At 39.8% G+C, this 66163-nt stretch overlaps 1 protein-coding gene, 1 non-coding gene and 1 pseudogene across 3 annotated transcripts; all 3 read left to right on the top strand.

Annotated features, from left to right (window-relative positions):
• The first annotated feature begins 8273 nt into the window (after positions 1-8273).
• On the top strand, positions 8274-61671 carry postnb (periostin, osteoblast specific factor b). 2 transcript variants are annotated; one of them, XM_088345878.1, is made up of 21 exons: positions 8274-8409; positions 13281-13379; positions 18819-18883; positions 19137-19294; positions 21522-21686; positions 21764-21910; positions 23852-23993; positions 36918-37130; positions 41236-41370; positions 41695-41843; positions 42872-43008; positions 44276-44406; positions 44485-44615; positions 46518-46620; positions 46690-46757; positions 50222-50267; positions 50338-50361; positions 53303-53455; positions 55774-55821; positions 55899-55970; positions 61440-61671. In XM_088345878.1, the coding sequence occupies exons 1-21, from the start codon at positions 8288-8290 to the stop codon at positions 61478-61480; spliced, it is 2349 nt and encodes a 782-aa protein (XP_088202004.1). In that variant the 5' UTR covers positions 8274-8287; the 3' UTR covers positions 61481-61671. The 2 variants fall into 2 exon arrangements, with proteins under 2 accessions (XP_088202004.1, XP_088202005.1); XM_088345879.1 differs by having other exon boundaries at positions 61436-61671.
• On the top strand, positions 58328-58479 carry LOC148357481 (U2 spliceosomal RNA; annotated as a pseudogene).
• LOC148357480 (U2 spliceosomal RNA) lies at positions 58653-58851 on the top strand. The gene has a single exon (XR_015851927.1). It is a non-coding gene; the product is annotated as a U2 spliceosomal RNA (small nuclear RNA).
• Positions 61672-66163: the final 4492 nt, after the last annotated feature.

The raw sequence follows: 66163 nt of genomic DNA, 5'->3' as shown, positions 1-66163 counted from the left end.
CAACTTGTTCAAGTAAAATTTGCCAAGTTCCATTATTCAGGAATTGTTCTCTTTTTGCCCACTGTAACCTTCTCTAGCCACTTACTGTATGTTAGCCACTTGGCTGCAGGCTATGGCTCAGGGTGGGCCACTATTGTTATTGGTAGCTGCTCATGCTTTGTCCTTCCGTGTCACGTACCTTCCATAGCTGACCATGTAGGGAGCATTGCCAAGTCATATGATTCAGGCATTGGTCAGTATTTCCTTCTCTAGATACGCATGTGAGCCACTTGGGTGAAGGCTTTGTCTCACTGCTAGCCGCTATCGTTATTTTTAGCTGCTCCTGCTTTGCCCCTAAATATCACTACCCTGGTCATGTAAGCAAATGCTGCCGAGTCCAATGATTAATGCATCTGATTCTTGTCATCTTCCACTATTTCCATCTATAGCCACTCGTATGTAGGCAATGGCTAACCAATAATCAGTACTCAGCCGCTGAGTTCTATGATTCCAAACCCATAAAAAATTCTGCTTTGCTCTTGCAAATTTAACCGGTCAATTTGGCAATCCGCCAAAGTTAGCCATTGGCTGAACTTCATCCTTGTTCAAGAAAATCTTGAAGTAGGCTTTGAAATTTTGCCAAGTGATATTCTTCAGGCATCTGTAGAATGTATTTTTCCAATGTGTATGCGTCACCTCCATCCTTAACTACAACAACCTCTGAGGTGACTTATTACACACTGTCACTTAAATGTGATAGATTGTGTTCTAATTAACTTACATATGCACATACGAATGTCATTATCATGTACTGAGAACGCTTCTGCAATTGTTTTTGGGCCTTTTTTGTTTTGTAAATATTTCATATGTCTATGGTTATTAAACAAATAAATACAAAGTCTTCCCTGCAGCAGTGCGTCTTCTGAAATGTTCCTTGTAAACGTGCATTCAACTTCGAACATCTGGAACAAAAAAAAGTAACATTGTCAGCGCTTTTTTTGTAAGTGAGATTATAAAGATTCCTATGCCATGCACTGTCAATGAATAAACATGGAGTCCATTGCACAACTCTGTTGCAAAAACAATCTTGTTTGTAAAACAAAAAATTGAAAAGACACATGTTCTTTTCGTGTGTTTACCGTAAACCTTGTTGTGTCAACACAAATTTTCATGGGGCTCAGTAGACATCTGCATCTGGATTTTCATTTTAATGTCCTCCAGTTGTTTCAGTGAGGGTTAATTTGTGTCAAATTAGGAGAGTTCATAAAAGTTATAATAATTGATTTAATCATAATTTTATAATTGTTAAAAATGACATTTGCATCATTTGAATGTACAGTATTGTTTATGAAAAATATATTTTTGTGGAGAAGGGAACAAAGACAAGATATCTCTCTCTCTCTCTCTCTCTCTCTCTCTCTCTCTCTCTTTCTCTTTCTCTCTCTCTCTCTCTCTCTCTCTCTCTCTCTCTCTCTCTCTCTCTCTCTCTCTCTCTCTCTCTCTCTCTCTCTCTCTATATATATATATATATATATATATATATATATATATATATATATATCTCATCTCATTAGCCGTACCGCTTATCCTCATGGGTTTCCTCAGGGCACTCTGGTTTCCTCCCACATTCAAAAGACATGCATTTCAGGTGAATTGGCCGGTCCAAATTGTCCCTAGGTGTGAATGAGCGAGCGAGTTGTCTGTCCCTGTGTGCCCTGCAATTGGCTGGCAACCAGTTCAGGGTGTCCCCTGCCCACTGCCCGATGATTGCTGGGATGGGCTCCAGCACCCCCGTGACCCTACTGAGGATAAGCGGTGCAGCTGATGAGATATATATATATATATATTTATATATATATATATATATATATATATATATATATATATATATATATATATATATATATATATATATATATATATAATACACACAAAGCGAGGATGTAAAAATCTTGAAAACTTTTACATCCTCACTTTCAGGTTTGTCAGTAACCAAAAAAGGTAAACAAAATTAATATAAACTTTGAAAATATTCTTATCCACAAGGATGAGACGTGCCTTCGCCCAGAAAACGCTAACCTGGGATGACCATTTTGTGATCGATAAACAGGGAGTCCTTTTCACCGCTAGATGACGCACATGCAACGTTCTGCTGGTTCAGCAGCCTTTCTGTCAAACACAGTAGAATCATTTATCAATACTAATACAGTACTACTATGAGGCCTAATAATAATATTTTAATAAATAATAATAATAATAAGCAATAATATGAAGCATAAAGGATCATTTTAACAATAGTATTAATCTAGTTAATGTGAATATAGTGTAAAAAGTAACATGCTAATGGAAAAATAAAATTAATGATAATAATTTAAAAAAATAAAAAATAAAAAGCTGCAGTTCAACCATGAGGTATGACAAAATACAACAGTCATAATAAAAGTATCAAAAAAATGGTAAATCATAGATCAGTGAAATATTTATAAAAAAAAAGTAATGAAACAGTATATAGCTAGTTAAAACTGCAATGAAAGACATCGTAAATAAATAAAAGTAGTTACTAATAAATGAATGTCATAATACATATAATAATAAAACATAATCTTAAACAAGCAGTTGAAACATTAGACATCTCGAAATTTAAAACAATAATTGCAATAAAATTGTTAAAAAATGATGAATCCATGATAAATAAAAATAAAAAACATAACATGCCAAAAAAATTGATTCTTTAGGTATTACAAAATGTAAAACCGTAAAATCAGGAATAAAATAGTAAACATTTAAGAAATAAATAGTAAATAAATAAAAAAAACATTAATTACAAAAACTACACAAAATAAGTGAATAAAGACATGAAAAAAGTAATCATATTCGAACACAAAATATAGCTGTAAGTGGAGTAAAATGAAAATAGTGTGATAACATTGTAAATGCAAAAACGTTAAATTGTAAATACATAAATCAAAGGGTAATAAAATAATTGTGAAAAAAATGATTTAACTGAATTTAAAACCTCCTCCTTGAACTGCTACCTTATCGTGGTGGAGGAGTTTGTGTGTCCCAATGATCCTAGGAGCTATGATGTCATGGGCTTTAAGCCCCTGGTAGGGTCACCCATGGCAAACAGGTTCTAGGTGAGTGGCCAGGCAAAACGCAGATCAGATGACCCTTATGACGAGCAAAAACATTGGTCCTCAATTTCCCTCGCCCGGACGCGGGTTACCGGGGCCACGTTCTGGAGCCAGGCCTGGAGGTGGGGTCTGCTGGCGAGTGCATGGTGGCCGGACCTTTACCCACGGGGGCCGGCCGGGCAAAGCCCGAAGGGACGACATGGGACCCTCTTCCCATGGGCTCACCAATTGTAGGAGGGGCTAAAGGGGTCGGGTGCGCAGAGAGCTGGGTAGCGGCCAAGGAAGGGGGCCTTTGCGCGACCATCCCCGGCTACAGAAACTGGCTTTTGGGACATGGAACGTTACCTCTCTGGCAGGGAAGGAGCCCGGGTTGGTGCATGAGGTTGAGAAATTCCGACTAGATATAGTCGGACTCACCTCCACGCACGGCTTGGGCTCTGGTACCAGTCCTCTCGAGAGGGGTTGGACTCTCTTCCATTCTGGAGTTGCCCGTGGTGAGAGGCGCAGAGCCGGTGTGGGCATATTAGTTGCTCCACGGCTTGGCGCCTGTACGTTAGGGTTCACCCCAGTAGACGAGAGGGTAGCCTCCCTCTGCCTTCGGGTGGGGGGACGGGTCCTGACTGTTGTTTGTGCTTATGCACCAAATATCAGTTCAGAGTACCCACCCTTCTTACAGTCCTTAGAGGGTGTGCTTGAGAGCGCGCCCCCTGGGTACTCCCTCGTACTGCTGGGAGACTTCAACGCTGACGTGGGAAATGACAGTGAGACCTGGAGGGACGTGATTGGGAAGAACGGCCCCCTGACCTGAACCTGAGTCGTGTTTCGGCATGGTTTGTCCATAACGAACACCATGTTCAGACATAAGGGTGTCCATATGTGCACTTGGCACCAGGACACCCTAGGCCATAGTTCGATGATCGACCTTGTCGTCGTTTTGTTGGACCTGCGGCCACATGTTCTGGACACTCGGGTGAGGAGAGGGGAGGAGCTGTCAACTGATCACCACCTGGTGGTGAGTTGGCTTCGATGGTGCGGGAAGATGCCGGTCCGACCCGGCAGACCCAAGCGTGTTGTGAGGGTCGGTTGGGAACGGCTGGCAGAATCTCCTGTCAGAAGAAGTTTCAATTCACACCTCCGGCAGAACTTTGCCCATGTCCCGAGGGAGGCGGGGGACATTGAGTCTGAGTGGATCATGTTCCGCGCCTCCATTGTCGAAGTGGCTGATCGGACCTGTGGCCATAAGGTAGTCTGTGCCTGCCGCGGCGGCAACCCACAGACCCGTTGGTGGTCACCGGCGGTGAGGGATGCCGTCAAGCTGAAGAAAGACTCTTATCGGGCCTTCCTGGCCTGTGGGACTCAGCTGGCAGGTATCGGCTGGCCAAGCGGAATGCGGCTCCGGCGGTTGCCGAGGCAAAAACTCGGCTATGGGAGGAGTTTGGCAAGGCCATGGAAGCCGACTTCCGAACGGCTTTGAGGAAATTCTCGTCCACCATCTGACGTCTTAGGGGGGGAAGCGGTGTGCCATCGACACTGTGTATAGTGCCGATGGGGCGCTGCTGACCTCGACCCAGGACGTTGTGAATCGGTGGGCGCAGTACTTCGTAGACCTCTTCAATCCCACCGATACGCCTTCCTCTGGGGAAGCAGAGCCGGAGGACTCTGAGTTGGGCTCTCGCATCTCTGGAATTGAAGTCACCGAGGTGGTCAAAAAGCTCCTCGGTGGCAGGGCCCAAGGGGTCGATGAGATCCGGCCGGAGTTCATTAAGTCTCTGGTTGTTGTGGGCATGTCATGGTTGACACGCCTCTGCAACATCGCGTGGACATTGGGGACAGTGCCTCTGGACTGGCAGACTGGGGTGGTGGTTCCCCTCTTTAAAAAGGGGGACCGGAGAGTGTGTTCCAACTACAGGGGAATCACATTTTTTAGCCTCCCTGGTAAGGTCTATTCAGGGGTACTGGAGAGGAGGGTCAGCCAGGAGGTCGAATCTCGGATTCAGGAGGAACAGTGTTGTTTTTGTCCTGGCCGTGGAACACTGGACCAGCTCTTCACACTCTGCAGGGTCTTTGAGGGTGATTGGGAGTTTGCCTGTCCGGTCTACTTGTGTTTTGTGGACCTGGAGAAGGCATTCGACCGTGTTCCTCGGGAGGCCCTGTGGGGGGTGCTTCAGGAGTATGGGGTACCGCACAGTCTTATCCGGGCTGTGCGGTCCCTGTATGCCCGGTGCCAGAGTCTGGTCCGCATTTGCTGGCAGTAAGTCGGATTCGTTCCCGATGAGGGTTGGACTCTGCCAGGGTTGCCCTTTGTCACCGATTGTGTTCATAACTTTTATGGACAGAGTTTCTAGGCGCAGGCTTGGTGGGGATGGAGTCCGGTTTGGGGGCCTCAGCATAGTGTCACTGCTTTTTGCAGATGACGTGGTGCTGTTGGTTTCATCAGGCCGTGATCTTCAGCTCTCGCTGGAGCGATTCGGAGTCAAGTGTGAAGCGGCCGGGGTGAGGATCAGCACCTCCATGTCCTAGACCATGGTACTCAGTCGGAAAAGGGTGGCATGCTCCCTCCGGGTTGGGGATGAGATCTTGCCCCAAGTGGACGAGTTCAAATATCTTGGGGTCTTGTTCACGAGTGAGGGTAGGATGGAACGGGAGATCGACAAACGGGTCTGTGCAGCGCCTGCCGTCGTTCAAACCCTGTACTGATCCGTCGTGGTGAAGAGGGAGCTTAGCCGAAAGGCAAAGCTTTCGATTTACCGGTCGATCTATGTTCCTACCCTCTCCTATGGTCATGAACTTTGGGTCATGACCGAAAGAACACGATCCCGGGTACAAGTGGCCGAAATGAGTTTCCTCCGCAGGGTGTCTGGGTTCTCCCTTAGAGATAAGGTGAGAACCTCAGTCATCCGGGAGGGAATCTGTGTAGAGCCACTACTCCTCCGCATTGAGAGGAGCCAGTTGAGGTGGCTCGGGCATCTGATAAGGATGCGACCTGGACCGGCAGGAGGCCCAGGGGGCGACGCAGGACACGCTGGAGAGACTATGTCTCTCGGCTGGCTTGGGAACACCTCGGGATCCCGTCGGATGAGCTGGAGGAGGTGGCTGGGGATAGGGACGTCTGGGCTTTCCTTTTAAGGCTGCTGCCCCCGCGAACCATACTCGGATAAGTGGGAGATAATGGATGATGGATAGATGAATTCAAAACAAGCAGTGTCCGTTTGTGCCCGTCTCTTCCAGTTTTATATTATCTACAGTATTTCCTGGCTATAAACTGCACCTATATAGACGTCACTGAAAAAAGACACACAAGCCCCAATGGCGATAAATATTGTATGTTGAAAAAGTTTTTATTTATTAGAAAATAGTAGAAAGATGTAAACATAAGTATCAGCTGGAAATTCTTTTTGAATTGATTTGTTATGTATTGTGATTTTGATGAAGTGGTTGGCAAAGTACGGTTCGCGGGAACGATATGGCCTCCCCAGGACTCTTAATCTCACACACTGACCCATCCATCTATCCATCTATCCATCCATTTCCTGTGCCGCTTATCCTCAGTAGGGCCGCGGGGCGTGCTGTAGCCAATCCCAGCCGTTTGTCACTTGCTCATTCACACATAGGGACAATTTAGACCGGTCAATTAACTTGACTTTGGAATTTGGGAGGAAACCTCAATGTCAGGAAGACATCCAAGCAGGCACGAGGAGAACATGAAAATACCCGCACGGGGATGCTGCGATAGCTGAAAGTGAACCCTGGACCTCTGGACCGTGGGGCTGCGCGCTAACCACCCATCTTCCGTGCCGCACCCCTTGAACTAAAAGTGTAAAAAAAATACTACCAATAAAACATTTTTTATTGTTTTGGTGCCACTCTTATCCCGAGTGTCCTTTTGTGGTACCTTCTTTCTTAAAGTCCCAGTGTGTAATATTTGACCACCAGATGGCACTGTGTTGTCTGTTGCGAGCGAGGGCCAGTGCCACAGAGCACTGTATGCCAGACAAACATGGCTGCGACCAAAGTGTGGATTCCACTATGTAAAAGAAATACACATTTTTTAACCTATGCCTCGGGATCCCGTCGGATGAGCTGGAGGAGGTGGCTGGGGATAGGGACGTCTGGGCTTCCCTTTTAAGGCTGCTGCCCCTGCAACCCGACCTCAGATAGGCGGAAAATAATGGATTATGGATGGATGAATTTAAAACAAGCAGTTGGAAATAAGAAACACAACATTTAAAACACTCAAAAATAGTAATTTAATGGTAATAAAATAAAAAATGAAAATATATATAAAAAATAAAATATTTTTACATTTTCAAAGCAAGCAGTAGAACCACCAAATTTCACAAGATTTAAAACAAAGAGAACAACTTCAAAATTATAAATTAATCAATAATAAACAGAAAATAGATGAATACATACAAATAAATAGATACATTTTCAAAATGGATCATTTTTTAATATAGTTGCACCATAAGTTATTACGAATTAAAAAAAAAGTAAGAACAAAAAAATAATCACATTTCACACATTTTGAACTGAAATTACAACAAGTTGTTAAAACATAATATGTCACAATATTTACTACAGTGAAAAAATGCTGCTAAAAAGTTGATGAATTCTTTATGAATAGTAACTAAAGTAATAATAACAAATTATCAAAATAAAAAAATCTCATAGAACTTTTTAAAACAAGCAAAAACAATGAAAAAAGTAAGTACGTTTTTATTGTATATTAAAATACCTCAATCAACCTTTATCATTTTAATCTATTTTGAAATTGAATGTATTTTTTAGATTGGAAGGACTTTGATGATTCGATGATCTTATTGAATGGTTACATTTGAATTTTTTTTAGACCAATAAATAAGGCGTTGCGACAGTTACTCGGTACTTGAATAATACTTTTTAAATTTTACTAAAGTAATATTTCGGATGGCTACTTTGTATTTAATCTTGAGTCACATTATTGCGAAGTAACCGTACTTTTACTTGCGTAAAATTGTTGGCTACTCTAGACACCTCTGGGTCTTACCATCTCTTTTCAAGGCTTCCACAACTTTGTGTGGGATTGGTGTTGTCATTCTCCTGAAGCGGGAGGTGAGAGTCCACCCACTCGATATAAAAACCCCTGCTGGTAGTGCAGTTCTCATCACTTTGGGGGCTGCGACCACCAGTCAAAGATGAAGCTCCTCTTTGTTGCCAGTTTGTCACTTTTTGTGCTCTCCTCCTGGCTGGACGAGGCACACTCGTCCGCCTATGACAAGATCGTGGCGCACAGTCGCATCCGTGCTAGGGATCAAGGGTAAGACATATATCTATTACTTTAACATATTGTTCTTATTATTGTGTTTTGAATACCACATTTCTTGGAAGGTTTTCACTTTTATTTTTATAATGGCATTGGAAAATGGACTGCATTTATATAACGCTTTAACCAGACAATGAGGACTTCCAAAACACTTTACAATGCACTTCACACTTTAGCCATTCACACACACACACGCACTTACACAGCATGCAAGACATCTACCTGCATATAGGAGGCATTAGGGGTTCAGTGTCTTGCCTAAGGACACTTCGACATTTAACTCGGAGAACCCCGAATCGAACCTGCGACCTCTAATATCATTACAATGGATGAACCATAGTTATTGGTTCCATAACTGCTAAATATAACATCAAAATTATCAGCCTGATAGAAAAAAAGGCTAGTACTGAGTCACCTACGCGAGGTTATCATATTCAAATAAGCCGACACAAGTTGTTAGAAAGATTTAACGTATTTATGTTCCTCATTAGAACACAGTACACAGTATTTAGATTTTCTATAAATATAGTTTTGTCTTCTCTTTACTTCTGAATTATGTGCACAAGGCATTGAAAAGCTATGTCATAATCATTTGGCACTACTTGCTTGAAAGGTTTGAAGTATTAATGTTCTTCATTACAATAGATTTTGGTTTTCTATAGAAGTGGCAGCACAACTTGGTCGTGTCTCCTCTCTACTGCTTCGTAAAGTGCACAAGGCTGGAGGGTTCCGCCATAATCAGTCGGCCTGACTTGTTAAAAAGATGCTAATCATTAGAATAATGTATATATAGATTTTCTTTAGAAATTATATCACAACTTGGTTGTGTCTACTCTCTACCTCTTTATTATGTGCACACGGCACAGGAGAATTCCGCCATAATCTGCCAACATTGCTTGTTATAAACAAAACATTTATTAGAAAATTATTATTAGAAAATATTTTCATTGTTTATAGGGGTAGTAGCAGAACTTGGTCGTGTATCCTCTATACCTCGTATTTGACCGTTATCATTCAATCAGTTGACACTACTTGTTATAAAGTTTTGAAGCATTTATGTGCCTCATTAGATTAAATTTAAACCAGTAGTAACACAACTTGGTCATGGTCATATCTCCTCTCAACTTATTTGTAATGTGCAGATGGCACTGTATGCTCAGCCAACTTGGTCGTCCTTTTTCTACCTCTTCGTAATGGGCTCGAGACACCGGAGAGCTTAGCCAAAATCAGTCACATGGCTCAGGGTGTTGAGGTTGTGCGTACTTCTCGACCTTTGCCACTTCATTGAGTTTTAATGTTAAAAGTTTTTTTTTCCCCTTTTCTTGTCGTACGTTTGTTCGTTGATTTAAATTGACAGCTTCCCAACCATGTTCACAAGTGAGTTTTAATGGTGACACAATCTGTTACTTTTCTGTACTAAACATAAACAAAGTGTAGCATACGTATTATTTTTTATTTTTTAATCCTTTAGTAAATCATGACCACCATAAATGGCCTTCTCGTCAGCTGCCACGAGAGACCTCGGCAGCCGTAATTGGCCTAATGTTACATTTGCCCGATTGTATTTTCATTTTGATTTATTCCAGCCACTAAAGTGACCAGCTAATCCAGGTTTATTCACCCGGCTTGCCAAATGAAAACAGTCAAAATATAATGACAAGTACTTTTGATAAAAATGTTTTTTTTGGTGCCAATATTGTCCCTTTTTGTGTCTACGACAATAGTATTACCAGTGTTTGAAATAACGTCTGCTCGGATGCCCGGGCGTACAACTTACCAAACGTCTACGCCCGGGTGGCCGACAACGCTTTCAAGGAAAAAAAAAAGATTTTTTTTTTCATTTATGTTCCTCATTAGAATAATGTATATATAGATTTTCTATAGAAATTCTCACTTGCAGTTCATTTGAAGCGAAACCCAGCCTGTTTTATGTTTATGCACACACATATATATATAATTTGTTTATATACTGTATACTCTTCAATTTCTTCTTTTTTTTTCAAATACTCTGTCCAAAAAAGATTTTTTTTTTTTTCAAATAAGGTTGGTTTACAGTAAGACCTCGGTTATCGCGGTTAATGGGGACCAAGACCACCCGTGATAAGTGAAAATCCGCGAAGAAGCGGTGCACCTTCAAATATATATATATATATATATATATATATATATATATATATATATATATATATATATATATATATACATATTTTTTTTTTTTTATTATTTTTTTAGACCTGGTTGATGGGGAACAAAACCACCCGCAAAAAGTGAAAATCTGCGAAGTAGTGACGCCCCTTCGAAAAAAAAAAAAAAAATCTCATCTCATCTCATTATCTGCCCCGCTTATCCTTATTTGGGTGACGCCGCGTCCGCCGAACTCGCTCCGTCGCGCGGCCCGGGAGTGACCTCCGCCGAGCCCCCCCCCCCTCCCCCGTCCCATCCAGCCGGCCGCCTTATCCCGCGTCCGCTGACGTTCCGGCGAAAAAACCCACAAAAAGTGAAAATCTGCGAAGAAAAAAAACAAAACATTTTTTTTTTAACCATTACAGACCGCGAAGCTCTGAAGCCGCGAACGTCGAACCGCGAAGTAGCGAGGTCCCACTGTACTCCGATTTCAAAATCTTTGTTCGGTTTATATATTTCGGAATTTTGGTTCATTTGGCAATTTGCATACTCAACAGCCAATCAGAAGCCTGCATCAAAAAACTTTGTGCTTCCAGAATTTCCAGGGCGTTACAAGGTCGTGCATTTTCCAAAGTAGACGCACAGAGAACACGAGAAAAAATGATAAGTGCTTAGGAATCAAGCGAAAACCTCAGCCCCTGAAGAAATATTCGAAAGAAGCTAACAAAATGTATGACGCTACAAAACGTAAACGTACATTAAAAGCATCGTGGAAGAGGAGTTCACGTGGCTTGTAGCAGACGACGCAACGCAAACATTGCATGAATGAAGATGAGATAATACAGGTACATAATGATGGCAGATGGAAAAGAGCGATGTTATAGCCATGCAATGAATGTTATAAGTAGATTTATAATAAACTTAATTTTAAAGTGTTGTTCTATTACATATTCTAATTATCAATCCTTAATAGTTTGCAACAATGTTCTTTTTTTTTCAGCGATTAGTCGTCTTATTGTGTTTCAAGTTGAGAAAAATGGGGCAGGCAACTTTACGGCTGAACAGGCAACTTTTCAGAGTTGTCTGCCCTGCCCTTTTTGTCATGAATTTCAGACACTGATATTACTAAAGTAATACTACAAAACTACTACAAACCTGAATATCACGAGTCACGTCGATAGCTTCGCGTGACAAAATGATTTCCGGTAGATATCATGTTGGTGGTTGATACTGGCTGAATAATAATAAATACATCACATTTAGTGCTTGAAAACAGGGACCTAATATAATATTTTGGTTTAATTCTGAAAAGGAAGAAATACTACAGAAACACCACAATAATACCATTACTGAAGTAATATAATAATAATAATACAGAAAATACAGAAATATGACGGAAATACTACAATAAAAAATACTGACAAAATATTACAGCAGAAACAGTACAAATACAACTACAGTTCTATTACAAAATACGAAATAAATACTACAAAAAACTACTAAAGATATTTAAAAAATACTTGTACAGAAATATTACACAAATACCACCTTAGTAATAATATAATAAAAACTACAAAAATATCATGACAGAAATACTACAAAATTACAACTACAGAAGTATTACGACTGGAAATACCACATTAATACTAAAAAAATACAGATAATAATACAGGATGCGTACGGAATATTGTGAGTGCTACTACAAAAAAAAACTATGGAATAAGAATAGTACAGAAATACTACAAAAATCCAACTGCAGAACAATCAAAATTCACTAAAAAATACAAATGATATACCAGTGACATTAGAAAATACTAAAGAAACACTACAGAAATACTACAAAAGAAATCTTTCAAAAATACTTCTATTGAAATACTACAAAACTACCACTACGGTAAAACTATTATAAATACTGCTACAGAAATACTATGAAAATACTACTGCAGTATTTTACTGAAATACTATAGTAATATTACAAACATAATACAGATATACTATAAACATATCAACTAAGGAGGCACTACAAAAATACTAAAGGAACACAATGAAATACTACTATGGAAATATCACAAAAATAAAACAGACATAATACAAAAATCAAACTGCAGAAATACTACAAAGTACTAAAAAAATACAAGTAATACTAAAAAACTAAATATCAAATATAGTGCTTCAAACCGGGACCAAATATTTTTGTATTTAATTTTATGTGTTTCAAAAACAATTTGATGAAACTGATCCGTCTCCAGAATTGGCTCCTTGGCCAAATTTTTAAAGCTAATGCCGCCCCTGACTCCAAATAATTGCCCACCCTAACGCTAAGATAATGCTACTTGATAAGAATGAGTGATCTCTGTTTCTTGGCTAAGGCCTGTGTGACCTTCAATCTTGGAGCACTTCATGTTTGGAAGTGATGCATTTTCTTGTAATGAACACACCAATTATCCAAAGCAATTTTTTCAATATCTATGTCAGTGTTAAGATGCTCATAACAATATCTTGTCATTATATTTATCAGTGACAACATAAGTATTACCAGATTGATCAAGTCAAGGTCTATTCTCTTCAACACTACTTTTTGGAAACATGTGTAGCAAAGCTGTGCAATGTTATTGATATGATTAACCCAAAAAAGACATTATCAGTACAAGAAAAAAACAGTAATCCTACATTCCTTATAAAAATGATTTTTTTTGGGGGGGGGGGATTTTGCCTAATTGATGTTTTTTTTTCCATTTCAGGCCGAATGTATGCGCCTTGCAGCAGGTCATGGGGACCAGGAAGAAGTACTTCAGTACTTGTCGTAACTGGTACCAAGGCGCCATCTGTGGGAAGAAAGCGTGAGTAGTCGATTCTTGATTGCGAGCGAGGTTGATGAAAAGGAGGGGTGGTAAAGATGTCATGCAATTGCAATTCCAGCATCATCAGCAATGTTGGGCATGATGCCTTTTTAAACGCTATTACATCCGCACACGCAGACTCTCTGCACTAGCCTTTTGGCACATGCGCAATTCATTTGCAACCTGGACGCCAAGGATTAACATGTTGGGAGGGGTTACTGTTTGCTGTAAAGACATGGGGAGTCCGTGCTAATGTCAGTGACTTACAAATTATTATATGAATGGGATCCTATATGCGTTGTCCAAAATGCTGACATTAGTGCATCAACCTTTCTTTAGGAGGGCAGCACATGTCCATGGGTGGGCAAAGCTCACCACTGCCCCCATTGCCCCTCTTCCTTATAACGCCCATGCTGCGAAGGCAATTGAAAAAGATCTGCAATGTTATTGACAGGTTTGCAACCCTCAAGTTTAGGTGGCAAATAGTTGGTTGGAATCATAAAGTGTAGAATGGAATGTATCATTGTCTAATAATACATGCTTCTTCTGTATGTGTATGTTTGTGTTTACTCTGTTAGGAAAAAAGACAAGTAAAACTGGGCATGGCATAGTAATGGCGTTTCTGCTGACCACACAGTCTAATGTGATGTTCACAAATGGGAAGTAACAGTCCTGAACAGTGTTAAATGATCCTAAATCACTTTAAGTGAAATGGAAAAAAATAATAATCAGCCAGAAACTCTGAATGTTCAGCACCCCTAAAGCTCTGAACCTAAAATCGCCCCAGCTTCTACAAAGCGATTTTTACGACAGTAAAGTCACTTGGGCTTCAAAAGATCTTGATAGCCTCCAGACAGATTTTGAAATTTCGCACTGGAGCGACATCTTCTCTTGTTGATTAACATTTGGCGTTTCGAGTGTCCCGGTGGTCAACCACAAGCTCCAGGATGTGGCTACGGATTGCTGACACTCCAATGGAAAAGCCCGCCGACCACTGTGACTGCACGTTTGCCTTTTTTGGGCTTCACAGCACTTTTAGCGCTCAAACATGGAAGGGGGCCATGCTGTCTTTGGCGTTCGTTCGTTTTTCTATCAAAGAATAGCCTTCTCTTTCGCCGCTGTTCTCTGCGAAAGTTATTTAAGGTTCCACTACATTTTGAGGTGCGCTATTGTGCAAAAACACATCCTTACAATTATGCAATTTACCAGGCTTTTTAATCCACATACTACAATGAACCCCAATAACCTTGTTTTGATGGCAGTCTTATCCCAAGTGTCCGTTTGTGCCCGTCTCCTCCAGTTTTATATTATCTACAGTATTTCCTGGCTATATAACCGTCACTGAAAAAAGAAACACAAGCCCCAACGGCAATAGATATTGTATGTTGAAAAATTTTATATTTATTAGAAAATAGTAGAAAAATTTAAAACTAAGTATCAGCTGAAAATTATTTTTGAATTGATTTGTTATGTATTGTGATTTTGATGAAGTGGTTGGTAAAGTACGGTTCGCAGGAACGATATGGCCTCCCCAGGACTCTTAATCTCACACACTGACCTATCCATCCATCCATCCATTTCCTGTGCCGCTTATCCTCAGTATGGCCGCGGGGCGTGCTGGAGCCAATCCCAGCCGTTTCTCACTTGCTCATTCACACATAGGGACAATTTAGACCGGCCAATTAAATTGACATGCATGTCTTTGGAATTTGTGAGGAAACCTAAATGTCAGGAAGACATCCAAGCAGGCACGAGGAGAACATGAAAATACCCGCACGGGGATGCTGCGGTAGCTGGAAGTGAAACCTGGACCTCTGGACCGTGGGGCTGCGCGCTAACTTCCCATCTTCCGTGCCTCACCCCTTGAACTAAAAGTGTAAAAAAATACTACCAATAAAACATTTTTTATTATTTTGGTGCCACTCTTATCCCGAGTGTCCTTTTGTGGTACCTTCTTTCTTAAAGTCCCAGTGTGTAATATTTGACCACCAGATGGCACTGTGTTGTCTGTTACGAGCGAGGGCCAGTGCCACAGAGCACAGGATGCCAGACAAACATGGCTGCGACCAAAGTGTGGATTCCTCTATGTAAAAGAAATACACATTTTTTAACCTATGCCCTTTTATAAAAAAAAATATATAATTGGTACGATAGTTCATGTATTTTTGTCTAATATTCAGATGCATATTTTGTTTTTTTATTTAATGAAAGTTCTTTATACCGCCAGGAAGCACAAAATATTACACACTGTCCCTCAGTAAATAAATGTTTTCGATAAAAAAGTGAGTTCTACGTTGTGTTCATCCACATTGTGTAAATGTCATTTTTAAAATGATGGCTTTGATTGTGCATTTTTCTGTTATTGCAATTTTTTTTTAATCATCTATTTTCTTATTTATCAAGATATTCATCAACTGTCAAGTAAAAGAAAACACTTTTGCCCTTAGAGGTTTTTCATTATTATCATCAAATTTAGAGCCTGGAAATATACGACTTTGATTTAATTCTGGGTGTTTCAAGACCAATTTCTGGACAGGGTCTATTAATAAAGAAATATAGAATAAAATATAACACATACAAATACATTTCTGAATGTATATTTATGCATGAATGCAAATTAGACGCAAAAGTTTTATACTTACAGTTCCATTTCCACTCTGCTCACCACTTTGGAATGCAGCCCGGAATATGCTCTACTGGAGCAGTTTACTGTGAATTTCAAAAGTGTTTCTCGAAGAACATGCTGACAAGTAAGGAGTTTCCGAATGCTCTGCCAGAAGAAAGAAAAACCTCAATGAAAGAGAGCAACATTTTTTTTATATAAATGCTGACTTGATTGTTAAGTGGGCTGCTGTGTAATCCCATCGCAAAGTATCAGATGGACCACATATAACCATGTTAATTATATAGTCAACTTTCAGATCTAATCCCACTTCTATATTAAGATTACTGCTTGACATTGGATATATATATATATATATTTATAAATACAGTCTATATATTCCAGATACTTTATCTGCTGTTGGGTTGTAGTTTCTTGTTTCACCAGGATTTGTGCGTACGGCAGGGCCAGAGCTCCTGTGAAAGTCTGCACATAATTAACCAGTCAAGTTTGCCAAACGTTGCTTACAAATAGCGTAGGCCTTGTTTTGCGCATACTTAGTCTTTTATAAATGAGGCTTCAAAACTTAGACAAAACCTTCGCAAAACCAAGACGGGACAGAGAACACACCAAAACAAGGCTGAGACAAGACCAAGACAGGATGGAGATGGGACCACGGAGGGACCAAGAAATGACCAACACCATACAAAGAAAATACTGAGACCCAACCAAGAGAGGACCCAGACAAGATCGAGTCCAAGACCAAGACAAGACAAAGACAAGACCAAGACAAGACCAAGAAAGAACCAAGACAAGATCTAGACAAGACCAAGATTGGACAAAGACTGGAAAAAGACATAATAAAGACCAACGAAGAAAAGACCAAAACTGGACCAAGCCAAGACCTATACAGAACCAAGAAAAGACCCAGACAGGACCAAGTCAAAGACAAGATCCAGACAAAACAGAAGTAAGACTGGACAAAGACTGGACCAAGACCAGACCAAGACCAGACCAAGACCAGACCAAGATCAGACCAAGACCAGACCAAGATCAGACCAAGACCAGACCAAGACCAGACCAAGACCAGACCAAGACCAGACCAAGACCAGACCAAGACAGGATCAAGACTGGACCAAGAAAAAACAAAGACCGGACCAAGACAAGACCAATACAAGGCCAAAGTAGGATCAAGTCAGGACCAAGACAAGAACGGAATAGGAGAAAGACCGGCCCAAGACAAAACTACGACACGACCAACACCAGACTTAGATAGTCAAGTCGAGTCATGTGTATTTGTATGCCCCTTAACCACAAAAAGTCAGGACCAAGACAAAACCAAACGAAGACAAGTCTAAGACTGGATAAACACAGGACCAAGACAAAACCAAGAGAGGATGAAGACAGAACCAAGACCAGACCACATAAGATAAGACCGAAATAATTTTTGTCTTGTCCTGAGCAGACCTTTGTCCTTCCAAAACTTTTTTTGAAGAAAGTTAGACTCCACTTTTTGTTTTGGTCATCAGAGTGCAAACTGCATCCAGTCAAACATCTTTTTTTCATTAGATGCTTCAAACAGGAAATGTTTTTGGACAAAATTCCCAACTAGACATGGACTCACATTTGTTCTCCATTTCTGAGAGAAGGTGACTCACATATGGAGCTTTTTTTCAGCTTTCATGCGGAAACCATTTATTTCCTTATTCTCTCTTTGTTTAGTTGATTGAGTTGTTGACATTTTATCTATATATTTAAGTATAGGTAAGCACCAGAGCAGAAATTTAGAACTGAAAAACATATGTCTTCCCTTAATTGTATATGTTCTTAAGGCTCTTTTGAACGTAACAAATGTGGCCAGGACTGTTTAAAACCAAACACACGCTACCAAATATTTGTAATTGTTGAAACCAGATTTAAACTTGTCTGTAAGAGCGATAGAGTTGTGGTAACTGCATCTCCGGCCACCCTGGGTGATCCGTTCCATCTATAGAGCTGATAAATATCGAAAATCGAAATATCAGAATAGACGTGGAGAATTTTCAGCCTTTTTTTTCTCCTAGTAGCATTTAAGCAGGGTTAGAATGGTTTCATTAAGAAATTTATTCTGATACAGTTACTCATTACATGTTGAAAAACGTAACCCTCACATAATAATTGTGAATTTCCCTCCGTGGATGAATAAAGTATCTATCTATCTGTCTATCTATCTATAATTTAAATACTAGAATATTGAAGTGATGTAACTGGATTGCTTTTGATTACTTTTGGATAAAAGACAAAAACAATATATATAAAATAACTAAATTGTGTTTAACATTGAAAAATAATTGGAGGAAACCAAGGTTAGGTAGTTTCTTGCAAAAAAAGGTGCTCAAATTCTAACCACAGGGAATTCAGCCAATAGCCAATCCGTATTTTAAATTTTTTCCAATAGCACACCAGCATCTTGTGTGATGACCAATAGCAGACAGGCCTCTTAAAGTCTTAACCGTTCACAGTCATACGCAGGAATGACTACTGTAGAGTCTTTTTGCGGACCTAAATGTTAGGAGAAAGTGCAGTTAAGCAGATGACAGACAAACCCAAAAAGGTTGCTAAGTTTCAACAGAGCACTCTCTATAAAATGAAACTCCGACTTAATTGTTAGCATAATCCAGGTGGCAATGTTCCCATTAACTTGTGGAGCCAAAACGCAATACTACGTGGCATCTTAATGGAGACAAACCAGTCACATCTGGAAACACAGTACCAATGTCAGATCTGAGAGTTACTCTAATCCAGCTTTAAAATGATTTGCTACGTACAATCAGAACATTCTTTTTTTTAAATTCCAGGATGGTCCTTTACGAGTGCTGCCCAGGTTACATGAAGCTGGACGGAATGCGCGGTTGCCCTGCAGGTGCGTGGCCTTGACCCGCAATGGTAGTCTATTTAAAAATATTTTATTTTGGTGAGGTTTCCAAATCTGGCCGAACAGCAGTATGCTCTCCAATACGGTGTTCTGGCACATCTTGCTGACACATGTTAATGCTAGCCACAAATTTCTTAGCAGTGAAGGATATACGAATGGTTGGGTGGATCTTGGTCTTTTTTCCAATACATAGGAGCTTTGAGACGTCCTTAAGGTTTCTGTTTTCCCCTCGATCCTGCAGTGGCCCCTATTGACCACGTGTACGGGACTCTGGGCATGGTGAAGGCCCAGACGACCCAAAAATATGCAGACACATCCAAACTGAGGGCTGAGATTGAAGGATCCGGATCCTACACCTTCTTTGCACCCAGCAATGATGCTTGGGACCTTCTGGATGGGGTGAGCTTCAAAAACACTCTGCTGAAACCCAAAGTTTCAAAAGTATGTCAGGATGAGGGACATCATTTCTGAACCTGGGGGATAGGCTGCATAGTACCCACTTGTGACAAATCAGTCCCCACACTAACAGTTAGTTAGTCTAGATCTTTTTTTTATTGCCTGTTCTTGCCTGCACTATTTCCTCGCATGTTGGATCCACTCCCCCGAAACGTGACAGTAATCACACTAAAGATTTAAGTAGCCAAATATATAGACGAAATATAACTTAAATAAGTCCTGTGCGTGTAAAAAAAAGTACGAGTATTTAATATCAGTTCAACAAGACAAAACCTTAAACCCAACTCAATTTAAAAAAACCTAATTAATTCCTGGGCACCAACCAATGGGTACCTTTACATGCTGACAATAATCAGATTGGAAACAAAATATGTATTCCGATTATCGAAAACAATGTAAACTGTCACAATAACCCATTGAAGGTCAAGAATTCCAATTCCAATGGTTTGGGTAGTGATTTGATTGTCCAATTACTCCTGCATGTATACACATACAAATTCAGTTGTCCTCAAATAGGATATTTCTATTTCAAATAGGACTTGCAGTCGAATGAATAATACACGCAATCTCCACTTTTACTAATATTAAAAATATTCATGTGTATTGGTTGATTTCGCAGAGATATTTCCATTTTATTTTTTTCCGCACAGTGGAAATGCCATAGTCCATATACAGTGTGTATACAGTTCTGTGAAAATGTATTTGCCCCTTCCTGAATTCTGTGTTTTTTGCATATTTATGTCTCACAAAGGTTTCAGTTTATTAAACCAATTTCAATACCACACAGTGACAATCCAAAGAAATACAAAATGCAGTTTTGCAATATTGATTCCATTTATTAGAGCACAAAAAAAATCAAAACCTATTTGGGCATATGTATCAAAGTATCATGGTGGCGCTCCAGCTTCATTGCTCCCGAACACTAAACATCCTAACCCCAACCCTTGTCCTCTAAACAGGGTTGAGTAGGGTTACTTTAACTTGATTACTTTCAATTACTTTTGGATTACTCCAATAACAAATATGCTAATAAAAGACAAAAGAAACTAAATATGAATAAAATTACTAAATTTTGTGCAGGTTTGGGGAGTAACGGAATGCATGGAACGGCAAAAATGATGTTGGCAAGCTGTTTGGATTTATTTTCATTTTGTTTCTGTTGCATTTTATGTTAGTTTTGCCGGAGATCAAAGAGATCAAAGCCAGGAGAGAAAGCTTACCATGTGTTGTGAGTCATAATTTTATTCATATTTAGTTTCTTTTGTCTTTTATTAGCATATTTGGTATTAGAGTAATCCAAAAGTAATTAAAAGTAATCAAGTTAAAGTAACCCTACCCAACCCGGGGGGTCGGGAACCTTTTTGAGCCATAAAAGCAAAATAAATTTACGATTTAAAATGTGTCTCCCTCCAGCAGTTAATGAACAATGTTAAAAGATCATTTTGACTGTCATTTTTGTCTTGTATAATGGTTTCAAAACAAGGTGCAAGCAAAGTTATTTTGCAAAAATATCACAAAATACTGCAAACGAAGAAACTTTTGGCATAGACATCATTGGGCGTCGCTGTGAGTGCAGAGATTCGCCCACCCCAACCGCTCACCCAATCAAATACCTCTGTGTGCCTTGCTGGAGTTTTGTGGTGTTTACAGTTTGTTTTGTGTTTTTTAATCATAAAGTGTCTCACCAGTGAACATAGATTGTTCAATGAGCTTCTAAATCAAGGATAATTGGCGACGTGCAGCCAAATGTGGTATGTTGGTGTAACACCCTGACAGTAGACTGCAGTTATAACTTTAACCCATGTGAATGTCATCTTAACTTCGGCATTGCATCCACCACTATCAGCTTTGAGCAAGTCAAAATGAGATTGATACAGAGAAAATGTGTGAGAAATTAATTTGATCTCTGAGCCAGATATAATTATGAAAAGAGCCATATCTGGCTCGCGAGCCATAGGTTACCAACCCCTGCCTTAACTCCTAACCCTAATCGTAATACCTGTAAACACCAGGTATACAAAATTATTTGTTTTTCTTTAAGTGTGAACAATTCAATCGGATAGCTCCAGAAATTCACATGTCGCCTCCTAGTCAATGTTAGTTTTTTTTTTTTTGTCGGGGGTAAGAATTTAAAAAGAGCACCACTATCACATTTCATGTCCTGCGGCAGAGCATGCGAGCTGCACTGGAGAGCAACGTCAACATCGAACTGTACAACGCTCTCCATTACCACATGGCCAACAAGCGCCTCCTTACCAAAGACCTTCGCAACGGCATGACCATCACCTCCATGTACAATGATCTGGGCCTGCTCATCAATCACTATTCGAACGGGGTAAGCACTATTAGAACTGCTCTTTCGTTGCAAAGTACTTGATTTTAACAAGTATAAAATCAAGTTTTGATGCACAGGTGGTGACGGTGAATTGTGCCAGGATCATCCACGGCAACCAAGTGGCCACCAATGGTGTCGTGCATGTGATCGATCGCGTGATCAGTGCCGTGGGCAGCAGTATCAAGGACGTCATCGAAGTCGATGACGATCTAGCGTCATTCAATGTGAGTGCCAGACGGTGGCAGGTCTAAATTTCGAAGCTAAGCCCTAATCCGGATTTGTAATACTGCCACTTGCATCTGACATTTCGTTCTGTGTACATTGTTACACAGAATGACAATACAAGGAAATTATTATTATTATTATTATTGTTAAGGTCATGAAGTACATTATTTAGAGCATTTCGGGAACAAAAATCTCTACCAATTTTCCAAACCTAAAAAACCTAAAATTCACAATAAATTCACGTTTCAATACTATAACGGAAAAATACGTTTTCAGAAGCATTGTCCCTGAGTGCCAAAACGTGAATATACGTTGTTTTTTAACAAACTATTCTAAAGGCTTTAGCGCATCTCTTCTGTTAATACATCAACCATTAGATGGCAGGAATGGCTTTGATATGATGTTTGTCAATACTTTCTAGTTTTATTCTTCTTTCCACGGTATGACACCGTATGGCAGTGTGTTGGCGCCGGCCCATATGCCGAGGACGCGCAGTGTGGTGATAAAGCAGAGATAAAAGTACAGAATGGCAACGCTTCAAACCTTTGCTCTTTCTAAAAAAGATGACAAAGTGCTTTCGTAAACATTCGGAAGTAGAAGGATGACAATTGAAATCATCAAGAGCTGAAAAGCAAAGTGCTGCTATGTTTATGGAAAGCATTGTTTCTATATTTGAGGTATCAAAAATACATATTTTGAAAAAGCACCAAAGTGGAAGTTCTGCTTGAAATGCAATTTTTTCATGAAAACCTATTTTTTGGAGTATTTTCAAGTTTTTTTTGTAAAGAAAGATGAGGGTTCAAGCTTTCTTTTGATGTGTTCTATGCCTATATAGCTACAGAGCTGAAATTTTCTGTAGGCCTTCAGAAATGAGTAAAAATGTAAATCCATTCCCATTTGAGAGAAACGTCTAGCACTGAAAGAGTTAAGAAGTGCACTTTGTAATCCTATGTGCTTTAAATAGTTATCCATTGTGTTTTACTGGGGTTAGCTTTTAAAAAAGAACCCGCGATAATCTGTGAATTATAATACAATTTACAATCACCGGGCAGTGGGCAGGGGACACCCTGACCTGGTTGCCAGCCAATCGCAGGGCACACAGCGACAGACAACTCGCTTGCTCATTCACACCTAGGGACAATCTGGTGTGAATATATATATATATATATATATATATATATATATATATATATAGAAAATACTCCAAAAACAAATCATGATTCAACTCAAACTGGGGAATGTCAGAAGACCGCAAAACTTTTTGGGTACCTGAGTCCTCTGTCCGTTCTGGCCATTTCACACTTAAAACAGAACAAATGATAAAGCATTTTTACAGGCTAAAACATTCATTCAACAAAAGCCCTGTGTAAGGTTTTTTTTTTTTTTTTTTTTTTTACAAATTACAATTGTACCTATTGAAAATAAGTGAAAAGGACAGCTTCGCCCAGAGGTGGGCAAATTGCTGCTCTCGGGGCACATGTGGCCTTTCAGGCTTTTTTATCCGTCCCGCCAAATTAAAATGAGCAAAATATAATGCCAAGTACCACGAGACTGTACTTTCCCAAGACACAGCACAGGAAATTGTTGCACTTAAGACGCTAGTGGTTAAGGGATCCAAACACCCAACCACTTCTAACAAAAAGTGTATTTAAGTATGCATTTTATGCTCATATATCTACTACTATTAATATTTATGATTTAGCATGCCAGATCATCTATTCGATTATTAGCGTGATTAACAAACACCAGCTGTGGTCTGTTATCTGTTTATTTGAGCTACTTTATTCAAAAACGGCTAAAGTTTCTCCTTTTTACATTCTGGCGACGGAAAAAAAATTAGGTCAATACGATTAAGTATTTTGGGAACTCTGCTGATCATTGTCAAAAATACAGTTCCTTTCAAAGGTGTTCTTCTCAGACAAACATATTCCTTCATTCAGGACATTGCCCAGAACTCTGGATTAATGGAGAAGCTGGGTCAGCCTGGACACTTGACTCTTTTTGCTCCCACCAATGAAGCTTTTGCCAAGCTCGGAGGCGATGTGGTAGAACGGCTGCAGAGCGACAAACAGGCACTCCGAGGTATGTGTTAGTCCAGCACCAGGCTTGGGGAGGAACAGAATTCATGTAACAGCGTTACGTAAACAGGAGACACTTTTTTAAAGTGTATTCCTTTAAATTAAGTTAAGTCATGTTTATTTGTGCAGCTCTTAATCACGTGACATCTCAAAGGGCTTTATAGGCTACGGACTGTTATTACAGCAAACACTGATCTGAAACCTAAGTAAGGGCAAGGAAAAACTCAAAATCTCAGTATGGGAAAATTAAGACACCTTGAGAAGGAAGCGCGGATCAGATAATCCCCCTTCCAGGATAACCAGGCTGCAATGGCTTTTGCAAGGGCATCAACAAACAATACATATACATCATCAACATGAAGTATAGTTAAGGTGGCAAACTTGATGCTGGGTTGCCGATGGTGGACGCATCAGGTTAGCACTGCTCATTCTATGCGTTTATACTGTCATTGGCGTCGGTTTTAAGAGTATTGTTAATTATTAATTTTACAATTCTAACCATTTTAACATAGTTAGAAGTAAAGCAGCCGAGTCCTGCCATGGCCGGGCATTATACCGGCGGGCGGAGACGTAACTGCGTGAGATTCTTGCTCAAAGATGTTGTGGCAATTTCGGAGGGAATGTCAAGGACGGATTTTATTAACAAGTTTGTTGAAAAGATTCTGAAGTTTAAAAAGGAGGAGGTACATGCTGTCATAAAAATGACTTCTGGCAAAGGCTTTGATGTGAGTTTTGAAACGGCAGCTCTTTATCAAGAGTTTTGGAATCGCTTTGAGGGAGTGAGGTCCCAGTTTTCAGGATTTACAGTGGAGAAGCTGACTGATAATGCTAACAAGATTGTCGTTGTTAGAATGTTTAGTGAAATAATCAGTGCTGATGACGTCTGTTATTGGTTGAGTAGATACTGCTCAGTAAAAGGCCAGGCTATGAAGGTGAGGTGTGAGAAAGGCTATTGGAATGGTGCCTGGAGGGTACCAGTCCAACTACGGCAAGATCCTCAGGGCTTTCAGGGACTGAAACAAATTCCGTCGACTATATTCCTGGGGGAAAACCGTGGCTTTATCCACTATCAAGGGCAACCGAAACTCTGTCGCAAATGTGGTGAGCATGGGCATCTGGCTGAGGTATGTGATCGAATTTTTTGTGGAAAGTGCAGAACAATTGGACATTCCTTTGAGGAATGTAGCGATAGCAGAAACTGCAATCTCTGTGGAGAAACGAATCACCTCTTTAGAAACTGCCCGAATTCGTTTGCTAACAAATTGAAAGCTAGGAAGGCAGTTAATAAAGACAACAAAGACAATGAAATGATGTCAGACAACATAGATAATGAAATTAATAAATGTCACAAAGACAATGAAGTGAATAAAGATAACAAAGACAATGAAATTAATAAAGTCATGGAAATACAAAATGAAAATGAACAAGAAATTAATGAAGTTATAGAAATACCCAATGAAGATGAACAGGAAATGAATAAAGTTATGGAAATACCCAATGAAATTGATCAAGAAATGCACAAAGAAATTGGACAAGACAAACAAATTGAAAAAACAGATGTACCTACCAAAACCCCTGGAGCAGAGACCAGAGAATCAAAATTGAAACAGGAAGAACCTGGAAATTCTAATTCGATTTCTCATAAAATACCTGAATTTGGACATGACAAACGAATAGAAAAAGCAACTGCCACTCCGAAAACACATATTAATCAGGAAGGGCCTGGAAGAGAGTTCAAATTAGCAAATTTGTTTGCTACGCCATTGCCGGGATTTGGAGAAGACAAACAAATCGAAAAGGCGAATGACTCTCCAAAAACCCATACGGGCACTGGAAAGAGGAGTAAAAGTAAGACAAAATTGGGAGTGGTGAAAAAAACAGAAACAAAGATAAGAGATTTAGAAGAAAGCCGATTGCCGGTGAATAAGCCCACAAGGGAACTGTATGAAGTTGAGACGGAGGAAGTCGGGGAGGGAAAAAATCTGACCCTTAGTGGGCAAGGAAGTAAGAGACCCCTTGATAGGTCCTCTGGCTCACCCCCTAACCCAGAAAAAAGGGGAAGACCTGGAACCACAGACAGAGAGTCAGAGGGTCCCAGAGTTTTCCCCGGTGAGTCTCAAAATGAGGTACTACTCTTAAGTGATGTGTCTGACACAGGTGACACTCTCGATGATCTCGATGATCACCAAAGAATGGACTCAGATCCCCCGGTTTTGTCTAACTAGTTTAAATACTTTAACAACTATTATGAACATTACATTCTCTACTATCAATGTGAGAAGTGTGAGATCAAAGGTTAAGGCTCACAGTGTTTTATCGTTCTTAAAAACTATCAGAACAGATGTGTTTTTACTACAGGAATGCTGCATCCCCTTTCTAAAAAATTATAAACAGTGGGAAGAGATTTGGCCATATCCGTCATTATGGAGTGGCTCGAATGAAAACCGTAACGATGGGGTAGCCATTTTAATAAACAACCCTCAACTCATCATAAATGGGAGTACTGTGATGAGAGACGGACGCGCAATCTTAGCAAGACTTTCTTATATAGGGAATGATTTTAACCTCATTAACATATACGGCCATGCCGACAGACAACTCAGGTACGAACTTTTAGAGGACATCCAGTCGCATATGCTAGGCCATCAACCACTAATCGTGGGAGGAGATTTTAATTGCATCCTAAGTAGGAAGGATAGAAAGAGGAACGATGAGGAGTTTAAAGTAGATAAAACATCAACTTTATTACAAGACATGTGCCGGACATTTAAACTGGTGGACTGTTTCAAATCCATACATCCAGGAGAGGAGGGCTTCACCTGGTTCAGTAGTGACAATGCCAGAGCCTCTCGAATAGACTACATATTTACGAGGGGTTTAGCACAGAGTGATGCAAGATTAATTCCAGTTTTTTTTTCGGATCACTTGCTACTGTCCTGCTCTTTCTCATTTCCTTCAGGTATGACTGTTGGGAAGGGTTTGTGGAAGTTAAACTGCTCCCTGCTGGAGGATGAGGCTCTAGCCGCACAATACAGGGAGCTGTACAAAGACTGGCAGACCCTTCAAGACTCGTATGATTCACGAGCACAATGGTGGGAAATGACAAAGAAACGAACACAGACCTTTTTTAAAAATGCAGGGAAAAACAAGAAACTCAAAGAGATGAAACGCATGTCGGGACTACAAAGAAGACTCCAACGCTATTTCATCCTAACAGAAAAGGGGATGGACTTTAATGATGAAATCAAAGAGACCAAACAAGAACTAAACGCTTTGGCGGAAATAAAGAGCAAAGGCATCATAATAAGAAGCAGAGAAAGAGAAATAGAAGAAGGGGAAAAATGTACACGCTACTTTTTAAAAAAAATTATGGGCAAAAATGAGGGGATTTTTAAACTTCAAAACGAAAACGGGCAAATAACAAAGGAAAGTAGTGAAATAACCAGATTGGTCGAAGACTACTACAAAAAATTATTTGAAAAGAAAGAAACATATGAGAATGAAATGGGGCATGTATTAGATCATATTTCAAGATCAGTGCGTCAAGACCCCTTTTTAACATCGGACTTTACCCAAGACCAACTGAATGATTGCATAAAGACTATGAAAAAAGGCAAATCACCCGGGGAGGACGGACTCAACCTCGAATTTTACCGGACTTTTTGGGATATTTTAGCACCAGATCTGTTAACTGTTTTTAACGAATTTTCCAGTCGAGACCATATGCCAGACAGTTTCAGAATCGGGATAGTTACTCTATTGCACAAAAAAGGAGACAAAATTGACTTAAAAAACTGGCGACCCATAACGCTTTTAAACGTGGACTGTAAAATTTTCAGCAAGCTTCTAGCAACACGAATGTCTGTTGTCTTGGGAGACTTGGTTGATCCAGACCAAACCTGTGCCATTGTGGGAAGGAAGATCAGCGACAGTCTCATGCTGATCCGTGACACCATTTGTTATGCAAGAGACAGAAACATGCGACTAGCGGTCCTAAACCTAGACTTTGAAAAAGCCTTTGATCGAGTCTCGCACCAATACCTCTTCAGGGTATTGCAAAAATGTGGTTTTCCCCAAAAATACATCAATTGGGTAGGACTGCTATACCGAGACATCTACAGCAAATTCATGATTAACGGGAATTTATCGGAAGCAATCGAGATCAACTGCGGTGTACGTCAAGGTTGCCCTATGTCTCCCCTTCTCTATGTTCTTTGCATTGAACCTTTGGCACAAATGTTAAGAAAAGATAGATTTGTCGAAGGCATCAATATCCCAGGAAGTGGGGGACAAATTACCAAGTGTGTTTTGTACATGGATGATTTTAATATTTTGTGTACTGACCGCGCATCTGTTGAAAGAGCCCTTGACTTGACTGACCTGTTTGGGAGGGCGTCTGGGTCAAGGCTAAATAGAGAAAAATCACAAGTGAAGTTTTATGGAATGTGGAAAGAGACAGAAAAGGGAGGACTCCCGCTGACGGTGTTAAAGACAGACCAGAAAATCCTAGGGATAAAATTCAATGCGGATGGAGGAGGCGAGACCAACTGGGATGACGTTACAAGGAAAGTTAAGCAAAAACTTGTTTTTTGGTCACTAAGAAAACTGACAATAGAGGGGAAGGTCCTAATCATCAAAGCGATCATCCTCCCAATGCTTTTGTCAATCAGTTTAATTTTTATGCCTAAAAGAAACGTGCTGTTACAACTGGACCGAGCCATCTTTCGCTTTGTCTGGGGCTCAAAGTGGGAAAGGATAAAAAGAGATACAATGAAAAAGAAAAAGGAAAAAGGGGGGAAAGGAGTGCCTGACCTCCAGCTTTTCCTGGGAAGCAAATATGTCTCTCTCCACTTCCAAAACGCTGTGGGCCCACCCAACAACCCGAAAAGTCAAGCAATGACCCGTTTTTGGATGGGCTCATATTTGCGGAAGCTAAAGCTTGTACCAGACAATCGTTTGATTCCAGTTTCGTTTAACTTGCCACCAACACATCTCTTTATTCGGGATTTTTTGAAGAAGTTTGATTTGGAAACACAAGAATGTCACATTTTACAAAACCACAGGGCCCTTATTGCTCTTGTGCAAGGGCGAGCTACAGTAAGCCCTGTGCGGGGGCTTGCGTTTGGCGAATCCACAACGGTTTGGAGCAACGTCAATCATCCTGCCCTCCCAAACAGACTACGAGACTTGTCATGGATGGTGGCTCATGAAGTTCTCCCAGTCAGAGCTGTAATGCACCACCGAGGAATGTCAGCGACTTCGACGTGCCCTCGACCTGGCTGTGGCGCCCAGGAGTCGGTGAGGCACCTTTTTTGTGAGTGCAGCGCTGCCAAGGTCTTGTGGACAATGGCCGAACAACTAGGAAAGTTCCCGGACTTGCCAGCAGGAGAGGTCCCTGATGCACAGTACGTGCTTTACGGGGTGAGTCGGTCGAGGAGGCATCGGAACGACTTTGCCAGGGACTGGCTCACTCTCGCCGCCATCAAGGACGCCATCTGGACCTCCAGAAACCTGCTGGTATGGAGGTGCAGGCAGATCCCCCCCGTGGCTGTGCTCCAAATGGCTGCAGATACCATACAATCTGCGAGCGGCGGGCCTAGGACGCAGCCATAAAGAAGACTCGTCTGCACCCACCCAGAGGGGGGAGCCGGAGCTACACTGTGGGAGTCCCGGCAGCAACGGCCTGGGTTGTGGAACCCAGAAGGGAGAGGACCCACGCAGAAGGGAAAGGACCCACACAGAGGACTGGAAGAATGCTGCTTGGGAGGGTGGGATGGCAGAGCTATGCCCTTGCACAATAGTATTGCCTTTTACACGCTGGTTAACTACTGTTAAAAGAAAATAACTCTGAAATTGTTTAATTGATGTTGAAAATGTCAGGAAAAAATGTTAAAACGTCATATCGTCACGTCATATTGTCAAATATAAAAAAATTGTGAATTTGCTTGATGGCTGTGTTTTGCTGCTGTTGGTGTCGGTGGATTTGTTCAGACCGAGGACAATCGACTTTGGCCTGGACGGATCTATTGACACTAACAAAGATGTTATATAATGAAATTGTGAATATGTTTGATTTTCGAGAAGGTTTGTTCAAACCTCACTTTGTGTTTGCTGTTAAAAACGTAATATTGGAATATAATATTGTGAATGTGCTTAATTGCTGTTGAGATTGTCATGATGTTCTCGATTGTTCTCAGCTCAGGGATGCTGCTGGAAATGTGAATTTCCCTTCGGGGATGAACAAAGTATCTATCTATCTATCTATCTATCTATCTATCTATCTATCTATCTATCTATCTATCTATCTATCTATCTATCTATCTATCTATCTATCTATCTATCTATCTATCTATCTATCTATCTATCTATCTATCTATCTATCTATCTATCTATCTATCTATCTATCTATCTATCTATCTATCTATCTATCTATCTATCTATCTATCTATCTATCTATCTATCTATCAATGATTGTTTTCTGTTTTTAGTGTCAATAAATTTGTTCAAACCAAAAAAATAGGTCATTCAAAATCTATAGAATATAATAAAGAAAAAAAAAGAAAAAATTAAGGTTTACTATGTAGGATTACAATGTTATATAAAAGCAATTCATGTTGCACACTACAGGGGACAATATTAAAGTCCGGTGTGTGATTGTTTTAATTATTTTTTTATTCTTATCCTCATTCGCAATAGCATTGTTTACATTTGGCATGTCCAGTCGCGCCACTCTCTGCAGTTTCATTCATTCACACAATCCACCCTCGCAGCGCTGCACTTTCAGAAATTTAGTAAGTGAACACTTTTTGTTGTTTTTGCTCAATAGACTATACCACGTACCGTATTTTCCGCACTATAAGGCGCACCTAAAAGTCTTGTTTTTTTTTCAAAAGCTGACCATGCGCCTTATAACACAGTGCGCCTTATATATGGCTCAATATTAAATTCGCAAGGTCTCGCAACTACGAGAAACAGCCGCCGACTCTATTTTTCGCGCTGTGCATACTGGGAAATATTAAACGATTGGTAGTTGCCGGGGCTCGTGTTGTATTTGTTTACTAAGTGGCAAAATGGCTACCCCATTAAACTGCTTAATTCATATTCAACAAATACAGTATTTGTCTGAATCCAGGGTTATGACTGGTGAAGATGTAAAGCACAATTTACCTTAAACAAACGCAGAATTATTCAGAATGTCACGTTTGAGAGAGAGAGAGAGCGAGAGAGAGAGAGAGAGAGCGAGATTCTCTTTCATACGTGCATTTGTATAAGAAAATGGCTTCTGTTAAGAGACACGCGTACAACGCCGAGTTTAAACTCAAAGCGATCAGTCACGCAGCACAACACGGCAATAGAGCGGCAGCGAGAGAGTTAAACTTAAATGAATCGATGGTACGGAAGTGGAGAAAGGATGAAGATAAGCTCCGCCAAGTAAGGAAAACTCAACAAAGTTTCCGTGGCAATAAAGCAAGATGGCCAGAGTTAGAGGAGACACTTGAACAGTGGGTTGTTCAACAAAGAGCGGCAAGCAGAAGTGTCAGTACGATAACTATACGTATGAAGGCAACAGCGCTGGCACAAAAACACCGGACGTGTTGGATGGCCCATTCACTGAGATATGATCAATTCGAACACAGCAGAAGAAGAATTCGAGGGATTCGTCGATGAGGAGCTTATAGAGTGATCTTTGTTTTTCTTTTGTGTGTTTACGTTTTACATTTTACAGTTATTATGTTATTGCTTTGCACTCGTTGTTTTTGCACATTACGAGTGTCACTTTATTGCGATTGCACTAATGTTTCATTTAAAATAACAGTATCAGACGTTTTTTTCTTTGCGTGTTGACTAAATGGACAAAAAATAAAATGATATGTCGATGTTGTTCAAAGATGTGTCACGAAAATGCTTTACCTCAGAGAAAATAATAAAACGGCTGTTTATTTATTTTGGGAGTGAATGGAGTTGTGGAAAGCTTGTTTGTTAATAAAGTTTGACCTTTTTGAATATTTTGTTGACATTCCCTTGAGCGTGGCAACATCTAGAGGTTGCATAAAGTAACTACATTCTCTACTATAGTCAAGTCGTCACATTTATTTACCGTAAATAGCCCTTAATCCCAAAAATGTCTCGAAGGACTGCACAGGATTACAATTACAAAATTGCACAATTACCTGATCTTAAACCAGCATGCACTTATAGCGCCTTATAATGGGGTGCGTCTTATGTATGGCATAAGTTTTAAAATATATCATTCATTGAAGGTGCGCCTTATAACATGGTGCGCCATATAGTGCGGAAAATACGGAATTATAATGTGAGCACTTGTTTTGTGATTACAAGCAACTACCTGATCTTGGTGTCCTCTATTTCTTTTTTAAGGTTACATTGTTCATTTGTCTTAAACCTGAATGAGTAATTGTACTTATATTTTGTTTATTCTGTCTTTTGTTTTAGCACATAATGTATTGGAGTAATCCAAAAGTATTCTACAGTAAAGTATCAAGCTACATTATTTTAAAATTTTAGTATTAGATTAACTCTGGTTTCCTCCCACATTCCAAAAACATGCATTTCAGGTGGATTGGCCGGTCCAAATTGTCCCTAGGTGTGAATGAGCGAATGAGTTGTCTGTCCCTGTGTGCCCTCTGATTGGCTGGCAACCAGTTCAGGGTGTCCCCTGCCCTCTGCCCGGAGATGGCTGGGATGGGCTCCAGAACCCCCCCCCCCCCCCCCCCCCCCCCCCCCCCCCGACCCTAATGAGGATAAGCGGTACGGCTAATGAGACGAGATGAGATGAGTATTAGGATTACTTTACTGATAATATTTTTCAACAGGTAACTAGTAGATGCATCATATTACATTTTTAGAGCAATCCACCCAACATCGTCCAGTACACAACGTGCCTTTGTACATACCAGCTCAGTAGCCTAGATGGTAAGGCGCCCGCTTTGAGACTGGGAGGTCGGTGGTTCGCGCCCCGGCCGAGTCATTCCTAAAACTTAAAAAGTGGTCGGCGGCGCCCTCTGTTGGCTGCGGCTGCATCGGCTCGCTACAACTGGTCAGGTGCAATCGACATTTCGTTCTGTGTACATTGTTACACAGAATGACAATACAAGGAAATTATTATTATTATTATTATTATTATTATAAAAATCCATGTGTAATTATTTTTGAATTCAAGATTTCAGGCTTCGTTTTTGACTGACAGCTCTAACCGCAATACCGTCGGCAAAAGTCCCGTCATGTGGACCCTGGGTGGCAAGCCATGCATAAAAATGTGGAATATAAAAGTAAAAACAGGTCACCAGTTTCAAATTGCTCGTAATATATAGTAAACTCCTGGGTTCGGACATGAATTGGTTCTGACGAGGGGCTGTCGTGGGGATCATGTAGTGAAATTGTCCTATAGCGGGGGATAGAAACTTATGGTAACATGTCCCTTTTTTGTATTACTTTATAATTGCAAGCATTGTTTTCAATGTTATCATGTTTTTGCTTCTCCCTTTATCATCATAGTGAGCCTAGGGACCGATGGAGAATTTAAAGAAAAAAATAAAGGAGTTTTACTTTCTTTGTACAATTAGAATCAATATTTATACCAAAAAGCTAAAAACAAATACATTATGTTTTTCCTACTTTTTAGAAGACTGTTTTCAGAAGAAATCTTTATTTTTTTTCTTGAAAAGTGAAAATGTCTTAAAGGGACAATGTGTAATACTTGTGCCTCCTAGTGGTGCTAAAAAAACCCTTCCATCGGTAAAAAAAACAATTATTCGAATACTAAGCAAAAAAAATCTAAAACCAATATTAATTTTTATTAAAAAAAAAAAAATCCTAGGTCGAGAATCCCCACTTAAGTCGGCGCAGTGTTCGTCCGACATCACTGGCCCTCGCTTGTACCAGACAATATAGTGCCATCTAGTGGTCAAATATTACCCAGAGTCTAAGAATATTTGACATTGTTACCAGATCCCTCATTTACACTAATAAAGTCCCTTTATGTGGCATTAAGTCCAATTTTGTTCACAATTTTAATCAGACTAAAATAACATTTGAATAGCGATGTGATGTTGGAGTCTGCAACATCAAACTGCTTTTCTTGGAAGCACTAGTTGTATAAAAGTTGGCTCAATTATTTTATTGGGGGATGATGTCAGATCACAAAATCCCTCACAAAGTTAAACAGAACCGTGGCAGAACCCCAAGCGGTTTTCTCTAAGGACCCGCAGGATCTAAGGGTCTCCTGGTTCCCGACAGCTTACGTTAGCGATGTATTGTGAACCACACAAGTGGCTCAATCAAGGCTTGTCAGGGGATGTAGTAATGGAAGTCTCCGCATCCCTTTAAGATTTATGAATAAATAAATAAATCCAGGGTTCGTACACCTTCTTCTTGGCCAAATGTAAGCATTTTTCAGGGACTTTTAAAGGCATTTTTCCAATTTCTCCAGTAGAAAAAAAATACGGTGCAAATTATATATTTCGCAGCTCCGCAAACATATCCGTGATCTACATATGTGATTCCTAATCTCGTGTGTATCAAGACATAATTTAAATGAGTAAATAGCAAATGTATCTGAACAATACGTGTGAAAATATTTTTGAGAAAAATCTCCCCCAAAACAGCATCCCCCTCCACTACGGCCCACTTGTAAAGTCCTTCCATACACCTGAGTTGGTAAACCTATAAGGCCATCCAACCTTGCCCCTCCCTACCTTTCCGACCTCCTTCACATTGCCAGGGCATCCCGCACCCTCAGCTCATCCTTCTGGGACCTATTATCATTATAAAATTATATTATTAAATTTGGGTTTTTAACCTATTGAACTTATACGTTTCAATTAAACCTCTACTTCTAGTTTTCTTATTTTATTTACTTACTTAATTAGTAGTTATAATTTTTGGGATGGTGTGAATGTGTGTTTAATTAGGAAGTCTTAAAGGTACAAATTGTTTTTCAATGGAGACCCGTATGTTTATTGTCTCCTTAATTTTCTGCACCAGTAAAGAGAAAATGTAAAAACAATATTTTATTTCAGCTGCTCTGCCCCCCAGATTTGGAACTCATTACCACCTGACCTCCCAAAATTCACCACCCTGTCCATCTTTAAATCCAGACAAAAACCCACCTCTCCAGACTTGCGTTTTCATATTAAATTGCCTAACGTGCCCCCCCCCCTCCCTTTTTTTAAAAAAAACTCTTCTTTGTTTTATTTATTTATTTATTCTTTGTTTGTTTTATTCTCATTTTATTATTGTTGATATTCTGTTTACAGCAACCTTGGGTGTCCTGTAAGGCGCTTTGACATAAAATGTATTATAATTATCATTATTGTAGAGGTGTTGAGTAAAAATGTAGCTTACAGTTTCAGTTGTAGAAAGTTCTTTCTGTTACAATTTACCACTGGGAAATGCTACCTTATTTTTTTCCATGGCCCATAATAAATGTCTATAATTGATACATATTTTGATACACATTTCATAGTGCCCAGTAGCATAAATATGTCCTCTTGGATGCGACCAGTAGGGGCAAATGCCGCTTAATAAGACAATGCCATACAAACTAATGCCAGCTTCCATTAATCACAAGAGAGGATTAAATGCAATGGCAAAGGAAGCCAACAAGTCAAGTCAAGTCAAGTCATCTTTATTTGTATAGCCCTAAATCACGAAGAGTCTCAAAGGGCTTCACAGATTATTACACTATATAACACAGACTATTTTTCAGCCGACGAGAAGAGTAGGTTATTCATATGCTATGGAGTAGAAGTGAGTTTTAAGTTTAGATTTAAACATTTCCACTGAGGTTGCAGATCGGATCTCAGGGGGAAGAGCATTCCACAGCACCAGGGCCCGGATGGAGAACGCTCTCGAACCAGCAGAACACTTCTTTGCTCTTGGGATCACCAGAAGACCGGCACTCTCAGATCGTAGGCTTCGGACCGGGACATAGGGGCAAATCAGATCTGAAAGATAAGAGGGAGCAAGTCCATGTATGATTTTGTACAATACTAAGAGAACCTTGAAGTCACATCTATGGCTAACTGGGAGCCAATGCAGGTTAGCCAAAATCGGTGTTATGTGATCGTACTTTTTTGTCCTAGTTAAAAGCCTCGCTGCGGCATTTTGTACCAGCTGAAGAGACTTGATTCTAGACTTCGGGAGGCCAGAGAGTAGTGCATTACAGTAATCGAGACGGGAGGTAATAAATGCATGAATTATAATTTCCGCATCAGACTGAGACAGTATTGAACGGATTTTAGCAATGTTACGAAGATGGAAGAAAGCGGTTCTAGTAATTTTCTTTACATGCATTTCAAAGGATAGATCAGGGTCAAATATGACACCTAAATTTTTAACTGAGTCACTCTGTGTGATGTGACATTTGTCAATGTTCACAGCAGTTTTTGAGAATAAGTCACGGCATTTAGATGGACCAATGACTAACATTTCGGTCTTTTCAGAGTTAAGACGCAAGAAATTGAGTGACATCCACTCTTTTATCTCAATGAGGCAGGCCTCTAAATTTCCACAGTTTAGTGTGGGAGATTCCTCCAACGGAAGCTATAGTTGAGTGTCGTCTGCGTAGCAGTGGAAGCTGATATTGTACTTGCGAATAATATCACCTAATGGAAGCATGTAAATGCTGAAAATAAGGGGGCCAAGCACTGAACCCTGCGGAACACCGCAGGTAACATTAAAAGGCTCAGATGTCATTTCACCAAATTTAACACAGAGAGCTTTATTTTATGCTGGTCTATCAAGTCTGCCTGCCGAAAAATTTGGCAACAATTTCAAGCATTTACAAGCACTTATCACAAAATTCCAGCACTTTTAAAAACTTGAAAAATCAACATTAAAATTCAAGCATTTTAAAGGATCTCAAGCCCCGATGCGAATTCTGTAAATCTGTCTTTTTGTTTTGCAGCTCTAGTGGGTTTCCACCTCCTGGACTCAGTGCAATGCTCAGAGGCCATCATGGCGGGTACCTCATACGAAACCCTGGAAGGAAACAACATCATGATTGGCTGTGATGGTGACAGTTTGACAGTTAACGGCATCAAGATGGTGCGCAAGAAGGACATCGTGACAACCAATGGAGTTATCCACCTCATTGACCAAGTGCTCATGCCCGATTCAGGTTTAATAATGCTTTCTGCATTTTTAGCATTTTTAGAAGCTTACAGTATGCGAAAGGAAATAATAAGGTGTTGTAAAGCTCTGGGACACGGCATATATATATATATATATATATATATATATATGGTACAGTATAATATATACAGTATATATATATATATATAGATAGATAGATAGATAGATAGATAGATAGATAGATAGATAGATAGATAGATAGATAGATACTTTATTCATCCCCGAAGGGAAATTCACATTTTTATATATATATATATATATATATATATATGCAAAGCTTATCCTAAGTAGGGTCATGGGGGTGCTGCAGCTCATCCCATGGGGACATCCTGAACATGTTCCCACACCATTTGCTGTGCACACAGAGTCAAGTGGGAGAAAACCGGAGAGCCACAGGGTAGGGTTAGGGGTTAGGGTTAAGGCTAAGGAGTTCGGGGTTAGGGTTAGTGTAAGCGGGTTGGGGTTAGGGTTAGGAGTCAGGAGTAGGGTGTATGGTTGAGGGTTAGGGTTTGTGTTAGGGGCTTAGAGTTAGGGCTAGGGTCTAGGGCAGGAGTCCCCAAACTTTTTCCTGTGAGGGCTAGAAAAAGTGTGATGATTGCCTAAATGTAAAAATGTATTGTTTTCCAGAAAGCCACAATCAAATAACCCTTTCTGGATTCTTCACATAACAAAAGTCAGAAAATAAATAACACTATTAATGAAATAAATAATAACCAAATAACCCTCTCTAGGCTCTTCACAGAAAAAAAAGCCAGGAAGTAAATAACACTATTTATGAAATAAATAATAACCAAATAATCCTCTCTGCGTTCTTCACAGAAAAAAAGTCCATGGAACATAAACTTTCTCTTGTGCCGTGCAGTCTTAACAGGTCCAAGTTCAGCTTAGTTTTCAGAGCAGAATCTTTTACTTAAATGACTCATATGAGCAGTCTCTCAAAGTTCTTGTGTTCCTTCCTTATAATCCTTTTGTAGGTTCCAGTAGGCTTGTAGACATCGTTGTTTGCAGCTCTCTCTCTCTCATCAACTTCCCTGTGAAAACCACCAAGCAAGCAGGCTGAGAAACTGAACTAAGTGATGCAGGACCTACACAGCACAACCAGTACCACTACCAGCATGGTTGTGGAAATGGATTTTATCCCAGTAGATTTTATTCTGATTATATTTGTTTATACTCAGAATGACTCATTCAAGTTAGAAAAGTGAGCTTACCTTTGTATGTTCATTAGTGTGAACTGTGGGCCTGCATCTGGCTGGTGAGAAGTTGAATGTCAGGTTCCATTCTAGTCACTGCCCGGCGTCACAAACACTGATGCAGATGCTCATCTGTCAATCTTGATCTCATTGGAGTTTTCAGCAGTTTCATGCGTGAAAAGGTTTGCTCGCAGATATACGTACTGCCAAAAAGTGTTGACATCTTCATTGCGTGGTTTCTGATGTTAGGGAACCTGTCGTTTGGGAGGGCGGCATAGAAGTCAATGAGACTGTTGGGCTTGAATTCGTCTTTCAGAAGATCACAGTTCTGTAACTGGGCCAACTCAAACTGATAAGTAGGCTGGGCTTCATCAATGTCGGCAACAAATGGGTTCTGGAAAAGACGGATTTCTTTTGCACAGTTCACAGAATCGCACACCGAACTCCGCTTTCAGCATTTCCAATGCTTCCACACTCTTTTCAGCTGGAAACGGGACCGCTGGGTTCTCTGCAGAGAGGTTTTGTGTAGCAGGGAGATGGATGAAGCTGTGCTTTTTCACTTGTCCCAAAAGCAGCTCTAGTTTTACCTCAAATGCTTTTACGTGGGAATACATGTCGCAAATGAGTTTCCCCTGGCCTTGTAGTTGCAAGTTAAAGCTGTTCAGCATTTCTGTCATGTCTGTTAAAAATGCGAGGTGCCATTTTGATTCTGGGTCCGTCAGCTCTGGCACCGTTTTGTTTTGTGAATGAAGAAATGCGTTAATTTCAGGTAGCAGCTCGTAAAAACGCCTCAAAACTCTGCCCCGGCTCAACCATCGGACCTCTGTGTAGTACAGCACATCTCCGTGCGCAGATTCCAGTTCAGACAGGAATTCTTGGAAGTGCCTGTGTTTAAGTCCCTTTGCTCTGATAAAGTTTAGGCATGACACCACAACCTTCATGACAGAATCCCACGTCAACACTTTGCAGCACAGTGCTTGCTGGTGAATTAGGCAGTGGACTTGTAGCAAAGTGGTGAGACCCCGTTCTTCCATCTCCCGGTTCATGCGTCCTATTAGACCCAGAGACATGCCCACCATACTAGGAGCCCCATCAGTTGTGATGCTGGCCAGCTTTGACCAGTCCAAGTCCAACCCTTCCATGGTTTGGTACACTTTGCCAAAAATATCCTCCCCCGTCGTAGTCCCTTTCAGACTTTGGAGTGCTACCAGCTCCTCGCACATCTCAAAGTTTGCACTAACTCCACGAATAAAAATGAGCAGCTGCGTGGTGTCCTTGCACGTCTGTGCTCTCATCCAGTGCTAATGAAAAAAATTCAAATTCTTTTGTCTTCTGCTGCAGCTGGGCATATACATTATCCCCGATTTCTTCAATGCGTCTGGTGATTGTACTCGCCGATAGACTCACGGCATTAAAGACATCTTTCTTCTCGGGACACACCTCCGCGACAGCGTTTATGCATTTCTTGACAAACTCTCCGTCAGTGAAAGGTTTACCACTGCTTGCTATCAGTTGAGCAACCCGAAAGCTGGCCTGAACAGATGACTGGCTCAGCTGAGCTTGGCGTACAAATGTATACTGCTGAGCTAACAGTCCACTTTTTAGCTTTGAGAGTTTGTCTGCTCGCATTTGGCCTTGCAAGCTATCATACTTGTCCTTGTGACGGGATTCATAGTGTCGCCGCAGATTGTATTCTTTGAATTCCGCCACCGCCTCTTGAAAGATGAGACAGACAGCCTTTTCTTTGCATTGAACAGAAAAAAAATGTTTGTCCACTGCAGGTTAAATGCCCTGCATTCTGAATCAATTTTTCTCTTACCTAATCTTTTCGCCATCATTCCGCTCTCTCTTTGAGAGGGGCGGCTTTAGGATTTTTTTTCCGGGGGTTGCCAGATAGGGGCACACACTGCAAAAGGTTGGAACAGAATGTCACGTTATAGGCGTGTGTAACGGAACACAGGTGGATGGTCTAGCTACAGCTGGTGTTACACATTTGTTATATATATATATATATATATATATATATATATATATATATATATATATATATATATATATATATATATATATATATATATATATATATATATATATATATATATATATATAATATACTTGGACTGGTCATATATATATATATATATATATATATATATATATATATATATATATATATATATATATATATATATATATATATATATATATATATATTAAATTGCATAAAAACATTAAGATGTTTCACTTACATTTGTTGTGATGTAACTTAAGCCGGTCAAGTGTAGTTGGTAGATGCAGAAGGGAGAGGAGAGAGCAAGGGCAAATTAAAAATGACAATGATTTTAAAACTGCCTCTAGTGATCATTGTTATAACCTTAAAGGATTCCTTTGCTTTATCTCCTCCTTGTGTTTGATAATAGTCCTTATTGTCAATTTGTTACAGCCATGCAATATAGTGAGGGTAGTGATTTGTTTGCCTTCTTCGTAATTCTTGATAATCACAATCTTGATTTCAGTGGGTATTATATTTTGCTTCTCCTTTTAGCATCACTGCAATTCCTGGCTGATCTGCATCTCATATGATATTAGGCAGTAGAAGACAGACATCTTCGAAACATAACTTGTCACATGCACCAACACTGCAAAGTTGGAACTTTATGTTTTGAGCGTCTTTTCGCTGAGAAAATGCCTTAAAGAGGGTCCAAACACCACAAAGTGAAAATATCCTGAGGTCACCGTATTCTGGGAGTCTGCAGTACCTATAACCATTTTTGGAGCCATCACATTAGTACAATATTAAAATTTACAAATGCATGCCAGAAATATTTGACCTGAAACAAACAAAAATTTGGACATAACCGTTTTCAAACAGATCTGGGATTTTATCTCCTTTTCAAGCCAAACAGGTGATGGAACTGGTAGGACCTTCCCAGTCCGTATTTGGTGACATGGTGTCCGAGCTTGGCCTCTCTGCTGCCATGAGGCCCGAGGCTGAGTACACACTGCTGGCCCCGCCTAACTTGGCCTTTAACGGTAAGCACCACATTGGATTTTTAAGTCCTAATATTCATTTTTTCATCATAATTTTATCTTTTGAGTCTTTAAATCTGTGCAACTAGTCAAATTAAAAGACTGGACATAAAACATAAAACATCAATTCAGAGCAATCGTCACATTGAATAAAAAAGCTCCTTCCTACCCAATTGAGCTGAGTCACCAAAGCCTTCTTTGATCTCCAGCCAGCATTTTCGATTACCCCCCAAAGGGCTTCTGAAAATCTTTTGCCATGCATCAAAATACATGACAATATTAATGACAATCAAGACAATTCTATTCTATTCAATACTTTGACTGCAGATGAGGTGATGTCCATGGATCAGCGAACGCTCAAGTTTATCCTGGAGAACCACATCCTGAAGAATAAGATCATTCTGGGACAGCTTTACAATGGGCAAACACTGGAGACCATTGGCGGAAAACTTCTGAGGGTCTTCATCTATCGCACCGTCAGTTGTCATCTTTGATAAACACAGAGCTTTAAGCAAATTAGGTCCAAGTTCTTTGTACGGTAGGGACTGGGATACACTAATAATATGTTCTGAGGTGGGGATCGCAAAGTGAAATTGCTGTATAGAAGGTTATATATACCTATTGTAATGTGTAGCTATTTTTTTCAGAAGTCCTTGTACTCAAAATAAAAATGTGAGTATTAAATATGTGTAATATATGTGGATATGAATAAATAACGTAAATGCATGTGAAAAAATATTAACATTTGTTCAGTGTGACTATAGCTGGTATATTGGGATAGAGGGTGGATTCGGGTTGGTGGCTCGAAAGTAAAATAAATTGCAAAACCTTCCCTTAAAAGGATGTCTTTAGATTTATGTGCTATAATTTCCTTATATGTAAAATTATTCATGATGACTTATTGAGGGGGGGGACTTTAGCCTTCTTCATATTTCGTGTTAATTGCAAACTCAAGTTCCATGGTTATCATGTTTTTGCTTTTCCCTTAATCATCACTAAACCATAGCTAGTAGAGTACAAATAAATACAAAATTGCATCATTAAAATTTAAAAAAAAACAAGAGATTTTAAACTGAATAAAGAATTAGAAAGGCATTGTGAGAGGGAGTGTAGCCTAAAAGCATGCTATGTCAGTGTTTTCATGATCTTTTAACACAAAACAACAGCAAACCAGCATTTTATATCAAGTCCATCAATAGCAGACAGGTATCTTAGAGATTTAACTCTTCCAATGCTAATACACGGCAATCTTCCAGGTTTTTGGCCACACAGAATAATTTGTTGTTGATGTGATATACTGTAGTGGGGAAAATGCCATCAAGAGGGGCCATCAAGAGGGGCCCGAAACATTTTTTCCACACCTTAAAGTGAAAACGTTATAAAATGGGGGCCTATATTAGTACATTGGGGAAAGGGCCATAAAGAGGGACCCTAAAACATTGTATTCCTTCCCGTGAAATTTAAATGATGTAAGGCGGGGTAACCTGTATCTATTCTTTCGTAGGCTGTGTGCATCGAGAACTCCTGCATGATCAGGGGAAGCAAAGAAGGAAGCAACGGAGCTCTCCATCTCATGAGGAGCTTCCTCAAACCAGCAGAGAAATCTGTGTTTGAGATCCTGACAGAACACGGCGGGTTCAAGTAAGTTTGTCATTTCATGCATATGATTAAATAACGGTACATAGTGTTTTTCGCAGTGGATAAGGAATATGTGCATACTTTTTGCATGTTTTTACTTTTACCATTTAGCAAATCGTTAATGCTAGTTAGGACTTGGAGCTATTGATGGCTAAGTATGTCCCTGGCACAGAATAAATCAAAATTATAAGGTATACTTTTTCACAGAAAAAAGGACCAGAAACCCACACCAAAAATAGAAATGTATTTGTTTATAAGAGATGAGGGAAAAAATGGGTGATTTAGTCTAGTTTTTAGCAGATTTTACGGCCTAATGAAGATACGGGTCGCCAGGACCCCTTAACATGGGACATGTTACCTAAAAGCTAACACAAGAAGAAGGTCAAGTATAGATTCAAACAGTTCCACTGAGGTTGCGGATCGAATTTCAGGGGCCAGAGCATTCCACAGCACCTGAGCCCGAATGGAGAATGCTCTCAAACCTGCAGAATTCTTCTTGGCTCTTGGGATCACTAGTAGACCAGCATTTTCCAAGCAAATACTCCCAGCAGTAACATAGGGGGAAATTAAATCTGAAATATATGAGAGGGCAAGTCCATGCATACTTTTGTGTATTACCAACAGAACTTAAAACATCATGTTAAACTGACAGGGAGCCACTGCAGTTCAGCGAAAATCAGGATGTTTAGATCAAACTTTCTTGTGTTAGTTAACAGCCTCACTGTAGCCTTTTGTACCAGCTGAAGGCTCTTGATTTTGGACTTCGGGAGACCGGAGAGTAGTACATTACAGTAATCAAGACGGGAAGTAACAAGCGCATTAATTAAAATCTCAACATCAGACTAGGCAAATTTTTGCAATGTTGCAAATATATATAAAGAAAAGCTGTTTTAGCAATATTAACTGGAAGGAATGATTAAAACCGTGTGCCGTGAAAAAGTATCCAATGTCACTTTTTAAAATTCAAATTTTATAAAACATTCATGAATCATTTTCTGCAAATTTTATGTCATTGTCAAGTGTCTGTGCTGTAAAAACTAGGGGTATTATAAATTATATTGTAATTAAACATACTATTCAGTGTCTTTTTATTAAATTTTTGGTAAGTGGTGTGCCGCAAATTTTTTTCAATGTAAAAAACATGCCCTGGCATAAAAAGGTTGAAAAACACTGCTCTTGGTGATATTGTCAATGTTTGTCTGTCATGGTGCAAATGTTTCCATTCATTGATGTCAGAGTTCTTGGTGCCAAGTTCTTGTCTGTGCAACAGGATCTTTTTGTCTTTGATGGAAGACGCCGGATTGACTGACTTGCTAAAACAAGCTGGAGACTTCACCTTATTTGCTCCGACTGACAAAGCATTTGCCGGTTTGAGAGAGCGGGATTTCTTGCTGCTAAAGAGTAGGCCTTCCACAGATCAAGTTTGGTGTAATGTAATTTTTTGCTAGCTACTAACGACTCTCGCCTGTTTAAAATTAGGTGACATCAATGCTCTCAGAACTATCCTTCTGTACCACATCAATAACGGCATTTTCATTGGTGGCGGTTTGGAGACGGGAGTTACTAACCTTCTCAAGTCCCTCCAGGGTAGCAACCTCAGGGTGGTATTTGTAAGTAGCGAGTTTGAATTCCTTTGCATTTTAAGGAGCTACAGTAAACCCAGGCTAAAACACGGTTAATTTTTCACAGTGTTGCTCCTATCAGATGCATCATGCATTGTGTTCTGCTTTTTGTTTGGCTTGGCAGTATATATGCTTCTTCTCTAGCTCTGTGTCAATATGTCTCATCTCATCTCATTAGCCGTACCGCTTATCCTCATTAGGGTCGCGGGGGGGCTGGAGCCCATCCCAGCCATCTTCGGGCAGTGGGCAGGGGACACCCTGAACTGGTTGCCAGCCAATTGCAGGGCACACGGGGACAGACAACTCATTCGCTCATTCACACCTAGGGACAATTTGGACCGGCCAATTCACCTGAAATGCATGTTTTTGGAATGTGGGAGGAAACCGGAGTGCCCGGAGGAAACCCACGCAAGCACGGGGAGAACATACAAACTCCGCACAGAAAGTCTGGAGCTGGATTTGAACCCACGACAGGTTCCCATGACATGAACTGTGCCGCACAAGCGCTAACCACTGCGCCGCCGTGCTGCTCTGTGTCAATATGATTGTGGTTTAATACATACAATAGATCCCCGAACATGACTGAGGTAATCGCAAAGTGAAATTGCCGTAAACCGTGTGATAGAAACCTATAGTTATTAGTTCCAAACCTCGGTATCCCAGATGAAAACTGCCAAATAACAATGCAGCAAGTACTAATTGTGCATATTATATGTGCATGTGATTAAATAATGTTATAAATGTAGAGGGAAAATGAAATTTAATTTATTTTTCGTGTGGCGTGACTTGAACTAGTAGAGTGGAGTTAGTGGGTGGATGCAGAGAGGGTGGTGGTGGACAGACTGAATTTAAAACAGATTTTATTCCATCCACTTTCAAATTGTTAAAACAGGAGGAAGGACTTTTTGTTCAAATAAAAATATTTTAGGTGAGTAAAGTGTGGCTAAACAATATTCAAAATTGTATAAGGTTATTCTTGCTGATTTTTAAATGTATTTCAACTACAGCTGTAATATACTAGGTTTTTTTATCCATAAAAACGTTATTGAGTGTTGGACTGATTCAAACTAGTAATAACTTGAAAAAATTAAGCAAAAAATAAACAAAAGAAGGAATATATAAGCAGGAAAAAAATCAAAATAGAAGGAAAATACTCTTGGGCATCCCCTTAATTATTATATTACCAATAATATTGTAACGAAATGAATTAATAATTTAGAAAAATTCTTTTAGTGTACTGATACATAGTAGCATTTTTTTACCCTCCCAGAAGATGTCACTGTGTTGTATAACTCATTTAAACGTTGTACTTTTTAATACTATGCAACTCTACTGTTAACTTGAAGCAACTCAGAATCTCTGAAAAACACACAACAAAATGTTAATTAAAATATTGATTTGGAACAACAAATGAACTATGTCATACAAGAATAAACTTAACAGTTGTTATGTAAAACACATTGAACGAAAACCACAGGAAACAGATGTACAAAAAATTAAATTACAAAATCATTTTAGCAAATTTAAGGCCAACATTACGGAAACCCCGGGAAGAAACGTGTCATTCACAAATAAACCAGCTAATTGAGCCTGTAGGTTGGTGAATGACACATAACTAATTCTGACAGGAATGGAGGCATAGGTGTAAACTGCACGGTTCACCACAGGTATAATAAATATTTGATTGCGTAGAAATGGTAAAAAATAGAAATATTAATTTGTACTTCACAGATTTGGCCCATCTTGGAATATTTTTGTTACTATAGACGGGTTTCTTTTAGCTATTCTAAATGTGGGTTGACTGAATTTGTGCAACAGTAAGGCCGAGGCTATTTCAATTGTCTGTTATTCGAATTCGGCTTTGAGGTTTGTGGTTGTTGTCTTTGGCAGGCGAACGATACCATGCAAGTCAACTCTGTGCAAATCCCTGACTCGGACATCATGGCAACAAACGGGGTTGTTCACTTTGTCAACCGACTCCTGTATCCCGCTGGTAAGATCTTTCATTCAAATTCTGTAAAGTAATTCTTTCTTTTCATGTATTTTGTCCAACTCTGTTCAGATGTGCCCGTTGGGAGCCAGGATCTCCAATCACTACTGAAGAGGCTGATTTCTTATATACAAATCAAGGTTAGTACCACATGGTAGATGTTTACCTTCTCGGAAAACAGTTTCAAATTGCAAAACGATTGCTCATGCGAGTCTGAGACAATACTTAGAACTGCACAATCTTTTTAAACATATCTGGAACAAAATAGAATTGAAAATATTTCTCTAAATCAAGCTCATATTGGGGGGAGCCATTTGAAGTGGCTTGGGCATCTGGTAAGGATGCCTCCTGGAAATATCCCATCATCCGAAAGGCCTAAAAGACGACCTAGGAGAGGCTGGAGAAACTATATGTCTACATTAGGCTGGCCTGGAAATACTGAGATCCTTTCAGATGAGATGGAGGAGGTAGTTGTGGGTAAGGAGATCTGGGCTTCCAGCTGAGGCTACTTCCCCCAGGAACAGACGCTGAATTAGCAGAAAAGCCGCGCTGGCCTATCCCATTAGATGAACTGGACAAAGTAGCTGGGGTAATGAGATCTGGGCTCCCCTGCTGAAGCTGCTGCACCAAGGTCTCGATGCCGATTAAGCGAATAGCTAAATGCTGTTCTATAATTCATTTTGTTATTAGAGTAAAATGAGCCAGTTGAGAGGGCTTGTACATCTGGTAAGGATGCCTCCTGAACACCTTCCTTGGACATGTTCCATATATGTCCAACTGGACAGAAGCCCTGGATACAACCCAGACCACGCTGAAGATACTATGTCTCTGGGCTTGCCTGGGAAAGCCTCTGGATCATGTCAGATGGGCTGGACAAAGTCGCTCGGAGTAGGGAGGTCTTGGATTACATTTGGTAAAGAGGCTTCCTGGATACCTCTATTCAAGAGGGCAAGCCAGTCCTCGAGAGCCTTATGTCCTTCGTGTTTTAGGGGTTTACTTCCCAACTCAGGTAATGCAAATTATCAGCTTTTTGGGAACTTGAAAACAATGCTGGTGATTGGAATCACCTGTATTAGAGCAGAGAGACTCCAAAAACATGCAGGACATGCGACTCTCAAGGACTGTGTTGGCCACCTCTGCTCTATTGGGAGGTGTTCTGGGTATTTTCTGGGCAGGAGGCTTCATGGATGACCCAACACACACTAAAGAGACTATGCCTCTCAGCGAGCAAGGGAACACCTCGAATGCACTGTTTTCACGCTGCCTGGTTCATCTCCCACTGTTATTGCCACCATTTACAGACCCACCCAAGTCCTGATCTGACTTTTTAACTGACTTTGATAACCTGCTTACTCAACTCTCCACTCTGTCATCAAACATCAAACTACTGGGAGATCTCAACTTTCACATTGACGATGAAAATCTGCCCCTAACCAGAGAATTTTTATCCTGTCTTGAAAGCTTTGGATCCCACCAATAGATTGACTTTCCAACACACACCAAAGGACACACACTGGACTTAATCTGCTGCGCAGGTCTTACTTCCTCCAATTGTTCCTCTGACCCGCTCCCTGTGATGGACCATCTTTCTTCTCACTTTCAGTGCTCCACTCCGTCTCTCAGCAACTAAATTACCAGGGCAAATCTCATTCAGGAATCTCAAGGACATCAATGTTAACATTTTCTGTTCCAAAATTGACAGTATCACAATCCCGGATTCTCCCACCAACCCAGACAAACTCTCAGCACTCTACAATAACAGTTTAGCTAACATCCTCAACTCTCTCGCCCCTCTGAAAACCCGGCCCGTCTCCTTTTCAAGATCTGCTCCCTGGTTAAACCATGATCTCAGGTCTTTGAAAATGAATGGCCGCCAACTACGTAGAACGCCTTTACAAAAAACTGGACTCACAATACACAGAAACATTTTCAACACTCACAATAGGGACACCCTTGCACATAATAAATCTGCCTACTACTCTGGAATCATCTCCTCCCAAAAAGGCAACACTAAATAACTTTTCTCCTTAGTCAACAAAATCCTCCAGTCTCCCCATTCTTTAACCCACACTTTTACTCCACCGACACCTGATGCACACTGATGCATTTCTTCAATGATAAAATCAGCTCCGTACAACAGCTCCTCTGTTTCTACCCTTCTCTCTCAACATCTGAACCTTTCCCCTACAGTAATCCATTTTCCTCCTTTCATCTACCCAGTACAACTTAATTATCTGAAATAATAATAACCCCATTCCTGCCTCTCTTTTCTGCTTCCCCTCATTTCTGCCATTTTCCATTATTCACTTTCCACCGCTTCTGTCCCCTCTGCCCTTAAAACTGCTATGGTCATGCCCGTCCTGAAAAAGCCTGCTTTAGACCCAAATAACTTAAACAATCTTCGCCCTATCTCTAACCCTACCATTCATCTCCAAAATCTTCGAAAAAGAAGTCTTCTCCCAACTTCATGCTCGTCTCACACCCAACAGTTTATTTGAAACTGCACTGATACTGCACTTATCAAAATCACAAACAACCTCCTCCTTGCCGCTGATTCAGGATTACTTTCCATTTGCATCCTTTTCGACCTAAGTGCCGCCTTTTGACACCATTTGCCACCCTTCTGACAATACTTTCTTCACTTGGTCTATCCCACACCCTCCTCCAATGGTTTCACTCATACCTCCTAGGCCACATTCAATTCATTCAACTCAAGTCCCTCTCATCTGACCCCTCTCCAGTCTCCTCAGGTGTGCCCCAGGCCTCTGTCCTGGGGCCCCTCTTTTTTATAACCTACCTTCTCCCCCTAGGCCATATCTTCAGGAAATTCAATATTTACTTCCATTGCTTTGCAGATGACACCCAGCTTTACCTTTCCTGCAAACCCAACTCGATTCTACCATCACCTAACTTCAACGCTTGCCTTTCTGAAATACAATCATGGTTCACCGTCAACTTTCTAAAACTGAACAGCAATAAAACTGAACTACTTCTCATTTGCACCAAATCCACCCTCTCTAAAGTTAACTCCGCTCTCTTTCTGTTGAAAATTGTATCAGTTTTCCCTCCCCTCTGGTCAAGAATCTGGGTGTCTTCCTCGATGGAACACTCTCCTTTAACTCTCATATAAATAACATCACCCGGTCAGCCTACTTCCACCAGCGCTCCATCAACCGTCTCTGCCCCCTCCCTTACCCCACACACAACAGCCATCCTTGTCCATTGCTTTGTCACCTCACGCTTCGATTACTGCAATTCCCTCCTCTGCGGCTTACGACCTTCAAATCCGGACTCAAAACTCATGTCTTCAGACTTGCCTATTCTTCACCATATGTCTCACTCACCGCCCCTTTAAACTATAATGTGTTATATTGGCTATTTATTACTTGCTTGTTTTACTCTTCGTTTAGTGTTGTGTCCTACTCATATGTACAGCGACCTTGGTTGTCCTGAAAGGCGCTTCAAAATACAATGTATTATTATTATTATTATTAATATTATTATAATTATTATTAAATGAACTGTAGGAATTGGCTGGGGATAGGTAGGCTTAGGCTTCCCTGCTGTTATTTGCACTAACATATTTTCAATTTTGGATTTGCAGTATATTTCAGGCTTCAGATACCAAGAAATCCCCCTCACCTTTTTAAGTGAGTTAGAACATTTAAATTTAATATTATGAATGTTTATCAATGTCTCTCTTTTTCTTGTCATCATCAGAGAGGGTTGTCACGCGAGTTCAAGGTAATTATTATTATCATGGAAAATCATCTTATCCCGTAAAGTGAAAGCGTAAGTTGGGGTAGCTGTCTTCTAAGGAGATACTATAATTTAATTTTAGATGGCAAGCGATGACATGCTTGTTACTGTTGTGGTATTTCAAATACTAGTTTAATCCTTTATATTCCCGATCATGTGGACCTACGCATCTCTTTCTGTACTTTGCAATCAAACAGCCAACTCGTAGAACATCTGTTTGGAGTTAAGAAAAGTTTTTTCCGCGGGATACTTACCACAAAAGGAACTCCCGTGCACAGGTTGAGTGTCTTTGATGAGAGGCAAAAAAAAAAAAAACTCAAGGATATAATGTTTAAAACAGATGCATTTTTTTCTTAAGAGGATGTTAACAGACATCCTATAATGTAACAGTCTTTTGGAACTAACTAACCACTAACCACTCGTGTATTCCCATTTAAAATACATTTTATGTTTAAGTTTAAACAATTGAACATGTGTCTTACTTCTATACAATGAGAGATAAAATATTTGAGATAGTTTATTATTTTTTTTATTATTAGATTTTATATTTGAACACACCAGGAGATTAAAGGAAAAACATTGTTTCCATCAAAATTTTTATCAAACAGATTATTCTGATCAATGTAAAGAATGAGGTTATATGGTTTCAAAAAGTCTGCAGTTAAAATTGCTGTCAATCACATCTATACAAGGAGGGCCGATGACAAGAGAAAAACTCTCTATTTCAAACCAGAACTTTGTCTAGACCAGGCAAGTACTGAAGAAGACTCGAGGCTTTCTCCTGATTGCAAATTAAAACACCACTTGAAACGATGTAAAAACGGAATAAATGGATACATCAAGCAGTCAAGTGATTATATCAAGATGTGGTTGGTTGGTTGGATCCCTTAACCTCTGGGGATGTAGGGACACCATTTCCTGTCGTGTGTCTTGGGTAAGTACAGTCTGGTGGCGTCCATCCTTCTCCAGGCCAACTTATGTTACATACAATATTAAACATATTAAAAGATAAAATAAGATTTACTTAAACTTCACTTTATTCTTGTTTTAAAGACAATCTTTATACTATTTTTGTCTACTATTGGGACCAATCTAGAAAAAAGACCCAACATTTAAAGTTAAATAGAATATAATTTAGGGTACTTTATCCAAATTTTTACCAACACAGTGGCAGGTCATTTTGACCCGAAGAACAAAGGAGAATTGAATTAATAAGCAAAAAAATACATCAGCATGCATTTTAAAAAAACTCATATAGCATATTATTATTAGCATTAGTTTTATGCAACATCCTCACGCAAAGAGAGCTGACATGAGTCTCTGCCATTGTACTGCCAGAGGTAACTAAAAACCTTAAAAAAGCCTGGCAAAAAAGTAAAATGGTGCGTTCTGGTCACTTTGGGTCTCCGTAGTTGGTATTCCGTAATATGTTCAGTTGTACAACACACTACAGCAGCATCTAGTGGTCAAATAGTACACATTGTCCCTTTCAGGAAGACAAATAGAGAAAAAAGGTTACTTCAATAGCTAGGATCACAGATAATAAATACCGTAAATTCAGGACTATAAGGCGCACCTGATTATAAGCCGCACCCACCACATTTCAAGAGGAAAACCGATTTTGTACTTACACAAGCCGCACCTGTATATAAGCCGCATGCGCCCACATTAAAAAAATGTAACACAAAATTAACCCAGACCCGACTTTAGGTCTCGCGATTGTTACTGAATATCCTTCAATTAAGTACACAGTACATAATCTGTTTGATAAAAATTTTGATGGAAACAATGTTTTTTCTTTAATCTCCTGGTGTGTTCAAATATAAAATCTAATAATAAATGAACATAAAATGATACCGGTACTTAAGGTTTGATGCAGACCGGCAGAGTCCGGTTCCCGTTGAAAGTAATCCAAAGAAAAAAGTGTATATTTCCAAAGGTAAGGGTGGGAAAAATATATATCCACTACTGTCCGCCGTGTCCACAAACACTCACCTTTACCGGTCCCCACTTCCCATCAGCCCGCGTTTGTTACGCCCCTTCTTTCTAATTCGACCGTCCAAAACATATCAGAATAAGTGTCCAAAATAAATACAAATAAATACATTACAAAAATATACAGTTGCAAATACATATTATACATGGTTACGCATATTTACAAAAAGAGACGGTACACCGAGAAAGTTTTCAAAGCTTTAATGATAATAATAAAACCTTCATCCCAAACGGTGCACGTGACAGGTAGCAACACGCTAGCAACACGCTCGCAACACAGTAAACGGGTCTGTTAAAAAAACATACCATACTTGTAAAAATCACGGTAAACCGTCCTCATCTTCCTCCTCCTTAAAACTGAAGCCATCAAAGTCGTCTTCCTCAGTGTCGGAAAGAAACAGTGTCATATAGACGTCGTCCCAAGCTCCCGCAGCCTCACTCGCGCTGTCGCTGTCGCTGGTGTGCCCTCCTCTCTGTCATGGCTTTTCGGAACCTGTTGGTGATGGTGGATTCTTTGATGCTGCCCCACACTGTCAGGATCCACTGGCAGACTCGCAAAAAAGTTGCCTTTCGCATGCGGCCAGTTTTAGTGACGGATTTCTTGCCGCTCGTCAAGCCAAGAAGTTGCAGTCTTCCTCGGCGCATATATTCCATCGGTCTTAATCTTACCTTTTGTACTCGAGCGCCGCTGGCGGCCGTTAGAAAAATTACATAAATTGGCCGCATCACTGAATAAGCCCCAGGGTTGAAAGTTTAGGGAAAAAGTAGCGGCTTATAGTTCGGAATTTACGGTATTTATATATTTCAGTTCATTCGCTGAGCTATAGTAGCTAACAAGCAACAATAAGACCTTTCCAAGGAAAGAAATACAGATTAAAGAATAAGATCGGTCATTTTTTGGCATTTGATGTTTTGGTTCTGGTTTATTTAGTTCCCGATGTGACCAAAGTCACCAGGGTCATTCAACAGGAACCGTCCATCACCAAAGTAACAAGAGTCATTGAAGGTCAACCGTCCATCACCAAGGTCACCAGAGTGATTGAAAGTGACCCTACCATCACTAAAGTCACCAGAGTTGTCTCAGGTAAGTATTTTTGTAAATATAGAACCATATTGGATATGACATTAATCCATTCTGAGGTGGGGATTGCAGAGATAGATATTGTGATATCGAGGCACAGTAATCTATGGTAGAACATGGCTAATGCATTCTGAACCCTGCTACCCCAGATAAAAACATTAAAACTGTAACAGAAAACTATCAACTAAGCATGACTTATGTGTAATATACCTGCATACAATAAAACAACATTCTGTTGTGAAATGGTCGGGTGGAGTAATGGGTGAATGCAGATTGAGGTGGAGACAATGGATTACAATTTGAATTTGAAAACATCCACTTTCGATTAATGTCTTACTTTACTTGTCTACCTATTTTTGATTATACAGTAATCCCTCGGTTATCGCGGTTAATGGGGACCAAAACCAACCGCAAAAAGTGAAAATCCGCGAAGTAGCGACGCCCCTTTAAAAATGCTTAAAATGTATATATATATGTATATAAACATATATATATATATATATATATATATATATATATATATATATATATATATATATATATATATATATATATATATATATATATATTTATTTATTTTTTTTTTATTATTTTTTTGCTCTGAACCCGCGAACGTGGAACCAGGAAGTAGCGACGCCCCTTCAAAAAAGCTTTTTTTTAAAAAAAATTATTTTATTATCATTATTTTTTAGACCTGCGAAGCTCTGAACCCGCGAACGTGGAACCAGGAAGTAGCGACGCCCCTTCGAAGATGCTAGAAAAAAAAAATACAAAATAAAAAAAAAAATATATATATATATATATATATATATATATATACATATATATATATGTATATGTATATATATACATATATATTTTTTTATTATTATTTTATTTTATTATTATTATTTTTTTAGACCTGCGAAGCTCTGAACCTGTGAATGTGGAGCCATGAAGTAGTGACGCCCCTTCAAAAATGCTTTAAAAAAAAAAAAGTTTTTTTATTTTATTTTTATTTTATTATTTTATTTTATTATTATTTTTTTTTAGACCCGCAAAGCTCTGAACCTGCGAACGTAGAACCGCGAAGTAGCTAGGTCCAACTGTAGTCCGATTGTTGACACATGTCATGTTTGTATTACTCGATCATCGCAAAATTTGTTTTGTATGGTTATCGTGATTTTACTTCTACCTTGTGCATCATTGCCACTCTTGGCCCCCATTGCTCATAAATACAGCACAAAAAACATAGTATTGTATCACCGACATGCAGCCTTTACGATGCATGCGACATTATAAAATGAATGAACATAGAGAAATGCACTATGGGAGGGAGTTCAGCCAACATAACACTATTTAAATGCTCTTTATTAACTCATTATATTGGATATTTTGTATTCTATATATTTTATTTATTTTTTAACACAAGGATACTGCTGGAAGTGTGAATTTCCCTATGGGGATGAATAAAGTATCTATCTATCAATAGCATATCGAATTTTTCATGACACCATGCGTTGAACCAATAGCAGACCAGCAATTGATCTCATCTCATCTCATTAGCCGTACCGCTTATCCTCATTAGGGTCGCGGGGGGGCTGAAGCCCATCCCAGCCATCTCCTGCCACAAAACCTAGCTCAAACTCTCCTAGTGTCAGAAAACCAGAACAGACCAGCGGACCCCAGAGCATTCGTTTTAGTCTTTTATTAAGGAAGCGTTCAGGGCTTGCTGGATACGTGATGACCGTTAGATGTCAGCAGCGGCGCCAGGGCGATAACTTCGGAATGAGTCGTCAATCATAGTGCGGAAATCAGGCAGCTCGTGTTTACCGGGACTAGAGAAGAGATCAAAACGTGGGACGGAAACAGGTCGTATCGGAGGCAGGCAAAAATCAGGTAAGCAGAGTTCTAAACGAAAGGGATGTCGGGAGAAACACACAGAGTTACAGGAATGTATGCTCTGACACTCCCCTCAGGGCGCAGGGCGCTTAAGAGAGGAGTGCCAGCCAATCAGAAGGCGCCCACCCAGGCGCCACATGATTGCTCCAGGTGATCTGAGTTAGTCATCATGACACCTAGAGCCCTGAATTACAACTGCCTACATTTTCACGTAAATCGGTTCAGCCGCTTCAGAGCCTACAAATTGGGATTTATAAATAAGTTTAGATAGCTTGTTGCATTCGAGGAGGGTAGAAAGAATGTTTCTCATTAGATTGTTTTTTTTTTTGTTCCTATCCTCAAAGCTTTAGACAAACATGAACAACATAGATGGCAGATTGTTTTGTTTTTTCTGTAGCTGGGGTTAGCATTTTAGTAACTATGAGCATTTTCTTTTGCAGGACCTCAATATTCAGTCAGCAGCGGCACCTCCCACGTCACCTTGGATGGTTAGGCAAACATTTTTCCAGACTATTTTGTTTATCATTATTTTAACACTTGAATTACGTTCTATTATTTTCCATAGGAATAAATCTCTCGGAGTTCTCCACCACAGATACAAATATTAACAGCGACCGACTTTATAAAATGATCCAAGGTAAGCTAGGAGAGACCGAAACATGTATGCTCGCAAGGGGGATAATTGTTTAACAAAATTCCATTTATTGTTGAAAAAAATCTAAACTTTTAAATAATAAATACAAGTTTTGTTTTAAATATTAAATGCAATATATTATATCCACAAGCTAAAAAAATGATAATAAATGTGTTGTTAAATTGCCTTCAATAAGAGCAATTTTTTTGTTGCGGCTGTGTCCCTGGAACTATTTGGGGAAATAATAGTCTAATTTTACCTTCTTTTATTTTTTCTATTTCTATTATTCTTTCCAGTTTTACTATGTTTTTATTGTATTGTAATAAAATTAGCTGCATTTGAACTCAGTTCCACAAAAAATACTTGAAAAAGGAAAAATATGTCTTTGAGGATTTCCAAAAAAATAACATTTTAACTATTTTTTTAATTCTACGCAGTTTATTTATTTACAATATATTTTTGCACTCTCGTAAACAAAACCATTTTTTTCACAACTAAAAATTGTTTTTAAAAAACAACTAATTTGGTTTTGACTCAGGAGTAACTAATTTCATAATTTATTCTAACCCGTTTTTTTTTTTCCAGCTTTACAATATTTTTTCTTGTATTCTCATGAACAAAACCACATTTTATTTTTTTCCCTACTTTAAAGGGACTAGTACAGAGAGATAATATTGGTAACTCAATTTACAACTTATTCTAACCGTTTAACAATTTGACGATATTATTCCTTGTGCTCAAATTAAAAAAAAATAAACAAAAAAAAAATTTTCCCCACTCAAATTCTTTAAAAAAAATATTTTGGAAACTAATTCTATAATTTATTTCTAACTTTAAAAAAAAAAATCTGTTTTCTTTTTCTTGTATTCTCGTAAACCAAACTACCTTTAATTTTCTTTCCACTTCTAAGAATGACAGATAAAGCAAGTACATTTGGCTGTGACTCAGGAGCTAGTACAGGAAAATATTAGTATCTAAATTTAAAAATAAATTTTACTTTTTCTACAGTTTTAGCTTTTTTCATGTATTGTAGTAAAACTAACTACATTTTTTTTTTCATCACCAAAAATACTTGAAATAAATGAGTGAAAAAAAGCTACGTTTGGCAGTGAATCAGGAGCTAGTAAATGTGAGATCATAACTCATTTGTTGCATTTGACTGTGCCTTTTACTGCACCACGTTTATCGATTCTCTCCTACTCCAGTTTTCTTGTCGCTATTCTCTCGTCCTGTCCAACAAAGTCTGAAACACTCCAAACAAACGTATTAAAACTGACACTTGTTTGTCCAGTTTCAAAAAAACTTGCTTTTGTTTTTTGCATTTAAGATCTCTTTATTTGTCGGACAGGATTTTTCAAAGCACTTAAATGACTTTAAAATTTAATTTAGAATAGTACATAATATAGTTAGGAATACTGGTAATAACTTTTTTATAATTTGGCATGCGACCATTGTTGCAGAGCTCGGTCTTGGAGATCGACCCATATGGGTTTTTCAGAGCCGATACCAATCATTAGTATTAAGAGGAGGCTAATAACCAATATTTGGAGCTGAAATTCATTTGATGTCAAAACTTAAAAATTGGCATAAACCTGAAACCTTTTACAGTAAATGCATTAGAATTTCAACACAATTTACATGACTATCGTAAATTCCGGACTATAGAGCGCACCTGATTACAAGCCGCACCCACCACATTTTAACAGGATAACCGCTATTGTACTTGCACAAGCTGCACCTGTATATAAGCCGCGTCCCCCCACGCTAAAACTTGTAACACAATCACTAAATTAAGCCAAACCCTACTTTGAGTTCCACGACTTTGACTGAGCATATAATACTCAGTTCAACAACCACAGCCGACAGAAAGAAACAGAAAAATGATACCGGTAGTTAAGATATGAAGCAGACCTGCAGAATCCAGGTCCCGTTAAAAGTAATCCAAGGAAAAAAAGTGTATATTTCCAAAGGTAAGGGTGGGAAAATTATATATCCACTTTTGTCTGCCGTGTCCACAAACAATCACCTTTACCGGTCCCCACTTCCCGTTATCCCCTGCGTCTGTTATGCCCCTTCTTTTTAATTGGTCAGTGCAAGACTTATCAGAATAAGTGTCCAAAATAAATACAAACAAATACATTACAAAAATATACAGTTGCAAATACATATTATACATGGTTACACATATTTACAAAGAAAGACGGTACACCGAGAGAGTTTTAAACCTTTAATAATAATATTATAACTTTCATCCCATACCGTTTCTGTGAAGGGTAGCAAAACGCTACTAACAACACGCTCGCAAAGCAGTTAACAGGTCTGTTGAAAAAAACATACCGTACATGTAGTAATCACGGTAAACCGTTTTCATCTGTTAAAAAAAACATACCCGAACCAAGTGTAGTAGCCATGATCTTTGATTTTTGCAATCCGGAGATGGAATAAGAGCTTGCTCTGTCCACTCCACGCATCGGCCCGGTATTGTAGTACCTCCGGGAACGGTGCATTCGCAATGATCGCAGCAAGGCTTTAGGGCTAGGACCTTAGCTTGGCCTTTTGGCTGAGAGTAAGTGTCCCGGCTCCTAGGCTTTGTAGCGTATTATGAACTGACCGATAACGGATAATGGATAATGAATAACGAAGATAGAACAATAACCCTTAAAAACCCCAAACCCCAAACCGTTCTCATCTTCCGGTAAGCCGTCAGGGAGATACCATGATCATGAAGGTGGTTCATTCTGGATCTGTGTAGTGTCAACGGTGGTTCACCCAGGGTGAGCCATGATCATTGATTTTTGCAATCTGGAGATGGACTAAGAGCTTGCTCTGTCCACTTCACGCATCGGCCCGGTATTGCAGTATTTCCGGGAACGGTGCATTCACAATGATTGCAGGAAGGCTTTAGGGCTAGGACGTTAGCTTGGCCTTTTGGCTGAGAGTAAGAGTCCCGGCTCCTAGGCTTTGCAGCGTATTATGAACTGAACGATAACGGATAATGGATAATGAATAAAGAAGACAGAACAATAACCCTTAAAAAATCCCCCCCCAATAACTGTCGTCATCAAAGTTGTCTTCCTTTGGCATGGGAAAGAGACTTTGTCATATAGACGTCGTCCCACGCTCCCTTAATCAAAAACAGGCTAGCAACACGCTTGCAAGGTAAAGTGTTATGAAATGAAAAAAAGAGTATACTTAGGGCCAGTGATCAGAATACAGTCATCCCCAAGAAACGAATCGCAGAATGTCTCGACCCTTTCTTACAGGAAAAAGGCATGAAAAAATGGTAAATGAAACTTAACAAAACCAGGGTGGAATATCCTTATGAGGAAACTTTGTTCGGACTGGATCTAATTGGATTTTGCAGGTGTCCTGATAAGAGTATGATATGCTTGCTTGCTTGCAAATCTCAACATTATTGGCGGTCTAATTCAGAGGCATATCAAATGTTATTCTTCCTGCTGGATCCCCCTGGCTGCTTTTCCAAGCAAAAGGTGTGGGATGTGTATCTTGTGAGGAGAGAGAGGAGCAAGGGAGAGAGAGGTTCGGCTGCATTTGAGCCTACATAACCCATCCATTATCTGCACCTCTTATCCTCAGTAGGGTCGCAGGGGTGCTGGAGCCCATCCCAGCTATCTTCGGGCAGTGGGCAGGGGAGACCCTGAACTGGTTGCCAGAAAGTTGCAGAGACAGACAATTCGCTCGCTCATTCACACCTAGGGACAATTTGGACTGGCCAATTAACCTAACATGCATGTTTTTGGAATGTGGGAGGAAACCGGAGTGCCCGGAGGAAACCCACACAGGCACGGGGAGAAAATGCAAACTCCACACAGGAGGTTTCGATCTCATGACCTCAGAACTGTTGCACACGGGCTAACCACTGTGCTGCCCCCCAAATAACCCAGATTTAAATATTTAATCGGACTGTCGAATAAATTAACTGATATCGGTATCCATCATATTCCAAAATATGTCACGATAATCAGCCCCACGATAATCGGTAGACGTCTAGACTTAGTTTCAGAGATTTGGACAATGCTTGTGGCTAGCTGTTGTTATTGAAATGTCTTGCAGTTTCAATTGTATATTAAAAATACAAACGCTTTCTCTAAGACATATGTCCCGTTCCCCAGTGATAAATCAAGTGTTCCACTGAATTTTTAAATTTTAACATATAAATATAGCAGGCAATCAATATAAAGTAAAAATATTCCACTGCATGGTCCATTAGGAACGCTGTGTCCATTCGGTACAGCTTTTTGTGGTAGCCAATCTAACCGCTGATTACAGACCTCCAAAAATAGTACAAGACGGCGACAACTACATATGTTCTCATTGTAAACGTTCAATTTTACAACGTTTAAGTTGTCTGCCTTGAAGGACAATTATGAAGCTCCCGCCAGAGAGGCTAGCTAAGCAAAACATCTGGAAAAAAGTAAATAGACAGCTACTAGGCAACAAAACATGTCGTATAATGCAAGATGGGTTTTTTTCCACTGAGGTTCTAATCAGATCAGAGTTTAAAAAGGGGTGGGCAATCTTTTTGAGTGATTTCATTGGGTTTCTTTGTATCTGTCGATAGACTCGAGTACATTCCACGACGTACTGTTTCTCAATTTTTGTGCATTTTTTAAATATTTTTTGTAATTTCAAAATTTGTAGTTCTATTTTTCTTCATGTCTTAATTATTTTTTTCTTGCTATTTGAAAAATATGTATTTACGTCATTTGGCATTCCTTTTTTTTGCTATTTCAAAAAGACGTATCTCAATTTTTGCCATTTTGTACATTATTATGCTATTTCAAAAATATGTATCTACCATTTTGTTTTGCATTCTAAAATTATTTTTGGGGTATTTGAAAAAATACTTTTCTCCGTGTTCTTTATTTTTTGCCACTTCAAAAATATGTATCTCTTTTTCGGATGTTTTTTTTACTACTGTTTTAAAATACATATTTTCATTTCATGGCAATTTAAAAATATTGCTATTTTAGAAATATGTTTTTATATATATATTTTTTTTCCATTCAATATAGACATACTCTATATCCATTTTTTTCAATTTTAAAATGATGCTGCTATTTAAAAAGACGTATCTCTATCTGAATTCTTTTTTTCCACATTTTTTTTTCTTTTTTTCGCTTTTTCAAAAAGAGGTTTCTGCATTTTCTTTTTAACTATTTCAAAAATACATCTTATATTTTGGGGCTTTATTGCGATTTTAAAATGGAGATAAGATAATAAACAAGCAGGAATCTACATATTTTTTGTCTAAAAATAGGACAATGTTTCAGTTTGAGTGTAATATCCCGGTTGTGTACAGTTTTTATTGTAAATGTACTCGACTTTGGTTCCAAACAGTTGTTGCAGAAGTACTTTCACAACACTGTATAAGCTTAAAGGGGTGAAACAAGAAGCATGGCAACCTGTAAATTTGTCAAAATACCTTTTTGTTTCTTGCTTCCAAGCCAGCAGCAGCAGCAGAAGAAGAGGACGAGACTAAGCCCAGATAAAGGAGAGAGACCAGAACGGAAGTTGAGCTCGCTGACACATGGCACATCCTCTCGGTTCAGGAAAGCAGTGTTTTGAACGCATGTCCACTTTAAAGCTTTGAAATGCAAACAAATGAACATCGGGGCTTATAGCAGCCATTAAAGGAGCAATAAAAAAATGAAATACACCTTTTAGTCCAACATTTTTTTCCACAGAGTTGAAGCAATTAAACCTAAGGAGAAGATCCTGGCATGATAAAAAGTAGATAGAGTTTGTTTGGGGTTCTTGCTTTTAAAGTGTTTTATTTACAGCATTGTATCAATTTAATTGTTTCACTGTTTTGTTTTGTTTTCAAATAAAGTGCATTCTTTCTAAAGAACACCTGACAATGATGATGAAGTTATTTAAGAGGTTTCGTATAAACAGATTTGTAGTTCTGCATTTTTTGTAATTTTTTTACCGTCTGTTAAATACAGTATACGCCCCACAATGCATTTCTCTTTCGCACCTGAGTATAAGTTGCCCCACTGGCCAAACTATGGGAAAAAAACCTATTTACAGTGGTTCTACTGACAAATGTCTCTACGAAAGTTTAAGACTACAAACTTTATAAACAGCAAAATATTTCCTCGAGTTACAGAGGTGTTTCAGGATAGAAAGTCATAATTACAGTACAGTACGCGTTACCATTTGCGGCTCTCAGAGTTCTACCTGTGTGTATATGTGAATCCCGGTATGCTCTTCGTTTTGCCTTCCCGCTCTGTAATCAGCCAAAATTAAATATATTTGGGCAAAAATCCATGAAGTCTCTGTATTTGTGGAAAGGAATAAACTAGATAAAGTGTTGACAGTTCATGCTATCGCACTTTATGATGACGTCTGCCTAACTCTGCTATCAAAAGCAGACTTTATTGGATCAGTTTTTCAAGAAACGCTTGGGCCAAAAACACTGGCGAGGACCAGTAAACAAATGGGCCGTTTAAAAAGTAAATGAATATTTGTACTATTTCATTTATTTTTTTTTTATTTTTTTTTACAATATGTGGCTCTCGTTTTTTTTTTATTGTTCGGTAATCTGATTTTAACATGAATTTGTTTTATCTTCTCATGCTTTTTTTATGATTTATTTAAAAAATATACTTTTGCGGGGCTTGGAAAGGGTTATCACGTTAACATTCAAAAGGAGTCTTTACTTCCAAATGTTTCAGGTTACGAAGTTAGAACAGATTAACTTCATAAGAAGAGGTACAACTGTATTGTCTGGAAAATTTGGTTAATAAAGAAGAAAAAACATACATAAGTTGCACCGGAGTATAAGTCGCGCCCCTAGCCAAACTATAAAAAAGAACTGTGACTTATAGTCCGGAAAATACGGTAAGAAGATAAAAACATGTATCAGTCACACCGGATGATAAGTCGCACCCCAGACCAAAGTATTAAAAAAAAAATAATGTGATTCATAATCTGGAAACTATGGTAATTAGGAAAAAAAAACATATGAGCCGCACCGGAGTATAAATTGCAACCCCGGCCAGACTACGAAAATAAACTGCAACTCATAGTTCTGAATATATGGTAGTTCAGAAGCTTGTGTACAATGAAAAGATTTTGCTAGTTGCCGATACAATACTCTATTTGGAACAATTATTTAAATTAATGTAATTGAACTAAGTTACTTCTTAAAGGGCATAATTAATGTAATTTATTATCCACCGTTGCCATCCACCTGTTACTCCAGTCCACCAACTCCAGTCACACCAGAGTTAGAATGAATTTCCTTTTCCCTTTAATATATAGTTATTTATAAAGCGTATTCAATCATTAATACATATATTACACATACGTGGTATTTACTATATACTATTTTATTATTTTATTTTTTTATCTAGGTACTGGGGGATTGGAACACATTACCTATTCAATAATTTAGGTTTCTATCCACCACTATGGGACTATTTCATTTTAAAATAATGGAGTGATGTTATGTCCCACAGGTCTACTAACCTTTCCAAACAGGGTTTAATTCAAACAGCGGAATTTCTTTTAATCAAAATTAGCAGGAACTAATATTGGGAATTCATGCAAAAAGGCTAGAACGAGCAGCTATCATTCACGACTCTGGCGCTCAGGCAAACATCCTAGACACGACCTAAGCCCGGAGGTTGGGGTTGAAACTTTTCCCCCTTACCACCTGGGTACCTGCTCGAGCTCTGGACGGTCACCTGCTAGGCACAGGACACACGTTACTGAGTCAATAAAGATGAGACTTTCCGGAAATCATCGCGAGAAGATGCGGTTCCACCTGTTTCCCTCTCCTAGCCAGCTTTTTAACTTGGGTCATCATCCCTGGTTAGCCAAGCACAACCCTCACCTCACCTGTGGCGGACAGGGGTGGATCTGAAGTGGGGGGTTGAATGTCACCGGACCTGCCTATGCGCCACCTCTCATCCCGTCCGGTCAGGGTCAACTCCTTCACCGCCGGATCCATCCAATGTCCCCGTCTGCTACTACCAGCTTCAGGAGGTCTTCAGTAAGGCCAAGGCCACCTCTCTGCCGCCACATCGCCCTTATGATTGTGCCATTGACCTCCACTCCTCCCCGGGGCCGTCTCGACTCACTTTTTGCTCCTGAGAGACGGTCCATGGAGGAGTACATCTCCGACGCCCTGGCTGCTGGCATTATCCTCCTCACCGGCAGGGGTGTGTTTTGTCTTTGTGGGGAAGAAGGACGGGTCACTACGCACCTGCAGCGACTACCGGGGACTGAATGACATCACGGTGAAAAACCGCTACCCTCTCCTAGTGCTTTCCTCCGCCTTCAAGCTGCTCCAGGGGGCCACGGTCTTCACGAAACTGGATCTCCGCAACACCTATCATCTGGTCCGGATCTGGGAGGACGACGAGTGGAAGACGGCGTTAAACACCCCTACACCCCTAATTAATGATGTGCTACGGAATATGTTGAACCCCTTTGTTTTTGTGTACCCAAACGACGAGATCCTGATCTTTTCCAAGTCCCTGAAGGAACACACGCAGTACGTCCAACTCGTTCTTCGCCGTCTGCTGGAGAACTCACTCTTCGTCAAGGCCGAGAATTGTGAGTTCCATGCCAAGTCCATGGCCTGCCAGGGCTATATTGTGACTGAGGGTAGCATCCAGATAGATCCAGCCAAGGTGTCGGCGGTCACCGCCTGGCCAGTTCCTGACCGCCAAAAGAAGCTCGAGCAGGGCCCCAGGTTTTCCTCCAGGTTCTGGAAGGAGTTGTCGTCTTCTGGGGGCGTTCACCCCCAGTAGAACGGCCAGACTGACCCGGTCAACCAGGAGCTGGAGACGGCCCTGCGCTGTGTGGTCTCCTGGGAACCTCTTTCCTGGGCTCGACAGCTGGGGTAGGTGAAATATGCCCACAACTCGCTGGTCAGTTAGTCCACCGGCATGTCTCCCTTCCAGTACGTCTACGACCGTTTCCCAGCCAGAAGGGAGTGGCCTGATGTCCTTCCGCATTGCCTATTGCCCTTACCTGCACTCACTCGTCAGCCCCAGATGCCACTCGTTCCCTAATTAGTACTCTTCCTATTTAAACTTGTCATTCTTGTTTACTCCTTGTCAGCCCGTCAGCGATCCTCAGCACATGCAAGCATTTTTGACTCTGGATCCAGTTCTGTTCCACAACTGTTCCTGTTTTCTTCTCGTCTGTCACTGGCTTCACGATCGTCTCCGGTGACCTGACTTGTCCCATACTCCGACCACGCTTTGTCTCCCGTCCCAGCTGCCCAACTTGCTTCTGATCTCCAACCACGCTCCGTTCTCCCGTCCCCGCTGCCCAACTTGCTTCCAATCTCCGATCACACTGTGTTCGCCTGTCCTGGCTGCCCGACTTGCTTCCGATCTCTGACCACCCTTCGTTCGCTAGGGCTTCCTGCTCCTCCTGCCCAACGAACACCGGACCACTGTTGTTTTTTTCCCCCTCGCCTGACTTCCTCGTTTCCCCAATAAAACATTGTGTGAAACGTTATGCATCTGGGTCCACTGCCAGTTATGGTCGTGACATTACTCTGTTCAAACTTTTCTTTTTTATTAGAGGAGAAAATTATTAAAATATTCTTAATTACCTGCAAAAGTTGTCCTGCGACTGACTAGCAAACAGTTCAGGTTGTAGCCTGCCCACTGCCCGAGGATATCTGGGATGGGCTCCAGCACCCCCGCGACCCTACTGAGGATAAGCGGTGCAGATAATGTATGTATGTATGTACCTGAAAAAGTTTTCCTTTATTTATCATTTTAAGCCTCACTGCTGAATTTTGTACCAGCTAAAGGCTCTTGATTATGGACTTCGGGAGACCGGAGAGTAATGCATTGCAGTCATCGATGTTACAGTTATTACAGTTTTTGAGAACAAGAAACAGCATTTAGATCAGGGGTCGGGAACCTTTTTGACTCAAAGAGCCATAAAAGCAAAAAATATTAATTTTATTTTGGGAAAGAGCCACACCATATATTATGAGACAATTTTACTAAATTGCTAAACCCGCGCCCCAGACAAAAGCTTAGTCTTCAGCACATTTATTTTTGATGATTTGATCAAAATTATGAAAAGAGAATAATGCCAGAGCCCCTGTCCCAAAATCAACAAAGATACCACTTTAAACTTGTCTCTTTCTTGCAATGACTCAAGATCGGTTAAACTCCTTTTGACCCTTTTTTATC

Source organism: Urocampus carinirostris, chromosome 10 (assembly GCF_059441175.1).
Source record: "Urocampus carinirostris isolate Australia breed hairy pipefish chromosome 10, RoL_Ucar_1.0, whole genome shotgun sequence".
NCBI lineage: Eukaryota > Metazoa > Chordata > Actinopteri > Syngnathiformes > Syngnathidae > Urocampus > Urocampus carinirostris.
This window is presented reverse-complemented; position numbering and strand designations above follow the sequence as displayed.

Bases quoted from the DNA above. Each gene is read 5' to 3' on its own strand.
- postnb (XM_088345878.1), top strand. From the start codon at position 8,288: ATGAAGCTCCTCTTTGTTGCCAGTTTGTCACTTTTTGTGCTCTCCTCC. The intron at 13,380-18,818 runs GTGAGTAGTCGA...TTTAAATTCCAG, and splicing joins GCCATCTGTGGGAAGAAAGC to GATGGTCCTTTACGAGTGCT. The intron at 46,758-50,221 runs GTTAGTACCACA...TTGGATTTGCAG, and splicing joins TTTCTTATATACAAATCAAG to TATATTTCAGGCTTCAGATA.